The sequence below is a fragment of the Enhydra lutris genome, unplaced genomic scaffold, assembly GCF_002288905.1.
Source record: "Enhydra lutris kenyoni isolate GAN:26980312 unplaced genomic scaffold, ASM228890v2 scaffoldscaffold59, whole genome shotgun sequence".
Classification (NCBI taxonomy): domain Eukaryota; kingdom Metazoa; phylum Chordata; class Mammalia; order Carnivora; family Mustelidae; genus Enhydra; species Enhydra lutris.
Window position 1 is genome coordinate 4974095 of NW_019154143.1, and position 72089 is coordinate 5046183.

The following is a 72089-nucleotide window of genomic DNA, read 5'->3' on the forward strand; positions in this document are numbered from 1 at the left end:
TTCCAAAAGCTTTTGTAGATTCATTCATTCAGCAAAGACTTCCTGAAAACCTATCACATGTCAGGCATCAGCCTGGATACACGATAGGACACAGATTTGAACGGAACTATCACCAGCCAGAGTTTATCATCTAGAAGCACATTTGTCATTCAATAACTGAAATTAGACCCAATATGATGAGTACTGTGACTCAGGTCCCCTCAAAAGACCGGGGAGGAAGAGGTAACTTCTGAGCTAAATATTGGTGAGGCTTTTATGATGGAGGTGGTATTTGAAACTGGGTCTTGAAGGAGGTGCAGGATTTTATATTTCAGAATGGAAGTAAAGGAGAAGTAATGGTCCATAGAAGGTTTTTTCTTCCCAACACCCTATCTCTTATGCATATTCTTGAAAAAGTCACCAACTAATTAGAAGGGCATCTGATGAAGAAATATGTGTGATGACAATCCTGCCAATTCTCTCTCTGGAGACATGTTCACCACTGGCGCCCTGGTGCCTACAGAAATTCCAGTGAGTGCCGATGGAGGGGGAAGGCAAGTCTGAGTACTTCCTTTTACCAGCTTGTAATACCCTTGATGGAAACACTGTTGATAAGTGGACAAGGTCCCAGAGCAAACAGTTTCATAGAAGTGCAAAGTGAGAGAACCAAGAAACCAAGCAACCAAGCAACCAAGCAGCAGAAACAGGATTTCACTGTCATGGAGGGTCTTGAGCTAAGCTCATTTACATTGTACCCACCAACTCTCTGGACACACAAAATTTAGAAATATGAAATGTTTGTGCTGAAGAGACAAGTTTAAAGTAACAAGGATAAAGGGAAATTAATTTTTTTAAACACCAACAGCAGGGTGATGGCCAACTTGGGCTATTGTGCATTTCATGAATTAATTTAACATCTTCCATTGTTTTCAGCAGCAGAGCGCTGTGTATCACTTTTGCACCCCTCACACCTTTCTGTGGGAGAGGGACAGCCTTCGCACACATCAGGGAAAGCAAAAAGTGCAAAACCACACAAATACTCACCCAACAAGCCTTTTAGCCACTTGTCTTCAACAGGAGGAGGGTTTGTTAGTGTGAGAACTGCAAAAATGGCAGGAGATAGAGCTGTTCCCAGGGGTTCCAATAACAGTCCCACACGTGGACCTGTTTCCAGCTCCTGAGCTTTGGAGACAAAAGGAATGCTTCCTTCAGCCACAAGCACTTCCTGTTTTCCACTTCAGTTGGACCTTAGTCTCCAATTCTCCACCTTTCATTTTCTTTTGCCAGTGCGCTAGACATATGTGATGTATTCTTTCCCCGACAGGCGTAGGATACAAAATGGTAGGCTCTCAGGGATGCTGGAGGCTTTTGGAAGAACAGTCGCCATTTTGTGTTTCTTGGCAAATCCTTCTGACACACCAATGGGATAGGTCCAGCCTCTCCTACTCACTAATCCAACATGCTGGAACTCTAAGGAATCCTTACGTTACATAACAGAGTCACCACGGACTGGAAGAGGTATGGGGGTGAATCGAACACAAGCCTTCTTGTCTGAAACTAGATCATGCTTTGAAAAGCCACAGATTCGAGGTTTCTCTGCTTGTGGTGTCATTCCCAACTGTCTGAAGGTCAGCTGATGTTTTGGAGCTACAGAGGCCATGCCACACAGAGATTACAGATGGATGCCTTCATTGCTTGTTTCTGCCCTGCTAAAATGCAGTGGGTAGGACAGCATAAGATTTCAACTTGGGCATTCTATTGTTACCTTGGAGGAAACAGAGGCAAGTAGGAGTCTCCAATCCTGGTTTTGGATATTCGTGGAAAAGTATATGTTCATAAAATATCCCAGACAAACTGAGTACATTACTTTTTATTTTTATTTTTTATCACTGGGGCAATATTTCACAACAAAGAAATCAAATGTCTTATAAGGAAGGCTTTATTGACAAGTATTACTTTGACTTGAAATTGGATTGGGGCCTTACTTATAAGGCTTCTCTAGGTTTCTGTGGGGACAGTAGAAGAGGCTTGCCATAGTTGGTTAAAAGCCTGGAATTTGCATTCAGATAGGCCTGGGCTTGAATCCCAGCTGTTCTGTTTACTTGGGACTTGGAAAAGTTGCTTCACTTCATCTGTAGAACGGAGATGATAATGTCTAGCTTAAAGGGTTGTTAGATTTGTTCCCAAGGGGTGAGTATGTTAATGTTTGTAAGCACAGTACCTGGCACGTAGTACATTCTCAAGGAAGGATAATTTAAAAATTTCCCACACCTACAACATGGGCTCCCTTAGAGACAGAAGACCTCTTTTCCTAGTCAGCAGATAATAGGCTATAAAATAATCATTCATGTAAAGGTTACAGTGAGGAAGGAGTGGGAGAAGTAGAGTAGAGGGTTGGAAACAGAGTAGGTAACAGAAGGCATTCTCTGGGTGTCTATCAGAGGAAGTCGTTTTCTGTAATGTGGACACAGAAAGTGAGGGCAAAGTTGGCCATCAGTGGCCACCAAGAGGTAGGTGCATGACCATCACTTACAAGCTTCCAGTCACAAATCCCTGTGTGTCATGAGAGTGTCACTGAGGGGATGCTCTATGAAGAAATTGAAGTCACTCTGAAGGCAAAAGGCAAGTTGAACAGCTGGCCACCGGGACAAGGAGGTAAGGGGGTAAGACCATGTACTCACAAAGTAAGAGTGAACACAAACTTTCCAAACCACTCATCTGGTTGGATTTATAAAATTGGCATCTGAGCACATCATTTGGCATAACATTGCATGGCATTAATGTTTTCATATGGATCTTGAAAGTACATTTAAAAGCTAATTGCAACGTGGGAAACCACTATTGGCTTTGGCTAGCTGACCATTAATTCTTCATTACAAGAGTAACAGCTGACAAGGGCATCTACTTTGCCCTTGTTTCCCACTTTCTAAGAGAGGACCATCACCATGCATTTCTCTGCACAGAGAAGCATTATTCTGATCAGATGAATATTTTAGAATCAAAAAATTTGGCATGCCCTTGAACCATCTTACTCTTTTAGGCCCACAACTGGGTCACCAAGACCTCTGGGCCATTGCATTTTTTTTTTTTCAGGTGAGAGCCCAGAATTAAGGATACAAGCAAATACACAGAAATAAACCAACCATGTGTTTCTTTTGGGCATCTGACTTGGCCTTCAAGAGTTGGCTCGAAAATAACTAGATGCTTAATTACACATCTAAATTTAGTCCATGAATTTGCATGTGTAAGTAATCAGGGAAGTATTTGCTTAGAAATGTGTTCCATTTCCTCTGCTCGCTCTAAATCAAATGACTGAGCAGCAGATCTGATTCTGAAATATTTTTTTTAAAATGTGTTCTAGAGCCCCACCACTTTAGGTTGCGATCCTGAAGGACCTCATAACCCAACTGGGTTAGACATAATGAGATCTCATTTTAAGGAGACTGCCATTGGCATTCAAGGATATGGGCCAAACTAGGTCAAGCGACTTAGGATGCAAGTCCTTTTTCTCCTCACTGTCTACCCCAACAGGAACCAGAGCTCATCTATACTGATTTTGCTTTCCTTTTGGTGACCATAGTAGGACATTCAGTAGGCACACAGTAGGAGCATTATGAAGCACCAGGGACTGAGCCTGGTATGGTACTACCTATCTCCATTTATTCATTCTAGAAGGAGGCTTCATACACATGACGATATGCTGTGATAGTCACTCTTAACATAGGTAGGGCAGATTGAATTGTTGGTTCCAATTTCTCAGTTTCTTATAGCATTAGTATTATACAGTCATCCTTTCTGGGGTTTCATAGGTGGAGTGTACTTTACTGGGCCTTGATTCTGGGCTTAGCCATGCACCTTGCTTTGGTCAGTGGGACACAGGCAGGGACTTGAAGTGGGCTTGTTCGGTTGGGCTTGAGTTTTTGACTTTAAATGTTGCCATGAGAGACACGTGCTCTGGTGAGTCACTACCCCTCGGGATGAGACATGGAACCAGGGCTCTCCCAGCCATCCCGCAGATGGGTGAGGGGGAAATAAATCCTTTTTGTTGTCACTGAGATTTTGTGACTGTTTATGTATGTAGTAGAAGTTGACTGATATACCAGGTCTAGTGCAGGTTAATCTACAAGAGGCTCCAAATCCAGCCTTGAAGATCCTGAGGAGCCTCCTGAGAGTTGGTGATGACCAAACTGAGACCTGGGGGATACATGGTCTGGGTGGGAGGAGGAGGCTGAAGAGGGTTGATGGGGGAAGGTAGAAGGAAGGGCAGACAGAAAGAATAGAGAGTGCGGCTGGTTCTCTGGGTTACAGGTAGGTTATCTTGGCCAGGGAGGGTAAAAGAGCCCATAACCTTGCCTTGGGTTCTCTTAAAGGGAGGAGAACCCCAATTCCACAGCCTGTTTGCAGGTGTGTGTGCTCTGTATAATCCTGGTATGTGGTGAATGTGCATTCTGTGTCACATACAGTGGATGGAATTTTGAGGAAAGGATTTTTGGATAACACCTTCTATTTATCAGATGGCTTTTCTTGAAGACCTATTATTTCCAAGATCATAGAATTTTAGAATTGGTAGACACTTTAGGTTTTCTAGTGTAACTTTCCTGGAGGTACCAGAGAGGGGAAGTGAGTGGCTAGAGATCACATAGCAAATTTTTGGCAGGGGTGGATCAGGCAAGGGTTTTTACTTTAGTCTGCTGTTTGCTCTCTCCTCCCTCCCTCCCTTCCTTCGTTTTCCTTAACAGTGGGCCTTATCTGGAATACTTTTCTTTCGTTTCTCTTCATGCTAGAAACCCCATTTTTTTCCTACTGGATCAGAGCCATGACCAGGTCAGCCCAGTCCCCATCTCTTATGGGAAGGCATCATACACACACTGAGCCAGTGCTTAACACACACACACACACACACACACACACTCACTCACACCACAGCAGTAACTCTCTTCTCTCTATATGTCATACGGAACCTAGTATTCTAAACAGTGTTGAATATTTTGTCTTATTTTCCATTGATAAAAAAACCCTTCATTACAATAGCCCATGCTGATTTGAAAGAAAGGGGATTTTAATTGGGTTCAATAGACCTAATCTATTTTTCTGCCCAGGATTTGGGATTTTCTTTGAATATGAGAAACATTATAGACTTAACAGGGTTTGATCATCTTACATATGTTTCTACACTCTTTCTGAAACCAGCATCACAGTAAATGTAATAATAAGAACCATTTCCACCCATCACTCATACTGAAAATTGACTTGGTCATGACCACAAGCACACCATTAACACGTAGTTAAGTATATATGCTTTTTCCTTCTTTCTTGGGGTGGGGGTGGGTAAGGGCTCTCGAACGATTTTAACTTCATGCGGCATACACTTTTCTAAAATTTGACTGACTTCTTGGTTACATAGTCCTTTAATGAGATCTATAAACTCAAAATTTAGAAGGTTCTTTTTATTCTAGTAAGTACAAAATTGTAAAGATGATCTTAAAAGCCCAATGACTTAACTGTATACTCTTAAGTCAGTAATTAAACAGAGAGACCATTCAGCTCTTTGCCAAGGAATTTTCCTGTGAAAGTGTCCCAGAGTTAGAAGCTATCCAGATCATATAACTGGGAAGTTAAAATTAACAAGCAGAAAAATGACTGGCTTTGCTTTTAGCATTTCTTTTGGATGAAATTTGGCTTTGGAGCAGCTTGTAATCTGGGTTCTAGTCCCTGCTCTGCCGCAATTAGACATGTGACCTTGGGCAAATCACATAAGCCTCTGTGGTCTCAGGCTCCTCATTTGTCAAATTAGAGTGTTGAATCAAGTTAGCTCGAAATTTCTGCCTATTTCTATGTCTAGCACTTAAAGTTATGATTCCAAGAGTGGTTGGTTGTCATTTATTCTCCAAATCCACTTAGATGAGAACCATAAGAGGGAGGCCAAAATTGCAGCAAGTAACACACAGGTTGAATCTAAAAGACTTTACACAGAAAGAAATACTCACTGTGAAGCAGGACTGTATATAGTTAATGGAACTGCTCTTAGAGGTCCTTAAGAATGAATCACTAATAGGAAGGCTTATATGGTTTACACAGAGGTCTCCCTGAACCTACTAACATCAGTTACAAAGGGAAGGCGGGGGACAGCTCTAGAAATAAGGGCTGATTTTATCATAAGTGTTTTATATCATGTAGTACCTTTGTTAAAATTCTTAGGCTATCAGTAACCACCACTAACTTAAGTAACTTTTGGTAACGCTTTTCACTTTCAAGATGTAGAGACCTCATGGAACCCAAGACCAGAAATGCAGTCGGAACTCAGGAGACGTCTGCAGCCAGGAACAGAAGGTGTCCGGTGCCTCGGTAGGGCCCCTCTCTCTAGCAGCTACTTCTCTCCAGTTATCACCTATATTTTCTTCCTTTTCCAGGATACGTTACCATGGGTAGAAGATTCCCTGCTTCCCAGCCAGCACCTGACACATGTATACAATCTTTTCTTGAAGATTAAGGGGTAGTTTGTCCTTTCATAGAAGAACCACCTAGATTAATCAGAAATTTTTCAACCCAACTTCCAAATTCTTAAAAGAGAGCATCTGATTGCTCTGATTGGCTCGGCACAGTCACACACTCATCCCTGGTCCAGTTAAGTGCAGCTGAGAGGCCAGAGTCAGAGGTGACAGACGGGCATCCCTGTGTAGCAGGGACTCTGCCTTGTAGGGCTTCGGGGCACTTCCTATATTGTGTTGTATGTGTGTGCTCCCCGGTGGAATGGAGCAATGGGAGATCCTACCGTTGCCTGGAGATAGTTCTCCAAGAGGGAGACAATTGTCGCCATCGCCACAAGGTATTCGCTGTAAGCAAATAAGCCCAGTTGCTAGAAAGTCAACCTCCTTTCCCGTACAACTCCCTCCCACCTACCTGGCCTCAGAAAGTTTCCTCTGCTCAGGGCCTGAAAACCCAGCTATCTGTCCATCTCATGATACAGGTCCCTGAGAAGAGACGGTCCTCAAAGCAACACTAAGTCCACGTGTTTCTCCTCCAAAACATGCAAATCCACTGGGTGTGAGCCACTATTACACTTTTATAATTTATTTTCTTTGATTCAGAACTCCTTCATGCAGATTTATGAACACTAGACGTGAAGATCAGTTTAGCCCTACTTCTGCCTTATTTAACTTGGCCCCTTCTGGAATGAGCTTTTACTCAAGTGGCTATCGTTACGATATCAAATCTTTGAGAAGCTGAGCTGCTTTGTTTGGTGCTTGGCATCTGGTGCATGTGAAATGGCTTGGATCTGATATTTCCTTTCCTCTAAGTAAGAACACATCTCTTGAAAAGATTTGGTGCAGTCTTGCCAAAGAAGGAAGCAGGAAACTCAAGCCAGCCTGGAGTTTTGTGAGCCGTGGAAAACTGGCTAAATTCACCATGAAAATAATTTGGAAACATGAAGTAAGTACAGAGCAGCCTCTTCTGAGCCCACTTCATTCCAGCCTTGGGAATACTCCGTGTTAATGCATATTTGCTGAAAAATGACAACCTTATTGAAATCTTTTAAATTCATATGAACCTAGTTCAGAATCGTGGTCATCTGAACAAGTGTCATGAAGTTCCCCTTGGATCTATCTTTGAAAAAAAAAATGTTATAATGGGGTCAGTGATCCAAACAAATGGCAGGTTAAACTAAGTGATTAACAATTTGATTTGTATATAATGAATGTGTACATTTTAAATGCTCTGGTGCTTTTTTATTAAACTCAGTCTAAAATGTGAAAAAAGTAATTATGTTAAAAACATCCTGCAAGACAAGCTTTCATTAATTCAAACAGTTGTCCCTCCGGTGCTTACAAGCTCCTGGGAGCTTCCAAAGATGCACAAGTTACAGATCTTTGCCAAACTCTGACCTGGTTGTGTAGATTTGGTTAATCGGTTGTGCTTCTGTTTTGTTCAGTCACGCTCATGTTTTCCCCCCTCTTCAAAGGTTATTTTCTTTTCTGAATATATTATAAGTGGACTTTTTGGTTTATTTGATCATCTGTTCTTAAGGGTTTGAATTTAGAAGCTCTCATATAGAAGCATTAAGAGAAGTGATGAGGGAAAGAGTTGGGCTTACACAGCACAAGGGCATTCATGAACTTGAGAATGCCTCCCCTGTGCTGAGAAAGCCACACTCTGTGCCAGGGGGTTGAAGATCAATGAACCGGGGTCCCCGGAAGACAGTCCGACGAAGCGCCAATGCAGGGAGGTCACAGTGATAAGGGGCTATCAAGCTGTGGGAGTGTGAGGAAGGGGCTAATTAACTGGGAAGCTGGGGAAGCTCAGTGAGGAAGTAATAAATGGGCTGAGGAGCTCTTCAGAGGGGCGGGGGAGGTCAGAACGGTAGTGCCAACAAGGGGTGTGAGAGCCCCGATAGGCCCAAGGTTGTGACCTTCGTGAGGGCCTGGGCTGCTGTGAATGGAAGAAATGGCAGGAGATGAGGCTCCTGGAGAGGACGGGGCTGTCTGTGGAGGGCCTCGGAGGCCATGATAAGGAATTAGGTTTTAGTCTGTGGCCAAAGCTTTAGGTGTTTCTGTTTGTTGGTTTTAAGGAACATGCTTCCTTTTCAATGAAATCCTTCATCTTAGCTCCAAAACTCTGCTCAGTGCCTAGGGCTCCCTACTAAAGGCCTCCTGGAAGCCAAGCTTCAGGACAAAGGGGGAGACACCAATGCACAGAAGTGACCCAGTGTTGTTTGGGGTCTGAAAGTTGTGGTAACACGCTGGCAATGGAGAGAGACAGCAGGCCGGGACGCCCCTACAGGGCCTACATTCTCACACGAGATACCAGAGCCTGGAAAGCAGCTCACAGTAGGAATGGCCAGAGCCGTTTCTAAGGTCAAATTGTTGGTTGTTGGATGTGGGAGAAGGGAGGGCACCTTGAGGGTGATCTTGACGTTTCCTTCCAGTCCCAGTGAGGCTAGCAGTTCATAGTGGAGCTTCCGGATCCAGCTGATAAGATTGTTTCTTTTAGATTCTTGAATGAATGGTTTCAGCCTGAAGGAAGGCTCTGCGGTCAGGTTGGAAATGGGCCGTCTTCTCTTGAAGAAAAGAAATGCCATGATTAGAGGATTCGTCTTAAAGATTCGTTCTTGTTTTTGGATTTGGGAAGATCCTGAATAGGAACTAATAGTTGTTTAAACAGCACCGCACCCCCCCCCCATTCCTGACCCCTTTTCCCCTCAAGTCTAATCAGTATGAAATGGGCAGCCAAACTTGGACGCTGCCAGCGAAGTTTGAACTACTTCTTTCTGCTACAAATGTTTCTTGAGGAGGACACAAAAGATATAGATTACCATTCTTTAAAAAAAAAAAAAAATCTGAGAGACTTAAAATATGGCTTATTATGTGGAAGACTTGTTGGCAGTTTGAATTTTACACCTTCCAAAATAAAGTTCTTTGATGGAAAACATTTAATTTTCACCAGAGAGCTCCTGGAACTGACACTGGCAAGGAAGTAAAGACCATTTCATTTCCAGAAACAAATGCTATGAGGACCCTTACCTCACACATCTTGGGAGGTATGCCCTTGGTGTCAGGCTAAGGAAAAAGGTAGCATCGAGCTTTGAAAGAAACAGCTTTGTTTCTTGCTTTGAGGAAGCAGTTTTGTAACTCTATAGAGGAGATGCGAGCGCTGAGGAATTAACCAGTTTCTGTTAGCTCTCTGCTAGCTGGCCAGGAAGCATGCCAACATCGGAGTATCCTAGCATGAACAAGAATGCTATTTTGGTCTGTTGTAAAGAACTGTGGAATGCAGATTTTGGATGGTTTCATCACATTCGTCAGCAACCACAAAACAAATGTTATTTCAGAATGAGAACGATGGAGGCAGAAATACTAAGAATTAAATAAAATGAAGATTATAGAGCCATTTTTACAGTTTAAGGAGTTAGGCTCACTACTCAAGCTTTGCCTTTTTTTTTTTTTTTTTTTTAAACCAAATGCTTCTACACAGCGTTGGGTGTTTGCAAAGTTTGATGAGGGCCAGGTGTAGAGGAGGAATTGAAGATTTCCCCTGCTTCTGCCTCCAAACCATGTGGGAAGGACAAAACAGTCCATGTTGAGTAATTCCAAACACTTGTTCTTTAAATAAATACTTGGTCCACCCAGAAGAAGTTACCTGTAGAATTCAATCGTTTCACAATAATTAGATTCCTCCCCTGAAAGCTTCTCTAGAGAAGATGGCCATTTTCAAAGAAACAATTATAAGTGCTTTTAATGGTAGCAACACAGTCCCCAGAGAGGTAATGGGTTTCACAAAGGGATTGAAGCGAGCAGCTGATGTTGCCCAAGCTATCCTGCGTATGTATATGTACACTTCATCTTCGCGTCTTTTTCTGGACTTTCGGTAGGACATTTTTATCAAGAATCTCTAGGGTTCTTTCCCTTCATGGAATTAAACACTTATAAGATTCTGTGATTTTATAGCAGACATTAAATGTTCCCTCCATTTCACAGAACTATTAGTTTTAATGAATTAACAACTTTGCTTTCCTTAAATAAACAAATAGAAACATTTAATGGTAAAGAGTATTGGACTCAATGACACTGGTGCTGGCGTATCCATCTAGCACACACTGCCTGAAACTTCATGAGTAGAGGTTCATTCCTTTAGATTAAATATTGTCCTCCCTCCTTTAAATTTTAGATCTCTTTGTGAGGAGAATGGCATTAAATCACTATGTGAACTAGTTTAATCCTTAAAAACACTTAGAAAGTCTGAAAAGACCCAGAATTTGTGAGAGCAACAGCAAATCCTATGCAATGAGGCTGTGAGTGTAGATTGCTAGAACTACTTTCTGAAACACTTTGGGAATTTACTTCTGGCAAGATGAAGCAATAAGGACTGAAATTCTTGGTCTGCCTGAAAAAAAAAAAAAACCCTCAAGTATATCTGATAAGTTCAAAGAAAGAATGTTTTTCAAGATGCTGAACATCAGACAGTGAGGGACAGTGACTCATAAGAGATGGGACACAAAAAAGGTAAGCCTTATACTTGACCCTATGATCACCTTGAGGGCGTTTCTGGGTCACATTCCAAAGAGGGGACCCTAGGAGGAACCCAATGCTGAGTTCAGGGGACAGAGTTGAGAGGCTGGGAGACTCAAGGTCACAGGGTGGAGAGAAGAAAGCTGCCTACAGAGAGAACCACAGATGTCCACAGAGGGTCCCTCTTGACTCAGCGGGGTATGGTTTAGTATGTGTGGTGGAGACACTACCCAAAGCTGGGGAAAGAACCATCTGAAATATTAGAAGGAACCATATGCTAACTCGCAAGAGCCAGAAATAGTGCCCGTTTCTACCAGCCAGGTTGAGAAACTTAATAATTCGTAGGGTACTGGGTAGAGTACTCAGAAGCGTCCTACATCGAATGGGGAATAATTTTCTCTATACCAAATATTGCTCTGGTCATGCCTAAAAAAAAATTTTTTTTTAAATTTCCTTTTTATTTATTTGACAGAGAGAGACACAGTGAGAGAGGGAACACAAGCTTGGGGAGTGGGAGAGTGAGAAGCAGGCTTCCTGCTGAGTGGACAGCCTGAAGAAGGGCTTGATCCCAGGACCCTAAGATCATGACCTGAGCCGAAGGCAGACACTTAACGACTGAGCCACCCAGGCACCCCAAAGTTTTCAAAGCAAGAAGTAAAAGGATCAAACTATTTTCAGACAACTCAACCATGTCCCAGAACAAAGTCCAAGAATACTTATGGGAATAAAGTATCCAGCACCCAATGAAATAAGCTCATAATATCTGGCATCCAAGCAAAGTTTACCAAAGATGCAGAGAAGCAGGAGCAAAAAAGAGTGGAGACATAGACAGCACTTCTTGAGGTATTTAAAGACAATTACAGTCAGACCCCTATTCTCAAGAGTTCACCATCCTTCTCTCCCACCACAACAGGTTCCCAGTTATTTTAAAATGTATCTGGGATTTAATTTTATTCAGGTATAGTAAGGCAACAGATCAGAAGATGATTGCCATTAAAAAGGTATTTTGTTTACCAACATTTTCCACAGAATTAGAACAAACAATCCTAAAATTTGTATGGAACCCCAAAAGACCTTGAAAAGCCAAATCAACCTTGAAAAAGAAAAAACAAAGCTGGAGGCATCACTATTCCAGACTTCAAGCTATATTACAAAGCTGCAATAACCAAAACAGTACGGTACTGGCAAAAAACAGACACATTGGTCAATGGAACAGAATAGAAAACCCAGAAATGAATATGAGGTCAATTAATCTTTGGCAAGACAGGAAAGAATATCCAATGGGAAAAAGACAATCTCTTCAACAAATGGTATTGGGAAAATTGTGCAGCCACATGCCAAAGAATGAAACTGGACCACTTTCTTGTACCATACACAGAAATAAATTCAAAACGGGTTAAAGATCTAACTGTGGGACCTGAAACTATAAAAATCCCAGAAGAGAACACAGGCAGTCACTTCACTGAATTAAGCTATAGCAAGTTCTTTCCAAATATGTCTCTTGAGGCAAGGGAAACAAAAGCAAAAATAAACTATTGGGACTACATCAAAACAAATAGCTCCTGCACAGAGAAGGAAACAATTAACAAAACTAAAGGGCAGCCTATGGAATGGGAGAAGATATTTACAAATGACCTATCTGATAAAAGGTTAGTATCCAAAATCTATAAAGAACTTATAAAATTCAACACCCCCAAAATAAATAATCCAATAAAAAATGTGCAGAAGACATGAGCAGACATTTTCCCAAAGAAGACATTCCAAGATGGGCAACAGGCACATGAAAAGATGTTCAATATCACTCATCATCATTTGAAAACGCAAATCAAAACTACAGCGAGATACAACCTCACACATGCCAGGATCAAAACCAACAACACAGGAAACAACAGGTATTGATAAGGATGTGGAGAGAGGGGGATCCTCTTACCCTTTGGTTGGGAAGCAAACTGGTTCAGTCACTCTGGACAACGGCATGGAGGTTCCTCAAAAAGTTAAAAATAGAGCTACCCTAAGATCCAGCAATTGCCTACTTGGTATTTACCCAGAGAATATAAAAATACTAATTCAAAGGGATACATGTACCTCAATCTTTATAGGAGAATTATACGTAAGAGCCAAATTATGGAAACAGCTCAAGTGTCCATGAATGGATGCTTCTGGGAATGATTAAGGTACAGCAATGAGGGTGTTGAATGGATGAATGGGAGCATAGCAGTATGGCCCCCTGGAGTATAAGAGGCAGAGGAAGGGGGCAGCTGGGAGTATGGACTCAGGATTGGTTGGTTTGCATGTCAAAGGCATGCTTCCAGGCAAATTATTTACTATCTCTAGGAATTAGCTAATCCTGAAGGGGCAGTGTCTCCCTGGTCAGTAAAGCCCTAGATGTCAGTGCATGAATACAGAAAATAAAAGAATATCATTAAATATACCTAATACACCAGTGTGAGCCTCGGTGGGATGATGTGTGAATTGAGGCCTTTGTGTGCACATCAGGTGGGTTGGAGGTGACGGTGTCCCAGGTCGAAGAAGAAAAAAGGTGCAAAGTTCCAAGAGTTGTGGTGTCCCAGTTTGATTCAAGAACAGTAGGGGTATGTGAGAAGGGAGCAGTGATTTGAAATAAAGCTTTATCCCAACTTGGCCTCTAGCCTGAGCCGTGGAGTGACCAGGAAGGCGGCTTCTGTATGAACTTCCATGGGGTATAGAGAACCCAAGGTGTCAGCAGCTCCAGTAACAGCAACTGCAGAGAAACCTTCATGCTGCACACCATCTTGGTGCCCTTGGCTCTGCTACCTGCACTCTGGCCCTGAGTTTGGCACTGACATTGCAATGATGACCGACAAGGACAGTGAGACCCTTACTGAGCAAAAACAGCTGGGCTGGTGGTCTTAATGGGCATCAAGGGATAGAACGGATGCTTTTCTTCCCCAGCAGTGACCAGAGGTATTGTCCCAGCAAAGGGCGGTGGGGAGGAATGGCTGACACCACATGGTGGCTGTGAGAACCAGTTTTCAGAGCTCATGAGAGACATCAAGGAACACCCAGAATTATTTTCAAGGAATTTGAGGGAGGCTAGAATTCTCCCAGAGCAGGTGGTGGCAGGGCCACAGCAGCTCTGTTCCTGAGATGTTCACATTGTCCTGCTCTAACTTCCAAGCTGGAGCAGCCTGGAAAACGTAAGCACCCTGCTGCGCCTGAGACTAGAGTCCGTGGATGTATTCCTGAAGACTTCTGTATTCTGCCCAGGAATTTATCCTGGGGGGTTATCATTTTGATGATAATCTTTAAGAAGAAGAAAAAAAATCAAATCTCTACTTAATCATCTGTACCACCACTATCTTAGTCTGCCTGGGCTATCCCACCCAAAAACCATAGACTGGGTGTCCCAAACAATAGGATTTACTTCTCACAGTTCTGGAGTGTGGGAAGTCCAAGGTCAAGGTGTTAGCCAATTCACTTACTGGTGAGGGCTCTCCTACTGGCTTGGAGACGGCCACTTCTCGCTGTGTCCTCATTTGGAAAAGAGAACAAGCAAGCAAGTTCTGGCCTGTCCGCTTCTTTGTAAGGACACTAATACCATCATGGAGGCCTCATTCCCATGACCTCATCTAAACCTAATTAGCCCCCAGAGTCCTTACCTGTAAATACCACCACACTGGAGGTTAGCGGTTAAAGTTATATGAGTCTGGGGGAGGACTCAAACCTTTAGTCCATAACCACCACATCATAATGAAATACTAGTACATTTGGCACTCACATTGGGGATTTTGTTTTCTGTTTGTATTTGCATCACACAGAGGACAATGGTTGTTTGAATGAAGGTTTTACAGTGGGGAAAAGTGGGGGGGGGCGGTTGCAGGAGCACATGCCCACGGGGATAGAGGCTTGCTAAAACACGGCTGAGCCAAGAGTGGTGCATGCATTCACGTAGGGAGCTAGGGAGCAAGCAGATCTACCACCAGCGGGCCTCTTTGTTCACATCAGCTTGCAGTCAGGGAGGAGGAAAAACACAATGGAAAATGTTCTGTTTCTGATTCACACCATAGTTGTATTACATTCCCAGGAAATGCAGGTTTCAAAAATGCCACAAATGTAGCCTCATCTTTGAGCATATAAGGCAGTTTTATATGGCTATCAAGTAGTAGATCATCAAAATTGGCCTTTGACGATTACAAAGCAACAGAATTTTTTGATTATTATTATTAAATTTGATTCTACTTATCCTGAACTAGAAAATAAAGCTTTGGAATTTTGCTTTTTCTTTTTTTTAAAGAATAGTTTACTTACCCTAGTAAGTACTCTCTCTGCATTTGCTTGCTACAGACTAAATGTGGGATAGGAACCAAGGCCCCTTCTTTCTACTCTTAAGCCATTTCAGTCAGTTTCACCCAAACAACATCTTCAGTTACATTAACTTTCTATTGTTAATAAAAGTGTGCTTTTGTAACATCATATTAACTTCGAGATTTGTTTTGGTCTTATGGTTGACTAAGAACTATAAGGTTAAGGACTTTTCACCTCGTTTTATATTTTTATATCTTTAAGTAATATTTAACACTGAGAATCCACAAGAATTTTGCTTCTTTATAAATGGGTTTCTTAAGTTTCGCAAACACTTGATTAGCCAAATGAACCATCGCATCTTCTACTATGTATCAAGCTGGTTTCTCTGCTGTTGTTCAGAGGGCAAACTATTTCAATATAACCTGTATTTAATCTCAGACTTCTTTCAGATGTGATTAAATGTCTTATAATATCCAAACTCCCAAAGCCCAAGGCTCTTTCTCTCTCAAATGGGTTATCCTTTCTTTTCCCCGGTACCTCTCCTGCTCTAAGTTCTGGAACTCCAGGCAGCTCGGATGACATGCCCGTGCATTGTCCCCAAGCCTTCCCCACACAGCCACGTGTTTTCCAGAGCACGGGCAGCCAAATCTGGCTCCTATCGTGAGCGTTTTTCAAATGCCCAAAGCACAGTGAAGACCAGGCCCCAGAGTTTAACTGAGAGGCCAGGGATAGTCCAAGAATAATAGATTCGTGTTATGAATACCGCAAAGAGTTGCATGGAGGGCTCACAGGCCAGTCCCCAACCTCTGACCTCCCACTTTCCCAACTCCCTGCCTTGTCCCCAGCAGCTCAGGCCCCACCAAATATCTCCAGGCCTTTCCCCTGGCCTCTTGCTCCCTTCTTAGCCTTGAATGGCTGACTGTGAAAACACCCATTTCCTTTGGAGGAAACTCCTACCCCTGCCCAGAGAGTGAGTGCTGCCTTCCAAATTCTGGGTTACTGAGTCTCTAACAACATTGTGTGGGCTAGTCCAACCATGCAGTGCTTGTCCATATTAAGAAACCAGAAAAATTTCTCTAATTCTGTAAGGATACGGTCGTCCTAAAAATACATTCCATTTCTATTACAAAACAGAATTTAATAGGATGGACTGTAGCATCTACATCCGGGTTTATGCTAACTTCACTTTTCTCCAAGAAAAATATGAGCGTGTGTTTTATATCTGTGTAACCAGAGAGCCCTTTCTGGTTATTTCCCTCCAAATATAGAGAGTTTGCTCCAAAGTGGATTGACATCATATCTAAAATAGCTAAAATAATGACAATAATAATAATAATAATAAAGTCTTAGCTCTACAGGGTATTACATGCAGTAGGAATAATTTTTAAAATATTATGCAAAAATAGAATCAGCTTTCAAAATCGATTTGTGTTTTATAAAAGGCAGGAGAATGTAGCAGTGGAACTTGAGAACTCCTGAGTCAGACGACCTGGGGTTTGAGGTCCTGGCAGCCCTACATTCCAGCAAGGCTAATGACCTAAACTCGGTGTGCACCTCTCTTCATCTGTAAAAGAGGGATGACAGTATCTCCCATAGCAACTTGTTATGAGGATTTAAATGTACAAGATCTTAAAATATTGCACAGCATATAATAAATACTCAGCAATTGTGAACTATGATGATAATAGTGTTGGCTGTGGTGATGGTGGTGATGATGGGGTGATGATGATGTTGGTTGCAGTGATGGTGGTAGTGATGGTGGTGGTGGTGATGATGGTGGTGATGGTGGTGAAGGTGATGATGTTAATGATGATGATGATGGTGGTCATGGTGATGGTCAGCATTTGGGTACCCTACAAGAGTTTAAAATCTGAAGGGGTCCCAATTTGTGCTTCTCCCCATCATCATTGACAATGAACATTGAGAAGTAGACACACTCTCCTCCTTTCTCACTGTCCTCCTTCTACTCACTGCCCTCCATGCCATGTAGAACACTACAAGGGACTCAGAAGAAGCTGTTGTTGAGCCCGTTGACACTTCCTGACCCTCATCTTTCCCTGCGGCTACTGTAATGGGTTACCAGGAGCTTGGGTGGGCATGATTCTTTGTGTAAGATTAGCAGAATGGCATATTAGGCTCAGGGTGAGAGAGGCATTATAGGGCCCCTGGAAGAGCAATCTTAAATAATTCTATAGTATGTCACTATATTAATTTATAATTATGAAAACTAAGTGCTATGGTCAAAAATGCTTTGGAGTCTTGAAGCAAAAAATGTTATCTGAAAAACCCTTGCAAATGGACCCTTCATGTAAAAGAAAGAAGAATTAAATATAACTGGTAGTTTTATGACTGTAGAGCAAATGGACATATTTTGAATCTGATGGCTGAAAATTATTATTATTGATCCAAATTTTGTGTACTGGCTGTTTTTTTTTTTTTTTTTTTTGAGATTTCTCTTTATTTATTTTAGAGAAAGAGAGAAAGCATGAGGGGAGTAGAGAGGTAGAGGGGAAGGGAGAGGTAGACTGCTGAGCAGGGAGCACAATACAGGGCTCAATCCCAGGACCCTGAGGTCATGACCTGAGCTAAAGGCAGATGCTTAACTGACTGAACCCCCCAGACATCCCTAAGCTGGCTAATTTTTAAACAAATTATTTAGTATAAACCTATTAGACATTATATCTACCATATTTACTGTTTTCTTTATCCGTGAGAGGAGTATCTTGAATTTGTTGATATTACTCTCAAAGCACTTTTTGAGGTCATTGTTGTCAGACAAGAGTGGACATAATTAACTTCTCAGCCACCATCTGCATGAAGCATCAAGAAATAGAACAAGTCATTTCCTTCCAGCCCCCTGCAGAGTCCCAGAAGCTGCCCTGGTGCTCACAGGCCCCCTCCCTCTTCTCCCAGGCCACTCATGGGGTGGAGGCATTGCTCTACCCTGGCCAGTCTTTGGTGTTTTCCCCAGGCTCTGCAGATCCCAATTCATGGCATGGATACCCTCACTCATATACTTTATTTTAAAAAAGGCAGATGTGGGATTGGCCTCACCATTGGCTTTCTTTTTCCTCTCCCTGACCCATCTTCGGGGTGGTGGCAACCCTAACTGGATTAAAGCTTTGTGTAATTCTGAAGCTATATTCATAAAAAAAAAAAAATAATAATCAGAATCCTGCAGAAATAATCCAAGAAAAACTGGAAGCTGCTCACAGATATTCTTTTCTCTCTCTATTTTCTGGAACCAGGGGCTGATTGTTTTGAGATGTATCCTATAGTTGGAGCTACTTGATGAAGGAGCCAGTTCTGACTTTAGGAAGCTGCCTTTGAGCTCAATTAGGCATCAGGAGACACAGTTTGAAACTCCCATTTTCACATAACATAATATAGAAAAATGGTCTGTTTTTTTTTTTAAACTAACCCATGAAAGGTTATTAAATCTATTCAGCTCAGGGTTTTCTTTTTTTTCTCTCTCTCATTTCAAACCTAAGGTGTGTTTAATTCCTGTAGAAAAAAACTAAGACAATGACAACTATGTTCATATGACTGGCCTTTTACGTGTGACAAGATGTCTTCCTGCAGCTTTTCCCCGTTTGGTCCCACGCCCATTCTTTGAGGTTGCTCCCATCCTCATTTGATACTGAGGAAACTGACCTTCAGAAGTGAAGTATACTGGCCAACATCATGGGCTTTTAAGCAGTGGATCTGGGCTGGAGCTCCCCTTCTGACCGTGAAGCATTACGCTTAATCTGTGAAGTCGTATTTGCAGTAATGACAGCCTGGCTTCACATACAAAGTCATCAAGTCTCAGAAAGCTAAACAAAGAGGTGGGAAGCCACCTTCTGAAGTGGATGGAAATAGGCTCAGACCTCTGAAAAGAAGGAATTGTTTACAAACATAGATTGGAAATGCTCCCTTCACTGACTGTGTTTCCTCTCCTGGTCCTGATGGTATGCATTGGGAAATGGCTGACTCAGCCTCATTCCTTTACTTCACTTTTCTTATCTATAGGTGACAATCTCAGGGAGCAAAAGGAGCTTTAGGCCACAGGCTGGGCTGGGCTTTTTGCCAGGTAAACAATAATAACAAATAACTTACACCCTGGCTCTGCTATTATTTGCAGTGCGATCTTGGGCAACTCAGTTTGCTTTGCCAGTCCTCAGTTTCCTCACCTGTAAAATGGGCACATGAATTCCTGCTCTATTGAATTTTAGTGACTACTGAATGAGATTTTATTTTTTTAAAGATTTTATTTATTTTATTTGACAGATAGAGATCACAAGTAGGCAGAGAGGCAGGCAGAGAGAGAGAGAGAGAGGAGTAAGCAGGCTCCCTGCCTAGCAGAGAGCCCAATGCGGGGCTCGATCCCAGGATCCTAGGATCATGACCTGAGCTGAAGGCAGAGGCTTTAACCTCCTGAGCCACCCAGGAGCCCCCTGAATGAGATTTTAATGGTAATTAATACGATATACACAGATGCTTTATCAATGCAAATGCCTCTGCCTGCACTTCGCAGGTCTGCCTCTTGAATTTCTCTGTTTGCCTCAGATTTGATAATAAAACCAGGATGATTTGAGCTACAAAAGCTGAAAATGTAGTTGTCACCTCCTAGGATGAGGAGGCCCATTGTGTTTTAACTACCTGAGCTGAGGGACATGCACCCTTTCCTTCCCCTGACCGGTTGCCTCACCAGCAGTGCCTGTCCATGCGCAGTGCCATCTCCTCCTTTTCTGGGGTGCACAGAGCTGGCCATTAGCAGGCCTTCAGATATGGGGATTTTGTACCTGAATAGGGTTGCCCTCAGTATTAATTCATGTCCCAGGACCCTCTCAAGAGGGCTCTGTAACATGGCATGGTTTTACTTTATCATCTGGCTAATCACACTAGGGCAAACATGAGGAATATGCATGTTGTAGTCTAATAATCAAGCTAGGAGTGCCCCATTTCCCACGCATTCTCAGTTACAGGTTCAGAGGCCCCTTTATGCAGCACACAGGAACAATGTCACCGTGAGGCTTGGGGAAATGCTAAAGAAGGAAGTAGAGTCAGGGAGGTTGTCGTCTTTAAACTCTAAGTACTGCTTCTCAGAGGCAGGAAAGAATGGTCCTGCTAAAACACAAGGATGGTCACAGTTCTTTCAATAGCTTCCTTACTACCTACCCCAGTGTTTCAAGGGTGTTGCAGTGCTTGGTATTGTCAAAGCTGTGCCAGTTTTCATTCAAAAATTCATTGAGTTGGTGGTGGCGATGATGGTGGTGATGATTGTGATGATGGTGACAATGGTGGTGGTGGGAAGACAGTGATGGTGATGGTGGTGGTGGTCAGCATTTGGGTACCCTGCAAAAATTAAATGTACAGAAGGGGTCCCAATTTGTGCTCCTCACCAACATCATTGATAATGAACACTGAAGAGTGGACACTGTCTCCTTCTCCTCACTGCCCTCCATGCCGAATATAGCCATGTAGAACACTACAAGGGACTCAGAAGAAGCTGTTGTTCTTTCAACAAGTAATTACTGAGCACCTTTTACCTACTAGGCACTGTGCTGTGTTGCATATAGAGTGCCCAAGACCTAAAGAAAAGCACTTCAAGGTCTTTAGATCCAACTAGTGTCTATATTTGAATACCTTTATTAATACATTTTTCAGTCTCCAAAACTTAATGGAGAACCATTATGAACCTCTGATGAAGACCCTTCTCTTATGCTGAAGACAGGGCAGCTCTCTCTTTTCCCGGCTGCTCTGAATGAGAAGGTCTTTATTGTATTGTGCCCACATATGTCTCTGCTCTTAGTTCCACCCCTCTGGGGCCGTAGAGAATATGTTTAATCCCTCTCCATATGCAACCGATTCAAAACTGTGAAGTCAGCTATCGCATCTCCTAAGGCTTTGAGAAACGTTTCTCAAATCCTTCTGCAGCATTACACATGACTCAATCCCCTCTCCATCCTTGTCATCGTCTCCTGATCCCTGAGGATGGTGGACAAAGAGAAAAGAATGGGTGCCTGCTCTGAAAAGCAGGCCTGAAGACAATGTTCTGAAATTTCCATCAACCACATGAAGGGGAATGGGCGCAGGGAGAGTCTGAACATATCTAACATGTATCCGATGCAGAACTTGGAGCCAGTAAGTTAGCCGGATGTTAACTGCAAGGAGATGGAATAAAAATAGGACCATGTACACAGATCTTCAGGAAAATTTCCCAACCATGAGTCTGGACTGTGCCAAACCCCAAACATTTGGAAAATAGCTTGAGATGTTCAGCACATCCCTGACTTGAGCATTTGGGGATGGTTTGTACTGCCTTAATTGTCCCTGTTTTCACTAGAATAAGTTGACAAGACACTCACTTGCTGAACTGCCTCCAGAGAAAGAGTGGTTTCTGATTCAACACAATGAGAGCCTCTCCCTCCCCCCCCCCCTTTTTTTTTTTGGTCACTTCCTTCTCTTTCTCTTCATTGTTGGCCAACGTTTTTCCTCAGGGACCATGATTCCCTTCACTGAAGACTCTTTTCTGTATCAGGTATGATGGGCATATTGAAAAGGCTGATTTATATTCAGCTTGAAGTTTCTCTTTAAGAGAAAAAAATGACCATCCCTCCTCTTAAGTAGCTGGCACGTGTGCTGCAAATGTATTAAATGCTTCCAGATTAGATTCCAGCAGAATGCAGTCTATCTTTGTGCAGAGCTAATGGGCTACAGCTTCTAGACAGGCCTCTTGCTTTCTACCAGGGAGTTCTCTTCTCAGTTCAGGTGGAGGGGCCCTACAGTGCACAGAAAATAAAAGCTTCAGTGTCCCAGACACATTCTGGGGACAGCTGGCTCACACACCTGGGTCACCTAGACTGCCCCGGAGTCTCTGATGAGGAGACTGTCCCATAGCTAAATCTGGTATTGTTTACCTTCCAAGAATCACAAGGCAGTTTGTAAGATAAAAGAGCCAACATTCAATTTGGGTAAGTCATCTTCTCGGGACATTTGGTGTGAGCATACAGATGGCAGAAAACCAAGCCTTATGGCCATGCTTCTGTGTGACACAATCGCTTGAAAAGAGAAAGGTTCTAGGACTGAGGGATGCTCTTTGGAAGTGGCTGGAAGGTTGGTTTTTCCTTTTCACAAATGAGAGATTCAGAAATAGGACAGCCCCATGTTTGCCAGCACTTGTATGCATTTTGCTCACTCATTAAGAATGGAGAGCCAAGTAAATTAAAAAACATTGTCCTTCAGCCTATTGAGATTTACAGGCTAACTCAAACAGAGGATGGCCTGTCAGATGCTGTTGGTCGTCTACCCAATAGCCATTCTCGCTGTCATCCTCATCAGAGAACCCTGATTTTGTTAGAGGCTCAACCAACTCCACGGTAGAGCTACATTTCCCAGCATTCCTTGCAATGAGAGCTGGCCTTGGGACAGAATTCTGGCCAGGGAGGTCTAAGTAGAAGTCTATGGGGATTTCAAGTTTTCTTTTTTCAGATAAGGATCACCGCTTTCTTCCATGTTCTTCCGTTTTTATCTTCATGTTTTAAACATGAATATGGGACTGGAAGTATTGCAACCATCTTGGGACCATAAGAATGCAAGCAAGCCAGGCAATAGATGGAAAAGCAGGAAGATGGAAGGAGCCTGAGATGTGACGACATCCTGGATCTGCAGCTCAAGACTGGACAGCATCCTTCTCTCCCCGCCAACGTGCACACACACATATACTTCCTCATCTCAGGACATGGAACCACCATCCTCCCAAAATCTTTAGGAGTCATCCTTGACACTTCCTGTTCCTAACAGCACCCTCCACTCTTCTAGATCCAATTTATGATCATGTCTGTCAATAGTACCAATGCAGCACATCTTAAATTCACCTGCTTTTCATTGATGCTGCCACATCTGTAGTGAACTCATTACCACCTGGAATATTACAAGAGTCTCTTACTGGGTCTCCATAAGTGCTCTGTTTCTTGTAATCCAGCTCGACACAGCAGAAGTGCTTTCTTAAAGGAGATCAGTTCACCTCATTCGTTACACTCCCACTTAAAGCCCTTCATGGCTCCCCATTGTGTCGAGCAGGAAATCAGAACTACTCACACTAACCTCTGAGGCCCCACGTGGGCCGGACACACCCCTCTCCACCTTCACTTCTCACAATTCTTCCTACTTCATTTAGTTGCTCAAAATCACCTGTTCCCCATCTCAGATGCTCTTGTCTTCAACCCAGCTCTATCTCTTTCTTCAGGTCTTAGCTTATGTACCAGGAAGATTTTCCTGTCTACCACATCTAGAGAAAATTCCCCTGTTGTTGCTCTCCATCCCAGTTTAGCACTTCCACAGTTTATAGTGATTGAATAGGTTGGCATATTTGGATTTATTTAAGACTCATAAGCTCCACTAGGACAGGACCCAGGTCTTTCTTGTTATCCTTTATCCCCACCTACATTAGTCTACTGCCTGGAACATAGTTAGAGCTCAGTAAGTATTTGTGGAAGAAATGAATGAAGGATTTCATTTTATATGCTTTTTAGAATTTGTAATACTGAACACTGTATTTTAAGAGAGGAAACCTAATACAGTGATACAGCCATGGATTCCAGAGTCATGAAGGGTACTTACCAATGGAATGATCTTGGGCAAAGAACTTCATCTTGGTTATTTCACCTGTAAAAAGGGGATAAAAATTTACCTATCTCATTGGGTTGCTGTGAGGAATAATTGAGTTAATTCATATGAAGTCCATAGAACATCCTCTTCTCTTCCTCATTTTCTTCTTCCAGGGAGACGGAGATTATCTTTTATTTTGTGCTGTATTTATATGTTTGCTTCTCCAGTTCCAGCACAATGTACGGTACAGAGTGGACTTACTACAGCATTTATTGAAAGAAGGAAAGGAAGCACTAATGAACAAATTAACAAACAGTAGTTCAATTCCAGCCCTAAGTTGATACTTAATTGATTTACAATGACATAAGTCTAAAAATATTCAATAACACAGCCCTCCAGTAATATGCAGGTAATTTGTTCTCTAACAACAGAAGATGTACTGTAGCTAAGTGAACTGCAAGGTCACCTGAATGTCTTCTGGGACTCTTGGCTGGCCTTGCAGAAAGAATTGTGAACCCTTGGTTAGCAATCCACCATTTCTGTTCAGCACCAAGCTGCCACATTCCTCTTGTGAAAGGAGCAGGTGGAGTTGTTTTATTCATGTTAAAAACAAAATGACTAGAAATGGCATACAGCAATACAAGCACTCCTAAAATGAAATCAGTGACATATATACACCATCTGCAAGCCATTTGAGAATCCAGAACCCAGGAAGAATCTAGTTGCAGGAAGGAAAAGAAACAGTAAGATACAGCAAGCAGCACAAGGAAATAACCTTCGGAAATGTTACAGTTTACAGAGGGCAGAAAACCCAACAGGGACAGAACACAGTTATAGGGATTTTTCTCAGGAGCTGGCAAATTTACTACATCTCCTAGTAATTGATTTTTGTCTGAAGTGCAACCCTGTGGATTCATTCAGGATACAGACTATGCCTTAGTCTTCTCTACCTGTCCTCTTAAACTATGCCCATGGGTCCCCTGAGGACCTTGACATGCAGTAGAATGGCTGGCATTATAGGTGCTCAAGAAGTATCTGTGGAGAAAATGGCTGAGTGATTAATTCCTCAGACAATATAGAGCCTTCACCTTGCTCCACTTATGTTTACCGGTATCAGCAGGACAACTTGCCAATTTGAGAGACAGTGCTCTAGGCCAATTGTATATCTTCTTTGGAGAAATACCAATTCAAATCCTTTGTCTATTTTTATATTGGGTCATTTGTCTTTGCATTATTGAATTGTAAATGTTCTTTATATATTCTAGACATAAGTCCTTTGTCAGATATGTGGGACCTTTACACTTGCAGTGTAAATGCATTCTCCCATTCCATGGGTTGTCTTTTCCATTTTCTGAGTGGTATCCTTTGGTATCTTTGGTACCCTGAGATCAAGACCTGAGCTGAGATCAAGAGTCAAATGTTTAACTGACTGAGCCACCCAGGTGCCCCTACCGTCAGTTGATTTTAAGTTGACAAGATAGGACTTTTGATAATGTGGGTGGGGCTCATCCAGTCAATTGAAGACCTTAAGAGGTCTTCAAAAAAAAAAAAAAGCAAAACTCTGGAGAGTTTACTGGAGAATAAAGAATTCTGCCTCAGGACTATAACCCAGAAATTTTGCCTGTGTTTTCAGCCTTCTGGTCTGTGTTAGATTTCAGACTGGCTGAGAGCTCCCATGTTGCTTGAGACAATTCCTCGAAAATAAATCTTTTAATTCACATATGCATATATCCTATTGGTTCTGTTTTTCTGAAGACACCTGACAGATACACTTGTCGAAATCCAACTGACCAAAAATGTGGATGTGTTTCTGGGATCTCTGTTCTAGTCCATTGATCTATAGGTCGACACTACACCAACACTGCACTGTCTTGGTTACTGTAGCTGTATAAAAGGATTTTGAAAGCAGGAAGCATGATTCCACCAACTTTATTCTTCTTTTGTCAAGATTATTTTGTTTATTCTGGGTCCTCTACATTTCTCTACATATATTAGGATCAGTTTGTCAATTTCTGCAGAGAGAAAAAAAGGCAGCTGAGATTTTGATAGCGATTGAGACCCTTTGTAGACCAATTTGGAATTATTTCCGTTTTAATAATATTAAGTCTTCCAATTCATAACATGGAATATCTTGCCATTCATTTAGGCCTTCTTTAATTTCTTTCAGCACTGTTTTGTAGTTTTCAATGTACAAGTCTTGCACTACTTTTATTAAGTGCATGCCTCAGTATTTTATTCTTTTACACTATTTTAAATGGAATTGTTTGTTTAATTTAATTTATGGATTATTCATTGCTAGTGTAGAGAAAAATGCAATTGACTTTTGTTACTTATTTTATATCCTAAAGTTTTGTTAAACTCATTTATTACCTCTACTAGGTTTTTCTGTCTATGGATTCCTTAGGACTGCCCAAACACAAGATCATGTCATCTGTGAATAGAGAGAATTTTACTTCATCTTTTCTAATTTGGATGTCATTTATTTATTTAGTTAGTTAGTTATTGCCTAATTGCCCTGGCTAGAACTTCCAACACAAGATTGAACATTAGTGGCAAGAGTAGACATGCATTCTTGTCTTGTGTTTGATCTTAGGGAAAAGCTTTTGGTCTTTCACCATTACTGTGATATTAGCTGTGGGTTTGTTTGTTTGTTTTGTAGATTCCCTTGATTAGTCTGAGGAATTTCCATTCTATTTCTAATTTGTTCAGTCTTTTTTTTTTTTTAATTGTGAAAGGATATTAGATTTTGTCAAATACATTTTCTGCATCTGTTGAGATAAACATGTGGTTTTTGTCCTTTATTATACTGATACTGCACATAACATAAATTAATTTTTGTATGCTGACTCACCCTCATATTCCTGGGATAAATTTCACTTGGTCATGGTATATAATCCTTTTTACATATTGCTGCACACACATACATGCACACACATACTCAACCTAAAAACCATTACATTATAAAGCATTCAATGAGGAAGCAAACTAAAATAAATAGAAACACCAACCAAACCAAAAAGAAATTAAAAATAAAATTCCTCCAGACAACTTTGTAGGTTGAAGATACTTTTGTAACTTTAAGGGATTGTTATCTCTGGAACATCATCTGGTATAATGCCTTGGAACTGACCAAAACCCAGAAGAGTTTATTTGCGTGAATCAAACCTCATTAGAAAAGCAGAATTCAAGATGGTCCATAGGACATTTCTGGATTCCTGCCACATTTCCCAAATATCACATACTTTTCTTCCTTGTTATCTGCACTTCCATTTGCTGCTTCCAGAGCTCCATGGAGTGGGGGCGAAAGGTGACCGTGCAGGCTTGGAAGGCAAGGCAGACCCTTGAGATTACATTCGCAAATGCAGCATGTCAGGGACGGCACCGGGCCAGCAAGTAGAGACAGGAATGACCCAGGCATCGTGTATGTCTGCTTAATTAGCCGGTGAGCGTGGGCTTGCAGCTAACAGGTTCAGGGACCCTCCAATCGCTCAGGCACTCAGCCCTGAGCTGTGTTACCGCAGCATGGGACAAGGTGGTCATTTTCACTTTGGATCATTTTCACATTGTCTCAGATGTGCATTTGCATTCTTCAAGCTATTTTGTAAGGGGTCCCATTTATTTAGAGAGGGATAGCTAAATGTGCAGGGAAACGGGGTTATTATGAAATCTTCCTTAAGGGCAAAGGGCATCAGGGTGCATGTAAAATTCATAGAATCTGTGTCCTCTAAACCTGTGGCAGAGGAGATAGCTTCACAGCACTCTTGCCTCTTCTCCTTCTCCCCTTAATGTTATTATAGGTCCCACTGCCAGGAAGAGAGTCTTCCTTACCTCTGACCAGCCTTTCCTCTCGTTCTAGTGTCACTGGAGATGGAGAACAGCTGCTCTATTTTGTGGTCTCACAGTTAATTTAATTTATATCTGCTGTAAACATGATTTCTTAAACCTTAATAGAACATTTCAGTTTGGCATGTAGAAAGAGCCCTCTGCCTTGCCCCAGTCATTCCCAATAGATGTGTTTTATTGCATTAATTTATGTTTTTGTCTCTGTTGTTGTTGCTTGTTGTTTTTTTTCCCCAAAAGTGTGATTTTATTTTTATGACCGTATTCTTCCTAGGAATTTTCTGGGCATGTGACATTCCAAAATCTTACTAGTTTAATGATTCATCCCACTGACAGGTAGATGATGTCAATAAGACAAAGAAATGAGAGTTGAAGGAACATTGCATGGTATCAAAGGTGAACGAAGTCCCAAGTGTTGTTATACTAGCTCCTCAAAGATGTTGTGAGTTGAGATTGTGGCCAAAGGGTGTGTACCTCGCTTCATTTGTGTATCTAGCATCACTGCTGAGATTTTACACAAGTGAGAAATATCTGAGGTAAAACTTGGAATGAAATGAAGCGTCCTTTCTCTTTTGACATCTTTCTCTCTCGGCCAAAGGATGGAAAAGTCTTTTGCAAGGACTGCCTGATACCTTCCACCCATGGGTGGCTGACCTGTAGCCCAGATGGCAAGCCTGAGGAGTTAGAAATAGGCATATGATTGCTCCAGAGAAAGCTGCATAAAGTTTAAGCCATGGGGCTAGAGTTTGTCCAGCCCTTTAGACGTATGGCTTTGCATGTGGATGAGACAATGAAACAGCAGAGTCAGCATCTGACTGAAGTCATGGTGGTTCCTCACCAAGTCTTCTTTAGGTTCTCGTCAAAGTAAGTCAATAGGAAGAGGCAACTCTTTGTGAGAACAGGTAGAATGCATCATTTGGCTCAATTGTGAAGAAAGTAGGTGGTCTGTGTGACCAGTTTAGCAACTAGTGGACAAGGTTGCATTTGATCAGTTGGAAATGAGAAAGACAAGAGAACATCCATACAGATAGAAGGTACCCTACGAACATTGATCACTGAGCGTATTCATAAAATCTTTATTGAACATCATCTAAATGCTAAATTCTATATACTAGGCACTGTGGACACAGTGGTAAAAAAAGGCAGAATCTCTGTCCTCCTGAAGCTTATATCCTATTAGAGAAGTTAGACTAAAAATTACATTTGTAATATTTGTAGTATTCTCTCTGGTAGTGCTATCTGTCATTCTTCAGAAAAATCAAGCATGGTAAGGAGCTAGAGACAGAGTGTGGGTGAAGGTACCTGATAGGAAATCATCTCCAAGGAAGTGATTTGTGTAGAATTCTAAAGGATAAGAAAGAGCTGGCAATACACAGATTTGGGAAAAAACATTCCCGAAATACCCTGAGCAGAAAGAATTGGGCATGTTTGTTAAATAACAAGAAGACCTTCCATATTTCGAGTGTCTTTAAGCTAGTTGTTTGCTTTCTCTGAGCCTTGTTTTTTCTTATGGTCATAAAACCCAGATGTCATAAAATCCTGGGGCCTCTCTTTTAAGACAGAGGAAAAACTGGCCTGATGCAACCTCCTACCTCTACCACCACAACCACCACAATCCCGTGGCTAAAAAAAACTCCAAACCCTCCTGCTCAAAGAGTTTCCCTTTCCTGAGGGGTTCTGTCTTCATACACCTTCTGCATCCCAGCCCCTCATCCAGTATGTGTAGTTTTGACTCTTGAGGCATTGACCAAGGAGGCCTTTCTGGAAGAGCTGTAGAAAAACCATGTGGTCCTAGCAATTGTGCGCATAGCAAAGGAATAGAAGATTTGCAGATGGGGAGAGACCCAAGAGGAGCAGAGCCAACTTGTACAGGGGTGGCATTCTAACACCTCAAAGGAAACAATCCTGCGAGTGTACTGGCTCTTTCTCAGGGCTGGCCTCTAACTTCCCTGCTCTCTCCCCTCTCCTTTCATTTCTTTCCCCTTTTCCTTCCAGTAATAAAGCAACAATTTTTCCTTTCTAGCCTCTGCCCACCGATCCTCTTCTGACATCATAAGAGCTCAGCCACCCCAAGAATATCTTTCAAAGTATTTTCTTGAACAAACACAGTGACATCTCCGCATATAATTCTGGAGCCAGTTTTAGGGGAAAAAAATCCTCTTCACATCCTTATGTTTAAATTACATGTTATCATATTAACTTTGTGGGGTTATTGGAAAGATTACCTGGGATTAATCCATGCACCAGCTTTGGCCGCATTACTGGCATAAAGTAAATGCAGATAAGCAGAGACCGTAATCAGTGGGGGTGATGGTTGTTATCCATTCACCACTTGTTTGAGGTCAGGCAGCTCTGGGGCTCACATTACAGAAGGTAGGAAGATGAAAGACTGGGAAGCTCTTGCTACAAATATGACAAAGAAAATCACCATCAAAAGAGGGAAAGAGACTATTGAGCTGTACCAGGAAGCAAAAAAATAAATAAATAAATAACCAAAAATCTCTAGAGATTTGGAGGTACAGAAAAGCAAAGCAAAAAGAAAGGAGAGGGGCGCCTGGGTGGCTCAGTGGTTAAAGCCTCTGCCTTTGGCTCAGGTCATGATCTCAGGGTCCTGGGATTGAGCCCCACATCGGGGTCTCTCCAAGCAGGGAGCCTGCTTCCCCCTCTCTCTCTGCCTACCTCTCTGCCTACTTGTGATCTGTCAAATAAACAAATAAAAATCTTAAAAAAAAAAAAAGAAAGAAAGGAGAATAAGGGTGATGGGAGGAAAGTTGTGCCCTGAAAATTTAGATAAACCTGGTGAGGATTCAGATTTCAGCCCTAAGCCTGGTAGGTGAATGGCACTTACAGCCTCTGCTGGACTAGGTCATGTAAATTTATTGAATGCGATTGGAAAAGTACAAAATGAATTTTGGTTAAAGATGGCGGTGTACGATGTTAACCCCCCGCCCTTCCCCCCAAGTCTCATAAAGAACAGAAAATGGAGGTATATTTCAGTTGCCAATAAAATGAGGATATGACTACATTCTTGAACCACAAACAATGTAGCAAACCTGCCAAAGACTGTGAAATCTGGACCAAAAATGAGGAAGAACACTGAGAACCAACAACATATCCTCAGACCTTAGGCAAGATGGACATCTCCCCCAAGGCAAGTGAGGTTCCCCTGAAATGTTATGCAAGGACTCTCTAAGTGACGTAAGCTCCAAGGACACAGAGGGCCACTGTGGGAGAAGACTCTCCCCTGGGAGACCCTGTTCGACACCACAGCACATGGAGGATGAGAATGAAGGAGACACCAAGACAACACAGGTTTTTATCTGCAGACAACCAGAGGTGAGGTGAGATGAAGAAATTGGAGGAAAACAGCATTTTTCAAATTACTGACCCTTTAAATTAAGCTGAAAATTGAGGGATGATGTATATTCGCAGGTTAAGAAAAAGAATAGATTTGGTGAGAGGCTACAGGAAGTGATATACTGTTGGAGCTTTCCAGCACTGGTTCCCTTCCCTTAGGGACTACCTTCCAGCAAATAGATGAGATGAACAATGATCAGAAAGAATCCCCCACACGAAGCTGCTCTGACAGGAGAGAGAAAATAAAGAAAAGAATGTAAGACAGGGGGCTCCTGGCTGGCTCAGTCTGTGGGGCAGTTGATTCTTGATCTCAGGGTCATGAGTTTGAGCCCCATGTATTGGGTGTAACATATATTTGGGGGGGGAAAAAAGAGGAAGATAAAGAAAAATGAACAAGAGAAATTTTCCAAGAAAACAGAAAAAGAGTTCAGGCAAAGAGTTTTCTATATTCGCAAGGAAATTATAGGAGATAAATGTAAAATAAAACTAATACAAAGAAGAAAGTTGAACTATAAGCAACCAAAATTAGAATGCACTAACCTTAAAACAGAAAGGTCTTTCTTTCACTCATTCAACAAGTAATTACTGAATACCCTGTGCATGCCAGGAGGGTTGTCAAATGCTGGGGTTTTAGCAGGGTTTAAGATGGGAAGTGTCTCTACCTTCATGGAGCTTATAATCTAGGATGGCAGTGGAGGGGGGGGGTAGAGAAAATAAAATACGTAGAATAAATGTATGTAGTCCTATTAAAAGAGTAGAAGAGGGGTGCCTGGGTGGATCAGTTAGTTAAGTGTCTAACTCTTTTTTTTGTTTGTTTGTTTTGAGATTTATTTATTTATTTGTCAGAGAGAGAGAGCACAAGCAGGAGAAGCTGCAGGCAGAGGGAGAAGCAAGCTCTTGATCTCAGAGTCCTGAGTTCAAGCCCATGTTTGGGGTGGAACCTACTTAAAATAAATTTTAAATTAAAAAAAAAAAAGACTATATGACAGAAGATGAAAAGGTAAGGGTTTTTTGTTTGTTTGTTTGTTTGTTTTTTTCTTTTTTGAGAAGTTAAGGTCTTTAGGGTGACCAGGAAGGTCTAACCATGTGACATTTTATCTGAAACCTGGATAATAACATGACTTATTCAGGTCTGCAAATATCTGGAGGGATATTCTGGGTGTATATAATAATAGTAAAAAAAGACAATAAGGAACAGGACAGACATGAACAGGCAGTTAAGAGTATCCAAAAATACATAATTGGTGTTTGCAAAGAAGAAATGAACAAATAAAACAGAAAATATCTTCAAAAAATATAATAGGAAAAACAATCCCAAAATAAATGTTTGAATCTGCCAAAGGCTTAAATCTGAAAGAATAATGCTGTCATGAATACTTGATACCTGAATAATCAACATCAGTATGTTAAGAGTAATACAGATAAACAACCCCAAATCTGGGGTGGTCCTGGGACTTGCTTTGACCAATAGCATATTATATCAGTTCTGAGCTGTTCCAAGAGGCCTTGTGTATTTCCAGTCTCTCTCTTGAAACTCTGCTACCATTATGGGAACAGGCCTGGGCTATTGTGCTGGAGACTGAGAGATCACACAACAAGGCCACGCCCTTGGCCCCTGACAAGAGATGGCCACATCTCACCACACGATGAAGAGATCCCAGAGCAACCAGGCTCCAGACCCATGTCCTGACCATAGACACTTGGGAAATTCACCCAAGATAAGCCAACCCAGAGCAGCAGAAGTGCCCCCAAAGACCCAGACTTGTAGACCTGTGTGCTATGGTGAATGGTGTCTTTTTTCAGCCATAAAGCTTTAGAGTGGTTCATTAGGCAACAAAATTTAACTAATAAATATCTAAATGTTTTTCATAATCTTTTTCTTACCTATGTTGAGATAATTTAGGACATGTCCTTTATAATGAAATGTTTACCTAAAATTCAGCACGTCTAATTATATCTTAGTTTCTTCTTCTTCTGTTAAAATTAAGTGGAATTATATTTAATGCTTTTTATTAAACATAGCTTTAGTGATTGTTATTAATACTTTTATTAAAAATGATTCCATTCCATCAAAATTTGGTCCATTTATCTATCTATCCTTTTAACCTTATCTGCACAGAAAGAGAGGCCAAGAATGATGCTTACCAAATGTTCATAGTTGTTCTTTCTGGTCATGTGCTTCCATTGTAAAATTTTCTACAATTTTTACATTGTTCTTGGTAATTTTCTGTATTGCTTGAGTTTGTTGTTATGCATGAATATCAACTTTATAAAAAACCAGTTGGCCCATTCTTTTAAAAAAAAAGCTTGACAGATAATAAGGAAGTGCTCACAAAAGGACAAGGACATGTTGAAAGGCTGTAAGGGCAATGTGGGATCCTGGACTGGCTCCTAGACCAGAAAATGGACATTAGTGGGAACACTGCTGAAATATGAGTTAGGTTTATAGAGTAGTTATTTGTGTTGTGTCAATGTTAATCCTTTGGTGGGTTCATTGTGCTGTGGTTGTGTAAGACCCTACAATAGAGAAAGTTGGGTGAAGGGTCAAGGGAACTTTCTGTACTATTTCTGCACTGAAGTCTAAAAGTATTTCGAAATGTAACCAGAAAGGAGCACGAAGTTGTATTAAATCATATCAAGAGAAAGTTAGATTTCAATCTTACTTTTGAAGTGTTAAACTTTTCCTCTGTGAAATAAATGGGGGAACAGCTAAAAATGACTAATAACGAATGCATCTAGTAAATAAAACTCGCTACTAGGTATAGGGCTCTTTCTAATTCATAGTTTTAGATCTCCAGGATATTTGGAGAAAAAAAAAATCTGTTAATGTAAATGTTTATTATTTGCAACCTATTCTCTCTGTGGTTATTAATATATTGATAATGTTTTGTTTGTCCGGGATCAGATCCATTCTACATTCTGTACAAGCAGACATTGTATGTTTATTATACTTCTACAGTAATTATTCATACACTTCCAGCTTAATTTTAAAGATGACATTTGCTTTAATCAGAGGAATAAGAAAGGAAATAGAACACTAGGTTACATCACTGAGGTAGAGAAACAGGTCAAATACAGAACAGATATCAGAAGGGAGGCTGCCTGCTATTTTGACACATCAAGGGAACACCATTTGGTCCAGGTTGAAACACCACTTCCTTTAGAGGAGGAGCAATATATAATACACACACTCACATATACATATGTGCTATATATACATACACATAGATGTATGTTTGTATATGTATAGATAGTATATATTTATACTATGCTTTATATCCATTTTGATGTCATGACAAAATGATATCCATATCACACACCATGTGTCACAACACTCTTTAAAAATGTATCACTAAGCAACTCCGATAGGCTCTAATTGTTTCTATTTTTAAAAAGAGCTGAATAATTCCATACCAGGCTCATTGCAGAGGAATTCCCAGGCGGGTTCCAAAGCAAATAGGAAACAACAGAAACCTTAGAAACTTGCAACGGACAAATTAAACCGTATTTTGGAAATACGTATTTTGGTGTGCAAAATACTCACACCAAGAAGATTATATGCGTTTACAGAAGTTGTGTGTTCGGCCTCTCTAATTCTACTGTCAAAACAGATGTCAAGAATGTTAATTAGTGGAAGGAAGGGGAGGCAGTCTGTCAACAGAGTGCTCTCTGTGACTTGAGTCCCGTGGCAGCTCCTCAGAGGTGCTCTTTGAACGCAGGAGACAGTATGCGATAAAGTATGTGGTAAAAAAGATATGAAAATTTGCTGTTCAAAAGCCGTTGATCAAACAAAGGTGCTCTTATTGTAAATGACCAAAAGCTGGTTCCAGGATGTTCGGCTCACCTGTGTGTGGGTATTCGCTCTCTGAATTTTATTTCAGCTCTTGGAGCTGTGTTCGTTCCTTATTCGGTTAGTGCATGCCCTCCGTCAGAAGGTCTCTCCAAAGTAGATTACAGAATTCAGAGATATCTCCAAAGTCCATTGATAATTTTCCAATTCTGGATATTCTATTTAGCCCTCAGCCTATTAGCCCAGGTATAAAAAAGGGATGGAAGATATTCCCACATTCAATCCAACAGGTTTCCTTTTCTCGACGTTCCTGTGTTTTACCCTCTTGAAGTATCATGGTGCCTGCAAATGGCTGTGGATTGGTTTGACAATTATTTTTTGTTAAACTTCTTTTTGCCCTAGAATCTATTCAAAGGCATTTCTTTTGTGCAACATCCCTCTGAAGTCAACAGAGTGGGACGTGGCAGGCGAGCCTTAGTAACAGACCCTGCATCTGTCTTGTGTCCATCAATGTCATGGCTAGCTTGGAAGCTGGCAAAGCATTTTGTAGCATCACAAGTTGCTTCTCAATCCATTTCAAATTAAGGCCGGTTCCAATGAAAAATTACACAGACTGAACAGGTTTTTTTGAATATTAATTTTGTAGGCACATTGTCGGAATTATAAGTGAGCTTTGCCTAAGGAGGAAAATGAAACACACTGAAAGGCTTTATTTTTTGGAAAAATGTCCACAAATGACTGCATATGTTACTATGAATTTTTGTTAACCCTCTAATGGATTCAAAATAATTAAGAGGAGACAAAAACTACCCACCTCCCACCACCAGTGCAATTATTCATGTATTCATTAAGCAAATAGTCATGCTTCGAGTCCAGAGTCTGGGATACAACCTCTAGCCAGTTCCCTCTCCACTCCTTTCTGCCTTCTTCAGACTTTCTCCCACCACCTAAAGACTCACATTGGATACCAAATGGTTTCAATAGCTCGCCTGGGTGAGCAGTTATGCTGGCCAAACTCTCTAATGTATTTTAGGCATCTGCTGATAAAGATGTATTGGGTGTTGTTTGTTTTTTGTTTTTTGCTCTTTATGTGGGAATGTCCAGACCCAGAGGGCCCCATTGCAGCCAGCAGGGTTGCCATCCACTCTGCAGGTCGTGGTGGAGTCTCCAGGAGCATGAGGACTCGAGACAGGGAAGAGACCCAGTAGTCTCCTTTACCTTCTAATCTGAAGCCAAATGTCTTATTTTCAAGCCCGAGATTTTTAAACACTCTCATGGACGTTGTGTAGCCAGCAGCTGGGTGCAAAGCTCAGGACTTGCCCCGAGGGACAATTCTCTTGCCTCTGAGACTACTGTGCCACCTGTGTATTCAGATGTTACCCCTGCCCTCTGGCGAGCCAGGCCAACTGCCAGACCAGCTGCAGAACCCATTATTTTTATGCAGTGCTTGACACGGACATAAGACATGGTACCTCTGATGACAGTCAGGATGTCCATATAATTTAGCATCTGAACTAGACACCTTGGAAAGAAGGCACTGTTAATAATCTCACAGATATGAATGGAGTCTGTCGCAGGCAAGTGGGGACACATGGCTATGCTAGCCGGAGGAGACCTATTCATGATGCTTGCATTTTCTCTTTAGTAGGTTTGCACCGAGGACGTTTATAGCTTCCCCGAGGCCCCACCTCCAGAGTTATACTGCCTAGAAATAATTCTGAGAATGTATTTTGGGGCAAAACAGACTTGTTTTGAAATTTGTTCTGAAGAAGATGTCCTCGTATATGTGTATCAGTAACTCAAGAAGTCCCACTTCACCTTCCCAGTGTGGTTGGAGGACATTCTAGAATTAGAAACAAAACCAAAAAATGAAAGACCTGATCTGAGGGCTTAATTTTGCCCTTCAGAAAACAAACACACAGAGTGGTCAGTGGGTTCTGTAAAAATGTTCCCCATCTATCTTCCACCTTGTGCTCATTTGGTCTGCATCTGATTGACTCTCATTTCACTTCTTGAGAAAAGTTATTGTATCTACAGCCTAGAAACTTTGAGACACTGTGTCATTATCAAGGAAGTCGCTTACATGGGGAGGGCACAAGATCCCTGACATATCGTGGTGCGCAGTCCAGTGGACATCATTTTATGAAAGCATAACAGCTTTCGTCTCTCTCTATTTGAAATATGTTTGGGGTACCACCGCCTACAAAAACGCAGCCATTCAACAAGGAGAGAGACAGAGGCCCGGGAGCTGGCCAGGAAGAGGGCCAGGTCAGGGGCTGCGGAGTGGGGAGGAGTGTAAATAAAGTAAAGGCCTGAGCGTAGCTGCAAGAAATATTTGGCATTCCTGGCTTCCCACAAAGGGTAGGTCAAGGAGAGGGAACAAGCAGTTGGGATGGAGTGTACACCACAACTATTCTTTCTCAGACCAAATCCAGTCCACTGAATCACAGAAGCGTCCCTGGTGGGAAGACCCTGAGTTTACTCCACAGTGTGGCAAATGCTCCGGGTAATTACACGCGATGCCTGTCTATCTGCAGCGCAGGGTCAACGTCTATGGCCGAGACAGCTGCCGGCTTGGAGGCTGTGGGTTAAACCCACTTTGGCGAACAACCATGGACATGTTCAAGGGATGAAGCGCTGGAAGTTCCCTTTTGCAGGCCCTGGTCAGCACAGACTCCACTTTCTGTGCCTACAGGCGGGATGTGTCAGAGCCCTGCTGTCAGCTTCTTGGATGGGGATTTTGGAAGACAAGCCACACTCGCTGTTTCCTTGGTAGTGAATTAAAGAGGTACCTGTTTTTTCTCTGAAACTTGAGGGAAGAAAAAAAAACCCCATCATCAATAACAACATAACCACACGGACATCAAGACAAAAAAAGCCGTTGAGTTGAAAAGAGTTTTGGTCATCAACAGGCTTTCTTTCTGTCCCCCTCTCTGGTCAGAGGGCTTTGGTCCTGCATCAGATCTATAGAATGCTGGATTGAGACGACTTCCCTAGGTCCCCCTGCAGCGGGAATTTCCAGCTACTGGAAATACCCAAGGCCAGCGTAAGCTCATCTGTTTTTCTTAGTTTGAGTCTCAGGTTATAGACGGCATAGCAGATGCTTAATGTCCTCCAGTGCTTCTGAGACAAACATCACAGGACAGGATAGGGATGGAAGCATGCTTGGGAAATGGGACACCGTGACCAAGGGTCAGCAGGTGGACAGACTGCATGGAACTCTTCTCCTGGGAGTCATAGAAACGAAGTTGCCAGGTGACAAATCTGAGAAGGTCCCTCCCATCATGGGGCCCATGGCCTTCTTGTCCCCTCGGAAGTTCTGTCTCCAAGCCCAAAGTGGTGATTTGGAAATCATGTTAAGACTTTGGTATGTGGCATGAGTTGCTTTGGAGCATTTTTCTTTTTTTTTCATTCTCATGAACAAGGAATCCTCATACAGTGGCACACGTCTTGCGTTTCCCAAGACTGTCTTAATTTCTACTGTTTTTGTGTGCTCGTCCTATATGAGTATGCTAGAATCACTTTCCTCCAGTTCAGGTTCAGAAAACATGGTTGCAGAAATCTTGGAGCATCTGTACGTTTTACAGGAAGAGCAGAGAAGGAAAGAAGGGAGGGGCAGACGTAGAGCGCCTAGTTTGTGACAGGGGACGGCCAGGAATCCGCACAGTTGATATGTTTAGCTCCCAGAGGGCTGGGACTTACTGCTCTGGTTTCAGAAATGCGGAAACTAGCTCAGAAAAGCACAGCAGCCCACTGGAGGCACTTGGCTATGAAACCAAGCTTCGAATCCAAATCTATTGGACTCTAACACCCATTGTGCAAGTCACTTATTCTGTTCTCAGGCAATTTAGGCATTCTTAAGGAAGTAGATTTATAAACATGAAATTGTCTAGAGTTAGTTTCTAGATAATAGAGATAATAAAGATGAGAAATAATGTGTTACATTATGAAAAATGGTCAGTCCTATTAATCAGGTAAGTTACACATCTGTTGCAAAATGTGACCCATGTATATACCCGGGTTTTATTCATAGTGGAATAAATTTCCATTTTTTTCATTATTTCTTGAGGAGGATTCCAAATACAAGGGAGACTGGTGTGTCTTTCAACCTCATGGGGGACCTTGAACTCAAAGGAATATAGACCCTCCAGTCAAGATGCTGGCTCTGCTCAGGAGACAGTGGAGCCACTTGCCTGATGATGGCACAAGGCTGCAGAGATGGAGGCGGGGCCAAGGGCTGTCCACTAGCAGGTAGCAAAGGCCGTAATGCATTTCAAATACTGTCAACAAGGAAAATACTTTCCATTCCATAAATGTTCTCTGGGTCCATGCTACATAGAAAGCACGATGTTGGAACATGCTGGGGTCTTCCAACAGAGGGAGATAGAAAACACGACTGTGTAAGAAAAATGCCAGCTGATGCGTACAAAAAATATACTCTGCCAGTTCCAGAAGAGAGTGATATTGCTGCATCTTCTGGAGAGATCAGTGGAGGAGGCATTGGACATAGGCCTTGAAGTATGTGTAGGAGTCCGACAGACAGGGGTGGGGAAGGAAAAACAGAAGCTCAAGGAGGAGAATAGAATCTGTGTAAACAGCAGTGATTCATCCAGCTTGTCTAGATTGTAGAACATATGTGAGGGAGTAGTAATAAGACTTATTTTCTGAACTTGCACTTCAACTTGAACTTCAGTTTATGAAAGAGTCATCACTTCTGGCTTATCCTCCTGACCAGACTCTCTCAGTCAGCGGGTGGTACTTGCCCCATGGGCAGGAGGCTGAGCTGCTCTCCCGTATGTGCGCTTATGAAGACCAGGGAGGTGGGAGTAGCCGTGGTTTCCTCACTGAGGAACTGGGCCTGGCCTTGGAAGCTGATCCGTCCCTGTTCCTGACCTCTTGCTTTCTCTCTCTTGAAGTTCTGAGCCCCTGGACGGAAGGCTGGGTAGGCTCTGCTTATAGCCAAGGGACACTGAGAAGGCCATGTCTCATGGGGTCCTTCTCCTCTCAGGTCTCTGAAGCTCCCTGGGGTGGGCAGCTAGCATCCCCCCTTTCCATCTGGCTCCAGGCAATGGCTCCCTACCAATTAAGCCGAAAGATGTTTGCCCTTAGGATAGAGTCTGAGTGTCAGTCTGAGGTTTAAAACAAAACAAATTTGGCCTCAGCGCATCTGAGATTGTTGACTTCTGGTTAAGTATCTTCTCAAAACCACGCCAGGCACAATTAGCCTTCCTGGGAACAGAAGTGAGCAATTTGAAACTTGTTTTAGCTCTTCCCTCATTTCCTTACCCCTGTGAAAGCGTCTGGCTCTAAATTAGGCCCCCCAATTATCTGTATAATATCTGCTACCCATCACAGCTGATGGGAATTATTGGAAATGCTGACACTGGGCACACCCCAGACCTGATGAATCACAATGCTGGGGCTGAGAGGGAGGTCTGTGGGTTCCTTTTTCATGTATTGCCCCCAAGTGATCATTATGCACAACCAGGGTGGAAACCACTGCCTCAGGGCAAATGCCTTATAACTTTTGGTATTCACAGCACCTAGTCATTGCATCCTAGAATTTCCAGCTGGGAAGGGTTCTGGGTGTCAGCAAACACAGCACTTTCCAAATTCATGGGAGCAGGATGCCAGTCTCGGAACCGGGGATACAAGCGGGTAGCATCTCCTAGTGGCTCTGACTGGAAAGCCACTTCTCTTGGAGCCCAGATTGACATCTCAGTTCCTAAAGAACACGGCTGAGAATGCTGGTCTAGTGCAACCTCCTCTTCATGCATTTGAAGAAAGAGAGCTGACGTGCCCCACAGCGCAAAGCTCTTAGACCCGTAGGCTCGCATCTCCTGCCCGTGCTGCTGCAAGCTGACCCCTTCCACCCCCTGGCTTGGGGTGAGAATGGTAGGTGCGAACAGATGAGGCACCTGCGGGAAAACCGTGTCTTAGAAGTCTGTGAGTTGATGTATGCTGTTTTGACTTGGGCTTCTTCTGAGCCTTGCTTTGAGACTATGGTAACTACTGAAATCATAGCACATCTTAGCATCATTGAGGAAAGGAGACCTTTTTCTCCCCAACAAGCAATTCCAGATTCAGGGACTTGGTAAGCAAAATCCTCTATGTGCCTAGATTCTGGATTCTGAGTGCCTAGAGCACAGATGGAGCGCCTCCATCCCTAGGGGCTGGCTAGGCTGCCTAGGGTCACCAGGGGTGGAAGGTGAAGAAGAGGGGAGGATGAACAGAGGGGTCTCCGAGGCCACAGTGGGAGGCAAGAGGAAGCTGGGAGGGTGGGAGGACAGGATGAGGCTGGTTTGGTCCCTCAGCAGCTCAGATCTCTGGTGCTCCCCTGGCACCTGACACTCCGCCCACCGTCAGTAAAACAGATCCTTCATCGGGTGACGCAAGGACCATGAAGTTATCTGCTTTACACCATCAGGAAGTCTGAGCATTGTGCCTCGCTCCTACAAATTGTTCAGTGATTATATAAATAATGATGGGGTAATGATGTCCCAAGAGTGACACAGCAGGGAACCTTTCCATCTTCAGAGGAAAACTGCTCTTACACACACTCTCGCAGGGAAACCTCCCTCTCTTCCAGAAGGCATGCCTCTCTGGTTATTTGGGGCTGCCTGTTAACCCCCCATTCCTCTTCAGCCCATTAGTCAGACAGAGCTGTTATACCCTTACACACACGTGCGCGCTTGTGCATGCGCGCACACACACACGCACGCATACTTAATCTGTTTACTTTCGGATCTTTGCCCAGAAGCCTCCAGAAGCCCAGACCAGGTCCTGGGTTCCCAGGTCCAAAAGTTTTGTAGTCAAGTCAAGACTTAGAAAAGTCATTCTAATCTGAAACTTTTAATAGCATATAAATAAAGTGATCCAGTCTCCAAATGACCCAGGCAAGGCCACCCCATATTGGGCTGTGACTATCACAATAGGTGATTGTTTTAAAGTGTTTTAAGAGTCTCAAAACATCCTACATAATATCAGCCTCCATTTCAGTCCTCCGGACAGGCTCCAGTAAATAACATGAGTTGACAGGAATAAAACAGCTTGCTCAGGAGTAATTGAGTGGAATTAGAATGAACAGACAAGAAAGAAAAATTAGTGCTTGGGTCACAAGGAACTTTTTGTTAGGAACGCCCTGGGGGATTTGGTGGGATGTGGTCCCGCTGACTAATCACCAGTATAGAAAGTTTACAGTCTCTCCACCATGCCAACGTCTTTAATAACTTGAAAAGCACAAGAGGTGGCTGTTAATTTCAAAGACAGTTATATGAAGCTTTTATTGAGTGTGGCTCAGAGTATAGAGTTAGCAGCCTGTGAGATAATGAACCCTTTAAATAGGGTTTTCAAAAAAAAAAAAAGGCAACCCTGTTTTATTTTTGCTTGAGCCAAAAGAACAGCAATTTTCTCCTCTTATCTGAAAGGAGAAATATGTATATAAAGTAGGATCTCTCCACTGCACATGAGAAGGGCAGCTTTCTTCACGGAGGGCATCTGCCACACCACAGAGCCATGAGCACGTGGACAGACAAAGCTGACGTTGCCCCGACCTGCCTCTGCCAAGAAGAGCGCAGATCGCATGTGTTGGATGTCACCTCGTTGCCCTGTGAGCATTGGCTCCTGGGCCTTCTCTCCCCACCCTTGACTGACAAGCCTGAGGAGATGTAGGGCCCCATCATGCCCCCAGATGCCATGAAGTGGGCAAACCAGAGGCCAAACCAGTGGCTTCTTGAGTTTAAAGAGAAAAAGAACCAACCCAGGAAAGAAGCGGAATTCACATGCTTCCCTACCGCATGCTGGGGGCCGGAGACCATGGGTGAGGAGTGAGGTGGGCAGACATTGCCTTTCCAGCCTGGAACCATTTACAATGGCCTGCTCTGACCTCTCAGTATTGTGTGTAAGAAATGGATGAAGTGAAGAGAGCAGCTGCTGAAAAAAAAAAGAGAGCAGCTGATGGGCTTGGCATCTCTGAGCCATGGCAACGGAGCCCTCCCTTTACCCACTGGCAACATCTATGATTTGTGCTTTTCTCATTGTCTCTCCCTCTGCCTATCTCCTCCTCTTCTGCCTCTCTCATTTTCCTTCCCACCCCCCTCACTCCATCCCACTGCTCTGTATGTGTAAGTGCGTGAAAAGGATGAGATAGAGAAATATATCCAGCCCGCTTTGGAAATCATCTGTTGTTCCCTCACTCTATCGTTTTCGTATTCAATATGCATTAACCCCTTGCCAAGGACAGGGTGTCCAAATGTAAGGAAGGCAGACATGGCTCCTCCTCCCCTTTCCTTCACCCCCAACACACAGGTCAGTCCCACCAGGCCTAGCTGGCAATGGTCAGGGACAGTGAATAGGGCAGGTGCAGGACCAGATTTGTGCTGGCCTCGGCTATCTTTCTCCTTCATTCCATGGTTGGGTTGGGTTGTGCAAACAACTGCTGTCACCATAGGGCTCCCTGGGCTGAGGAGCAACAGGACCAAATCCTCCTGACCAAGGACTAAAAAACAAAGCAAAACAAAACAAAGAAACAGGACTTCTCTGGGCCAGCCCTGTGGAGCAAAAGAAACAATGTAAACAGAAAGATTAGTTAAAGGAAAATGAATTATTGCCTGCCTTAGCACTGGCAACAAGCAGAATCTAAGAACTTAATTCAGTCTTGTTGCTAGCAACATACACTCTGGCTTCCCTCTGATTTTTTTTTTTTTTTTTTTTTTTTTAAGTGGAGCGTCTGTCCCTCACATAATCTGGAGAATTTAGTCATTTCCGGCAGTTTATTCTGCAATATGCATCAAGCCTGACCTCTTTCTGAGCCGCAAGTGCTTGCTAGCCCAGGAAAAGCCCTTCTAGAAGCTTCTGGAATCCCGTGAGCCCTGAAGGAAAACTCACTCGTTTCCAGCAGTTTGAAAACGTGCTGAGAGCTGCTTCCGTGGGAGTCTGGAATGCTTAGGAAGGCGGTTTGTTGGCCACATTGCGTTGGAGCCACTCACAGATTCCTGCTGGTCCTGGATATATAAAGAAGCCAGGGAACAGCCTTGTTTTAGGAAAAGAGAGAACTGCTCTTTCTAAAGCTGTCAGGAAGCAAAACAGTCGGGGGGGGGGGGTGTGTGTGTCTCAGACTGACTTTTCCACGGGTCCTAACAGAGGCAAGGATGTTTGAATGCACTTTTGAAGTTTTTAATAATCCAAATGGTGATTCCCAGCCCCAGCAGTGTCCTCGAAGCACCTGAGATTGAGTCTGAACATGAGTTCCTGTTCCCCACGTCCCACCTCCATCACAGGAAACGTCTTGTGTGGGACCTAGGAATCTGGATTTTTAATCAAACTCCCTAGGCGAACTTTATGCAAGCAGTGCGGTGCCCCCACCCATGAAATGGCAGTGAGTGTTGTCACCCAAGGGCTGCCCCCAAAATAGGGACGGCGGAAGGAACTAAGAGATTTTCTGGAGAAGCTCTTCCTCAGGAAAGGTGGATTTGGGGGTTTGGATAATGCATTGGAGAGGGAATGAGGAGTTGGGAGCTCCCACGTCAGAGCCAAACATCTTCTTAAGGACGCCGGCTGGCCGACTCGACATCCGACATCCGGGGTAGCTGGGTGGGCTCCCGGCAGCCCCCAAGATGCATCAGGGGGAGGGGGCGTGCCGGAAATGCCAGTGTGTGACAAATACCACCGCTGGAGGACACTGGTGAGATTCCCTGAAGATGCCCTGTGGGTCACACCGAGTACTAGGCTGGGGTCAATACTAGTTAGCGCAAGGCTCCACAAAATCATCTCTCCTTTTGCCTTCTCTTCAGAACCCCGCACCTGTCATGGCGGCCCCCGCAGGCGCGCAAGGGCTTGCTGCCCACGACTCCTCCTGCGGCCCCGGGGCTCACCTGAGCCAGGGTGCTCCCAAGCCTTCCTGAGCCAACCCCTCGGATTGGACTAAACCCCGGACAGAGGCCAGAGACATTTCTGACCATCGGGAGTATTATAATCTCCCCTAGAAGCATTTGACTGCGAATCTTCTAGGCAAGAAAGGAGCTTGCTTCCTGAGGCAGAGCCCATTTTTTCTACAGGGAAAGAGGTAACCTTCTGAGCTCCTATCCAGAGTTTGCTCTTTTTAACAGAAAAACACGGTTAAGTGACCATTCAGAGCTTCTCTTCTGACTCATATGGGGCATGGCTGTCTGAAGCGGAGAGGCCACCTGTGCCTCACGACCGCGGCGGGTCAAGGCCATGGTTGGGATCCGCCTGGGCCCCTGGGAAGAGGGCTCTGCATCACAGGCCCCCGGGGGAGCTGGGGATGAGGCCGTCCGGGTCTGTCAGCAACTGTTTAGTGGGCTCCTGCCATTGCCAGACTCTCCTCTGGACTGTTGGTCTTAACCAGTTAGCTTTTAGAAAAGTCAGGGACACATGGGCTGTATTGCTGATTCTTTTTTAAACATTTATTTATTTGAGAGAGAGAGAGAGAGAGAGAGAGAGAAGTGGGGGAGGGGAAGATGGCGAGAGAAGCAGACTCCACTCTGAGGAGCAATCAGACACCGGGCTCCATCCCACAACCCTGAGGTCATGACCTGAGGCGAAATCAAGAGATGGGTGCTTTGCCAACTGAGCCACCGGGTGCCCCGTGTTTCAGTTTTGTAACTGACTGTGATACCACCCAACCATCCCTCCCTTTCCATCTCTGGCACTTACCAGACTCCACATGGTGAGTCTGGCTACAGCATCCCCGGGAGGATTCAGAAGACCCTGGTTTTACACACCCTCGCTCCATACCCAGCCTCCATGAAGTTCTGTCTTTAGGGCAGACGGAGCAGGCTTACTGTCAGGAGCCTGGGGCGCTTGGAACATTACCTTGTGATGTTTTGAGTGTAACAGGCTAGTGCCCTGGATGGAGTCTGGGTGTGTGGAAACTTCTTCTTCGGAACCTAGGTGACAGTTGTAGGGATCATGTAGTCAGGGAGATCATCCCAGCACAGACAATGAGTGAGGGAGTTCTGAGAGCCAGGAAAACACTCATCGCTTGTGTCCTTTGTGTCCTTGACACGATCCAGGCTCTAAAAGGGAAAATGCTGAGGTTGTCTGCCCTTAGCCAGGGCTTCAGAGGAGATGCTTCTTCCTCCCTCATCTTGACAAGAGAACCTAGCCCTGGCCCTACAGCAGCTGCCCTGGGGAAAGCATCCCTGGCAAGGAGCCTCCTGTTGCTCCCTTGGTTCTAAGTCTCTCTTCCCAGTCTTCAGACTGGAGTGGATGGTGGGCAGCTCAAACCACTCCCCTCCCCCTCCCAGTCTGACTTGGGAGGAAGTGGAGCTGGAATTCTACCATTCACTTATTCATTCATTCATCCATTCACCAAATCTTTATGGAACTGCTACTGGGGGCCTCTGGAACCCCCCTACTGACCCCGGCTGGTCCAAGTGCCATGTCCACACTATGGGGAAGGTACTTTCCAGAGGAGACCAGGCAGGGCAGGTCAGGCCCTGGGAGAGCATGCAGCTCTGCAAGAGTGAGGCAGGCAGTGCTTGGCACCAGGTTGGATGGTATCCAGGAAGCCCTCAGGTGGTGGTGGGGTAGGGAGAGAAAGCTGATACCATGGGGCTCCTGGGGGGCTGTGGTCATAGAGACCAGGAAAGCTGGTCTGCATCCCCCCTCCACTGAGCAGCTGCCCCCCATGTTTTGCCCTGCCCTCGTGCCCAGGTTGCCTAAACGTGAAGGGCAGGTATAGGTGCAGAGCAGACATTTCTCCCCCACAGGGGCAGCACAGAAAGATACCCAAATGCTTCAACGGTGGTTGTGGTTCATTCTCTGAGGATGTCAGCTGAGAGATCACAGGAGCCCTGATATTTGGGTCTTGCCCTGGAGGTTCCTCTGTCTGGGGACATCCCATGGGTATCCTTCCCGCAGCTAGGAGGGTGAGGCCAGGGATAGGGACGCATTGCCCCCCAGAGCCCCCTCTCCTGAGAGCTGGTGCCAAAGGATCCCAGTTGTTCCCACTGTGCAGGCTGTATTTCACCTGGCCAGGCCCAGGGCTTCCTCCTCACCAAGTGCTTGTCTACCTATCCCCAGGACTAGATGGGGCCTTTTGGATTTCCCAAGTATCCCCTCCTTCCATTTCACAGATTCACATGGAGAAGGCTTTTTTTTTTTTTTTTTTTTTTTTAAATCACAAGGTTGTTTGCAAGGCATATTAACCCTAGACTCAAACCATGAAATCATTGACTACACCAGAGTCTGGTACCAGAGAGCTAAAGTAAAGAGTCCTTGTGCTGATCATGATATTCAGGTGCTAAGTCACTCTGATCAGCAAAGGATGCAGGAAAAGCTGCTGAAAGCCTGTCTCCGCGGCCTTGCAGCTTTGATCTCTGGCAAAGTGGTGATGAGTGCAGACAGCGAGTCATAGGTCTTGAGTCGTCCATTCAAGCTGGTGACTGCAATATCCCCAGAGACAGAAGCCCAGAAAAGTCAGTAAGTGTTGTGCTGAGCTTTAAACAGCTGTCTCCTCAGAGAAAACCCAGCTGTAGGGGAAGATTGCCGGAACAGCCGCAAGACAAACGTCTATACACCCTGTGCTCTTCAGCCCAGGGGGAAAGCTTGTCAAGGTGTCCGTGGGCAACCAATGACTCCGGTTGGTCCTAAGTAAGAGCTGTTCAGTGAGCACCAGCATCTCAGGACAAGTGAGGACAACTGTTCCCTAGTCTAAGAGGGGTTTCTTCTTCGGCCCCCAAAATGCTACCAACCAAGCTGCAGACAGCTCTCTCCTAAACTGGGGCCTCCGGCTTCTGTGGTGGTTGAGTCAATGCAGTGGAAATTCAAACCTCTACAGCAAGCCTCCCTTCACGACCCCGGGGAATTGGCTTATATTTCTAAGCAGACAGTTTAAATTTGGTCATGGTGTTATTTTGCAGCTTTTACCAGCAAATATGAATGGGACACCAAGAAAGTGTTGAGGCCACAGAGTTGGGGACAGGGCTGGCGGGGCCCAGCTGCTGTGTGATGGGGAGCAAGGGTGACCACAGAGAAAAGCAACAGTCCCAGCTCCCCTGACACAGCCCTGGGTCATGCTGACTGTCCCATCCAATTTACATTTGTTTCTCTCCAACCTCCCCTGGCTTGGTGATGCATTATAGTGCCACTGGAGGGAAGGTCACTTCCCCAGTCCCGGGCTTTTTTGGAAGGAACTGATGGGCACGGGGCCCTTTGGCTTTGGGTGAAAGAGAAGCATCTGGGTTCAGGTGGGTGGGGTTGAGTCAAGACAAAGGCAGAGTCCTGGGGCTTCTCCCCCCTCAGGCATCACAGTCTGATCCCGAGACTGGGCAAGTCAGGCTCAGAGGCTCCGCGGGTGAGGCATCTTGTGAAATTTGGGGGAGCAGGGCAGTCTTCACACTTTTGTGCTGAAACAGAGGAAACATCTGACAGGACCTGGGAGATGTTGCAGCCCAGGGTCGGGACAGCAGGTTGTGTCACAGGGCTCCAGCTCCATCCCTCCCAGGCGATGAGCACAGACTCCTCAGGAAGTCCCCAGGGGAGGCTCTGAGAGAAGTGCAAGGGTCCTGTAGGTATGCAGGCAGGGACCAAAAGGCACTGAAACAGAGGTGTTCGTGTTAACATCCCTCACTGGTTACATCAAACTAGGGACGCCTAAGAACACTGGCTTACCTGTGAAATAGGTACTTTATTAAGACCGGATGCCCAGACTGGGGTCTTCATCCACCCCAGAGTCCCTTTCACTTCTGGACAGCTAGGACTTTGTGTTAGGGCCTCCCTTTCTAGAACCTCCCTTGGGGGTCCTTCTCTTCCCTACCAGATGGCAAGCTCTCTCAGGGCAGAAAATTCATCTTTGCCTCCCTTGCAGAATCTAGCCATATTCTGTTTCAGGGGTGCTCAAGCAATAATGGTTGAACCCGTGAATGAAAGGCCATGAAATGCATGCATCTAATTTTCCAGCTTGGCAGCAACTAGCAAAACTTGAAGCCTGAACTTACCAAGGAAATTCATAAAACAAATTCAGCCCTTTATACTCCCCTTTAGTCCAAGAAACGATGGTGATCTTTATGTGCATTGTTAATTGACTGGTTTCTTAAAAACGAAAATCCCCTCCTAACCATGATTTTTCTGAGGTAGAATCACTTTATGATGTAATGAAAATGTGAGAAGGAAAGGGGCCCAAGAGAGTGTTTACCTTACTGGAAAAGCTTTGGACTCTTGTTGAAAGATTGGTTTAGAGCCCCAAGTCAGCATGCTCCTTCTAGGGATCCATTGGACCCCAGAGCAAGGAGCACTGGTCCTCAGCTGCCATGTTGGGTCTGCATGGCTTCCAGGGGAGTTGGATACTTTTTAATGACACATACTTCCCCTATTTAACCACACGTTCCCTGCACAGATGGTATTTCTGCCCAGGAGATGACTCACACTCTTTGTCAGCATACCTTTCTATATTAAATACCCCATCAAGTTTATACTCACTGGGCTTCGGAGTGGCTGGGGGTATTAAAAGATCCTCTTCTTTCTCTTTAGGAGGTGTGTGGCTTTTGGAATTTACCCCCAAGTGCCCGTTTCTGTAGACTGTGACTTTGTGGGACTTCACTATTTTACATCTGGCTTTAGAGCCTAACTCTACCACTTAACTAGCTATGTGGTCTTGAGATTCTTACTGTCTCTGTGCCTCAGTTTAATTACTTATAAAATGAGAACAATATTACTGATCCTCCCCTAATGTTGCTGGGAGAATTAAATGGGGTTGTGGCACAGGAAAAAGATTGAAGCAAATATTTTTTTGAATGAATTAACTAAAGCAATAATAGAACTATAAAAAAATGATCAACCAACCCATCATATATGACCATTGTTTATGTATCCAAAACAATACTAAGTTCTTGAACACATACTATCTTAGGGTAAGTGAAGGAATGGGGATGCAAACGTCTATCTCGTGGGCATCCAAGATCATGTTGTTAGCTCCTGCCTACGTTGCCTCATCAATGCTTGTAATAAACCCCTTTATCACTAGAAGTAACAAAGAGAATGATGAGGTTCTTTAACTGTGGCTCCCTTTGCTTGAATATAACTGAGATTCTCATGCTTTTATAATTCACTGAGTTTAAGAGGAAGATATTCCCATGACATGTATTGACATGAACAAAGATCTTGGTGCCTGCATTAAGTAATCAGAGCCAAATACTGGAATCAAGTACCCAGCATCTGTTGCCTGTTATTCTGAGTAAAGAGTGCGTTAGGCTTATGCCCCAGAAATAATTTCCCTGAGAGTAGGGACAGGAACCAGTTGTCCACTACTTACTTTCTGGTTGGTGAAAACTGAAGTACATAATGACAAGTCTACACTTTGAGCAGATACTGGTCTTCTATTTCCAGCTGCTGGAAAGAGTTTCCTTTTTCCTTGGCACAGTGTCTTCCTGGGTTCTGGTAACTTTCAATGACTTTGTATCATCCAGGATCACTATAAAAGAGTGTACATTTGTTTGCTCAGAACTATGCTAGATTCTGTGTGGTTGCTTCAAATCATAGTGGTCCTGGCCTTTGTCATAGAATCAACATAGGACCTATCATTTATTATTAGATTAGTGTGTTCTAGGGGCTATGCTAGGCACTTCATGTATATTACTAAAGTCAGGGTAGGCCAGTTTATGTTGCAATAACAAAGACACCAAAGTCTTAGTAGCGAATAATAAGTTTACTTCTTGATCTCATTAAATGTCTGCTGCAGGTTAGCTAGGAGGCTCCACTCCGCATTTCTTCACATCTCAACCTGGAATAAAAGAGCTTCCAGCTACTCCATCTGCTGCCTTCCTTGTTGCTGTAGTAGGGGGCTCACGACAGCGTCTTATACTGGCTATTAAATGCTTCTGCACAGAGCAACACAGAGCCCTTCTACTCTCATTTCATTGGCCAAAGCAAGTCACCCTGATAAGTCCAACTTAGAGAGGCTAAGGAAATGCAGTCTCACCATGTGCCTAAAAGGAGGAAAGTAAGATTTTCTAGCTAGCGGCGTAAATAACCACCATACTAAAACTATCTATCTTAAACCTCGGCTCCGTGAGGCAGATCTCTCATCTTCTCCATGTTATGGATGGGAAACTAAGAGAGGTTAAGGAACTTTGCCAAGGTCAGACAGCTAATGAGTAGAGGGACAAGATTTGAACAGAGAGATGTAAAGCACAGGAGGATCATTCTGCAGGGCTCTAGAACATACAAGCCAGTATTCTCACTGACACACTTTTCTCTACTACCACGAGTTTCCCTACTTGTGGGTTCTCCTTCTGTATTATCTTCATCCAAAGACATAACTAAAATGTACAACTCCCAGATATCTTTATATCATCTATCTATCATCTATCTATCATCATCTATCAACTTGTACAACCCATGCAGCCCTCACAATACCTTGTGCTCAATTCAGCTCTAGTGAGACAAGCCCGTGAATGGAGTCCAGGAGGAACGGTTCCTTGTGGCAGAGGTAACCTTCGAAGGTCAAGTCCAGATACCTCACTTTATAGATAAGAAGGGTCTTGCTTTTTATCCAAAGCCCATGACCTAACTTGCAATTCAGAGTGCTTTGATTGGTGGGACTTGGCCCAGCTATTTTCTATGCATGATATCATATTTTAAAAAGAAGAAAAAGGCATGGAGTGTAGCCCTGGTGGGCAGGCTATGATGTGCTTGAACTTGAATGCAGCTGTAACTGGGGATTAGGCCAGAGTGGAGTGTTTAGTATCCTCAGAGTCTAAAATCTCACAGAATCCTACTGCTAGAATTCTTGCACACATTATCAGAAAATCTCCCCAAACTTTCTTAACTTTGCCATCCTGAGATCTTAAAGAAAACACTAATTGTACGTTTGGAGATCCAGAAAAGGAAAGGGGGTGAAGGACATTGAGACCAGCCACTCAAGCCCTGGCTAAGCCTCCCCTGGCATAGGCACCAGGGATGAGCTTGCCTCTGTGGATTTCCAGCCACGAAGCACCACCCTGGTTTATTTTCAGAGGTGGAAACTCAAGCAACAATTATCTCCTGTCACAGCAAATTAAAAGCCCAGGCTCACCCATCCCCAGAGCAGGGCAAGCACAGCCCACGGCCAGCAAAGGGCTATAATGACAGGCCACGGCTGCTGTATTTCCTTTAAAGGCATGAGCCACTCAAGAAACACACAAAATAAACAGAGACATAAAAGTCCATAGCAAAGGCCCACAAGTGAGAGCAAGAGTCAGTGCCAAGATCAGAGAGTATACTTTGATTCTGTGGGGGATCAAGGATTGTGGCAGCAAGAAGTGCTCGGAAGATGAGTTTTTGGTCTGTGTTTGAGATAATGGGGAAGCTATTGTGCATGACACTATGGTGAGGGGCGGGGAGGGGGAATGACACTGCCTTACACACATGCACTCACACACACAGGAATGCGTGTTCTCACACACATACATGCTCATATGCTCACATACACACGCACACATACTCATCACTATGGCCTCAAGCATGCTGCTAGTCACTTCTATTAGAATCTCCATCTCTGCCTGGACTCCTGCCTACATTCCCCTACACAGGGCAGCCTGGCCCCACTGGCCAAAGTTTCTGCTTGGAATTCTCCTCTTTTACGTTCGGTGCCTTGCTTTATTGCCAGCAACCTAAGCAAAACTCCCCTCTCTGAAGTTACTTCCAGGACTGGGACTTCTGACCTCTATCACCCTCTCCTTGCAACTCCTTTCTAGAACTGTGTCTGCTGCTTTATGTCAGTGAGGACTTGTTATGTCAGGTTGTTGGAAGTGAGTTTGGGCTTTGTTATAGTATAAAGTCCACAGAAGTGGGGATTCTTTAATTTTTCCTTATATTTGTGCCCTATGTGTTTGACTTTCAAAAAGTGTTTTCACATCCATCATCTAATTTTGTCTTCAGTATTGCCTGGTGAGGTAAGTGGGTGGGGAAGATCATTCCAACCACCAATGGGAACATATATGGCAAGGTGGCTTAGAACTTGGGCTTTGGCTGGGCAGGTTGCTGATCTCTGTAAGCCTCAGCTCTCTCATCTCTAAAACAGGGATAAAAATAGTTTCTGCCCATAGGTTATTTTAAGGATTAAATGAGCTAACATGGGGTAACATGCTTACCTCACGCAGAGAAAATGCCCAGTAAAATTGTCATTATTTCAATGACGCTGGAGCTTGGGCTCAGAGAAGTTAATACCCAAGGGGTGGTGAAGCATGGTGGGAGAAGCAGAGGGGTTGGAGGCAGTGGATTCTAGTTCTATTTGCCGTGTGCCTTTGGGCAAATGGCTTTGCTTCTCTGATTCTCAGCTTCTTCATCTCTTAAATAGGAATAATACATTATCTATCACACATGTCACATAATTAATCAAAAGTACTTTTGAAAGCATACTGTAAAGTATGCCCAAAAATGTTCATTTATTAATCCATGTAAACTTAGGCAGTAGGTCAGTCCTAGAGCTGGGTTTCCTTACCCCTGGTGTCCTTTCGAATGGTCTGTGCTTTCCTCCAGAGACCCCTCGGAGCCTCCATACATGCTACTGACTGCCCATGGGCTGAATGAGCAGGCTGCATACCACAGCTCTGGGCACCCAGCATCGAGCAACAGGGGTCCCCCAGCCTGCCACCCTCCCCCACACCCTGTCTCCTGCCCGCTTTCCATGGACAGAGGGAGTGCACAGAGAAAGCAGAGCTCAGAAATTAGTCATTTCAGCTGTCTCTGACTCCTTTGCCTCATTGCTGCTGTTGGCAATAAGAACAAGGAGTATGAGAGAGATTGAGGGCAACAGATCCTAGTACACTGGGGACAGGGCCACCAGGACTCAGCCTAGGAAGGGGAGGGAGGAATGTTAGAGTCTACACAGCCACCTGCACCCCAGATTGCAAAGTAAGCTTCACAGGTGGCTTGTGACTCACATTATCCTTCTCACTTTACTTAAAGATGAGCTGATGAGCAGGTGAATGTTTTACAAGCATTGTTCCCATTGACCTGCAGATTAATTTCTCTGAAGCCAGCCTCTTTTCTGGCTTGCAAGGACAATGTGGTCGGCTCTCCACTGCATGAAGTCACTTCAGTCTTCCCCCTTGTTCTGGGGCAAATTCAGGCCAGGAACTGCCAAGTGACCTAAAAAGAACACCACGGCTCTTCTTGTTCAGAGAACAGCTTGCTCTGGATGTTTCATTTTGGCTGTGAAGTTGTTCCGGAATCATCTCAAACTCTTCAGCACAAAGTTCCTTTGAAACATTCAAGTTGATCTAGGCAGGGTCATGGCTGGAGTCATCAGTTAAGCTTATCCTGAAATACCTTGTTTTCACCCTCCCTGTGTCTGTACCTCTTTTCTAAGCATTATTTGCTCCAGAACAATTGAGAAATCTCTGAGATGCTGATTGGATGAAGAGGCAAGCATGCTCTCACCATGTGTTCAAACAGACTGGAAGGGGTCAAGGATGCAGAGATTTGGCCCCAAGGTTTACTGCAGACTCCCAACTTGGTATTAGGTATATTCCCAAGACCCTCTATCAAGTATATATGCTCCGGTCCTTTATTGGTTAGAAAGATGAGGTAGGAACCAATGAGAGTCTGAGCCTGAGCCCCAGATATAAGATCACACTATGTCCATTTCTCCAAAGAATTACATGTATCAGAAGAACAGGTCTTCGTGAATTCATCAGGTTCATAGTTCTAACTTTAGTCAAAAGGACCACAAGATGGTGGAGGATCAAACATAATTTAAAGGAGAAAGATGATCTCAAGAGTACCTTTTGTACCTGCCTTTTTTTTTTTTTTTTTTTTTTTGAGAGAGAGCGAGAGAGCATGAACAAGTCAGGAGAGTCAGAGAGAGAGGGAGAAGAAGCAGACCCTCTGCTAATCAAGGAGTCTGATGTGGGGCTTGATCTTGATCCCAGAACCGTGAGATCATGACTTGAGCTGAAGGCAGTTGCTACCAACTGAGCCACACAGGTGCCCCCTGATTTCAGTATCTATGCAATTTTACTGACATTTTCCCAGTGTCTTATCTAAGGAATCAGTCATCAATTTCTGCAGAACAGTCTACCTCCAAATTTAGTGGCTTCAAACAAAGATCATATATTTGTTCAGGAGTCTGTAATTGGGCCAGCCTCAATCAGGCAACCCCTCTGCTGGTCTCACTGGGGACACTGCAGTTGCAGTGAGCTACAAGTGAGGGGATGGGGAGCAAAGAAATGACAACAAAGGGGCTGCCTTGCCTTGCTGGTCCAGTTCCACATCTGGTGCCTCTGTGATGATGGCTTGAACTGCTGGGATGACTGATTTTCTCTGTGTGGTTGCTCTGTGTGGTTGCTCATTCTCAAGGAGACCAGCCTGGACCTTCCTTACATGGGAATCACAGAGCACCAAGAAGGGGAGAGCAGGCATTCAAGGTCTAAGGTCATTTCTTCCACATGCTGTTGATCAAAACAAGTCACACAGCCAGCCCAGACTCAAGGGGGAGTGGAAATAGGATCAACCTTTTATTGGAAGGGAGAAGCTCACATTGCAAAGAAGCATGTACCTAGGGATGGAAGAAATTGTTGAGGTCATCCTTAGAATCTGTCACAGTCACTGAAGCTATATTTATAAATTATTCCTCTCTCCCTCAAGGAATGGCCTGCCCCTCAGTGGCAAGGACAGGTGGGAACCCTAACTTTGCATTTCTCTGGGTGAGTGAACTGGGGTAAATCATTTACTGGGAATATAGAATGATTATTTATGGGATCCCAGCTCTGTGCAAGCCCTGTACATAAGTCATCCTATCTAACACTGAAAACAACTTCTGCAGAAGTCTTATTTGCATTTGATTACTAAGAATGTTGGGGTTTAGAGAGAGTTAATGACTTACTCAGTGTTACTTGGTTATAAGGGCTGGAGCTGGACGTTCCTTCATCTGTACAATGGGAATCATAAAACTTACCACCAGCACAGCTGGGAGGATAAAATGAGACCTCATACATGGAAGGGCCTGTGAAATCCCAAAGCACTGCATACATGTCAGTTGTAGTTTTCATCGAGCTGGGCAGACTTCTTCGGAGGAAAGGGGGTGGTCTAAGAAGGCGCCAGAACCATTGGAGCCAGACGCCAACTGTTGTGTGTCTCTCAGCTGCTATTTGCTTTGGCTTCAGACCAAATCCTCTAGCCAGAGCCTTTAGCGGTGATGGACAAAAAGAACCCTGTGGGCCAGGTGGCAAGCCTAGGCATGCCACAGGTGAGGACACAGGCTTCCCCCACAGTCTATGCTTCCATTGGAAGAAGGGAGAGGCTGTAGCAAGGCTCCAGTGGCCTTGGTGTTTTCCTCAATTGCCTGGGGTCAGGGGTGGAGGAATTGCACGTTTTTTCATTGACTCAAGGTCACACATACACCCTTGAATTGTTCTGAGATTGCTTTTCCCCAACTCTGTCTTTCACCAACTCTCTTCTCAATTCTTTTCACTTTATCTTTTGAACCTTATTCCCTTATAATGAGCTCTTCCCCATCTTTAACATTTATAACTACTCTTTCCACCACCTCTGTGTCTTATCTGACACATGATTTTTTTATGACCTAATGTTATGGCCAGGAGGCAGAGGCAGCTTCTCCATACTTCTCATGGCTCCTGTGCCATCCACCCATAGGCAAGATCTCCTCTTTTGAGCTTCCTGACACTCAGATGCACCATATCCTCTCTGCCCTCCTCGCTGCTGGGGTCCACCCACCATCCTTCTTGGAGGATTCTGGGAGCTCACTCACATCTCCCTGCCATGACCAAGGACTCTTCTTCTCTTCAGAATTCCTTAACTTTTACAACATCACTGCCCTTCATCTATACCCCATGACAGCTGAGTACAAATAGTGAAAGGCCTCGCACGGGGAAGATAAACCAAAGGCACTATGTAGCCAAAGGTGGCAGACCCAGGATCCATGGGAAGACCTTAAAGAGACAGCTTTCAGCAGTTAATCAGGAGGAACTTCCTGCCATAGCCATCCCCTGCTGAGAGAGAGTGCTTTGCCTGTTGTCTACAGAAAGTGTTTGCCCAAAAAGCCTGATGTAGGTGATAATAAAAGAAAAGTCAGATTTGTACCAGGAAATCTGGTTTTGAGTCTTGTCTCAGCTCCTTACCAACTAATGGAAACTGGATAAGATTCAACCTTTCTTCACCTCGGTTTTCTTGTACTTAAAAATGAGGACTAATAGCTACCTTACTAGGTCATGGTGAAAACCAAGTAAGTTCAAGAGTGAGAAAAATAACTTAACTAGAGGGTACTCAACAAATATCACTATAATCCCTGGGGAGGCAGAACATATGAGCCTATATTTAAATAAATCCAATTTTTTTGTTGTGACTAAGCCAAAAATGAAGAGAGAAGACAATAGTGGATTCCAACTGATTAAGATGATCAGTTGAATCCATACATCTGTTTTCACTACCTCTCAAAATCTTTAAAAATTTTTAAAGTCATAAGCCAATGAGAGTGGGAAAATGTGGAAATAGACCATGATACCATGGTAGCAACATGGTGGAAGAAATGATGGTAAGCCTGAGAAAACTGAATCCTTGGGGAGCTGTGGGAAAGTGGAAAGGAAGCCCAATTTATCCCACCAAATTTCTGAAGCAATCAGCTGACAGGACACTGGCAGCCAGATCTTCACTCTCCAGGCAAAAGAATAGACGTGTCTAATCTGAGAAACCTGACCAATTCAAGAGGAAACACCCCAAGATATTGGGGTTCCAGCCAGATCACCCTACAAGGAAGCTAACATTCAACCAAGGCCACTCATGTTTTAAAGCTTTCAACCAGTTTTATAAAGATAACCAAGGACCATCACACAGATGAGGAAAGGCTCATATGAAAGAGAAAGCAAAGCAAGTAGTGTATGGTGACTAACATAACATAATGAAAAATTTATTAAAAAAAAAACAAGTTTAAAAAAAATAAAGCAGTCTCAAGGAAGTGGCAACTTTGTCAAGAAGAGAATGGGTGTGTGGGTGTGTGTGTATATTTCCTAACTCTATGTCTTTATATCTTTAGAGAGATAAGACATTGCAATCATGAAACAGATGAAAAAGAAACATTATTAAAATGAAACATTCACAAAGGAAAAAAAGGAAGTCTTAGAAATTATGAGAGCAAAAATGAAAAACTCAGCAAAGGTGTTAAAAGAAAAAGTTGAAGGACCTCACACCAAATAGAGCAAAAAGAAATAATAGAGAAGATTTTTTTAAAAGATTTTATTTATTTATTTGACACAGAGAGATCACAAGTAGGCAGAGAGGCAGGCAGAGAGAGGGGGAAGCAGGCTCCCTGCTGAGCAGAGAGCCCAGGGGCTCGATCCCAGGACCCTAAGACCATGACCTGAGCCGAAGGCAGAGGCTTAACCCACTGAGCCACCCAGGTGCCCCAAGAAGATTTAAGAAAAGAAGAAAATGACTCAAAGACGTCCAATATGCAAACTCTAAGAGTCCTGGAAAAAGAGAAGAGACAAAATGAGGAGAGGAAATCAAGAAAAAAATATCTTTTTCCAGAATTGAAAGACAGACAAATATGTATACACACATATACAAAATTTTCCAGAACTGAAAGATATGAGTGTCCATATTGAAAGGACACAAGTGCCCAGCCCAATGAATAAAAATAGACCCATAACAATGCAAATCATTATGAAATTTCAGAGCACATGGGACAAAGTAAGATCCTACAGGCTTTCAGGGAGAAAACACACTTACAAAGAAATAGTTATCAGAATGACATCATCTTTTCCAGAAGCCATGTTGGAAGTTAGAACTGTGGAGCCACGCCTTCATATTTCTGAAAGCAGAGAATTTGCAACCAAAAATTCTACAGGCAGACAAATCATCAATAAAGGTGCGGCTAGAAGGGGGACACTTTCAAACATCCAGGATTTTAAAAAATTAATTTCCTCCTCATACTTTCTCAGAGAGTTTTTGTAGGATATATTCTACCCCAATGGAGGACTAAGCCAAAGAAGAGGAAGGCATGGGGTACAGGAAAAAGGAGATCCAACTCAAGAAAAAGGTCATGATATTCCTGGGATGTTGTGGAAGCATGACCCAGGACAACCGCTTTGATTCAGCTTTGAAGGGTAGCCAGACCCCATAAACGGGTTAGAGGGCTCCAGGATATTTCTCCAAGCTAACACTAACCATGTGATGTGTTAGAGCAGACTGGCAGGAGATTTGGACAACTGGTAGAGAGTTCAAGGTTGCATTAGCATATGTGCATAGAAAACCAAGGAAACAAAACGCAATATATATATATAATATATATACTTAATATTTATAAATATATATTTATATATATATATATATATATTTATAGATCTATTTATCTACAAATACACACATATGATGATTATTAGCTCCATGGAAAATAAAAAGTTGTTCATGAAAGGAAACTAAGTTTACCAAATAGCTCAGCTGTGAATATTATTTACATAGTCATAAAAATGTAAACACTGAATATTGATCTCACCAAAACTATAGTAGAACTGCAGTGGGCGAATGCAGGAACTGGAAGGGTATGTGTTAGCAGGGAAGGGGATGAAAGAGAACTAAATTCTCCATCTTCTATGGCAGGAAGTCAACCAGTAAGCCTTAAAAAATGAAAAACCAAGAAGTAGCAATACAAGTGTGCTATTCAGAGTTGTATGGAGAGTCAGTCATTGCCTCCAGGGAAGAGAAAGTGAAGGTGGGGTACTGATAATTTTTGTAACCAATCTTGTAGAAAAGTTTGATTCAATAAAATACTTGATAAAAATACAAATTAAAAATGATGATGTAGTTTAGATGATTCTCCCTGCCATTCCATTTGTAAGGTTGTTTGTGCCTTGGGATAAGAGTGAGATCAGAGACAGGGTTCTACCTATTGCCCTACTTCCCAAATGCCTGTCATATTACAATTTTCAAAAGTGATATTAACAGTACTTCATTTCACCCTCCATGCTGACTTTGGAACCTTATGCCTGCTTAGGATATGTCTACTCTTTATGAGAAGGTCTTCCTGGCTTCAGTTAGAGGTTGATCTATATGACTTCTCCAGTTCATCTCACTCCCAGACAGGGCATAAAAATATATAAAGCCATCTAAAGTTACACAGGGCCTAACAGTGGGTGAACAACTGAAGTGGCTGAAGGCAAGGAGAGATAAGGGAAGGCTCCCTGGAGGAGGCATTCTGCTCCTTGAAACGGTACACCAGCCCACCTTATTGATGCATTAAATTAAAGCATGTCTGAATGGATGCTTTTAAATGTTTTTCTTTTTTCCATGTAATTAAGCGCCCAAAGTCACAGCTGAAGGAATTGGTATTTTCAGTGCGCAGCATTAAGGCATTATATAATGTGAGAAGTATGTGTCTACTGTCTAGAGGGTATACCTTATGATAAGGCGGGGGTGGGGGGGGGGGGGGGGGGGGGGTAGGTGTTCCAGTAGAGTCAGCAAGAATTCCAGATTGCAAGCAGCAAGTGCATAGATAATAGGACACAGGTCTTTTGATTTTCTTGGCTATATACTTCACTCAACTTCCACCTGTCTCTGTTGGCTACCAGTGGGGCTACCAGAAGCCACATGAGAGCAATCTCCCTGGCAAGGCAGAAAAACAGGAGATGAGGGAACATAGGACTTGAAGCAATAGTTGGTTCTTTGGCAAAACAAATAGTTTGTGAGATCCCAAGATTTAACATATCTTGTGCCAAAAATGCAAAATGCCAAGGGGGAGAAAAGCACTAGACTTCTCCAGGGCCCCACTGGAGCCCTCATAAACCTCACTCAAACATGATTGCTCTCATTATCACCTCCCCACATGTTCGGAACCCTTCCCTGCCCTCGGGGGAGCACTCAGGTTTCCTCCGGGCTATGATCCAAGCTTGAGGAGGCTTGCAGAACAGCTAGTGTGTGGGGCATTGACTTAGAATGCCTCTCTCTAGTTGAGCTATCCCCACAAGAGGGCATTTTTGCATGAACATGAGGCCCCAAAACACAATTTGCAGTAGGCTTTGTTGTCATGATAAACGGTTTTCTTTGGGACGCATTTCTATAAGGCTGCAGTTATAGTGGGGAGACACTAAACATTCAAGTTAATAAAATCTCCCCATCATATGTAAGGAAGAAAACAAATCTGATGAGATATTGTGTGTGGTGGCGAGGCGGGGGTGGGGGTGGGGTTCAGTTTAGATCCTCCGGGAAGCAGACTCTGGGCTAAGAGACAGCAGGTAAGGGATTTACAAGAAGATAAGACTGTGAAAGGTAAAGTGGGTATTGGGTGGGGAAGGTCTTCAGCCCATGATTCAGATCTGCTATGATCTGAAATGAAAGGGGGGAGGGAGGAAGTACAATTGGGTGAGGAAAACCTCAGGCAAACCCAATGGATAGTCCAGAACGGAGATTGTCCCATTAGAGGAGTTCTACATTGTACAGAAACGGCCAGGACTTGCAGCAGAGCATGAAATCAACTCTAACCCTGTGGTTTGAATCCAAAGGCACTGAGAAAGAGGCTGCCTGCTAACTGCACTTTGCACAGCTGAATGTCAAATTCTTTCTTGAAGGAAGTTGTGAGCAGCTTGGCTGTCACAGTAGGGGTGACTATAAAATAATAAAATACCAAGCCATTTGGAATTTATGCTAAGATTTAACGAATGTGGAAAAAGTATTGAAAAACTCTGCCTATCTAGAAGAGAATGTACTGAGCTGATTGAAATCAGAATGATCTAGATTTCTATCCAGGGTATATGATAATTTCATTGATTCATTATTTTTTGATTCATCATCAGCAACTGTTTATGGGTACCCTATTATGTGCCAAGCACTATACTTTGTCTATATCCACCAAGAGTTCACATGAATAGAATCAAATAATTAAAACAATACGTGATAAGGACTGATGGAAATGCATGTAAATTATTAAAGGAGCTTGGGGAAAAGAAGGTCAGAATTATACAATAATTTTGGCGTTTTTTTTGTTTTGTTTTGTTTTGTTTTGTTTACTCTCAGATAGGGATCCTACCATTCTACTCTACATCACATGTGCTGCTTAGACGTGCTTCCAAAATGGATTGGAATAGATTAGGTAAGCAGAAAGTTCTCTGTTGAAAAAGAGGTCAAGGTTTCAGTTACTAAATTTAGACCATACCATTCTAGTTTTAGAAACTGAAGCACCTACCCCATCCCAACCAAACTTGACCTTAACCCAGGTGGAGAAAGCCATGTTGATTTCAGCCATGGAAAGAGAAAGGTCATGGGCTTGGGGACAATTTTGCCAACTGAAAAGGCCAAGAGACTACTTTTTCTCATTAGGATTTCTTTTCCTTTTGGTCACATGTGGGTATAAATATTGACCAAAGAGTTCACATGTTCAACCAACCCTTGACGTGCATTGTTCCAGAGTGGGGATCTATAGTAGATATTGGGGGAATGGAATTGGGTATAACACATGGCTTCTGCTCTTAAGGGGCACATAGTTCCAGGTCCTAAAATACCCACCAATTCCTATGGAGCTTTTCTTATTTCCTGTAGGACCCCTTCCAGGATTCTCTGCTAGCTCTGATAACATGACCTCAGACTATCTGAGTCTATCTCTTTCATGGGTTGAGGCTACTATCCTGAGCTTCATAGCCTCCAAACTGACTAAACTCTCAGTCCGTAGTCTTGCTATTGCTCTTTTGCACTGACGTCACACTGTGGGGGCCTTAACACTGCCTGAAGTCATTACACCTACCTGGCCAGTGGACTGGAATTCCCGTTATCCTGATGGGTGTGCAGATTGTGATCAAAGCGAGTCCTTGTGCAATCTGTATTAGTGTGCAGTTATCTTCAGTGGTTTGGTGGTCGGTGACATTCTCTGAAGGCCTGTCATGCATTTCTTGAGACGTTGTTATAACAGCAGGGAAAAAGAGATCCACCCTATGAGCACTGATACAAAACCAACTTGCATCTTAATGCAGAAAAAATATACAAAACTGTATCATATTCTCTTCGTAAAGCTACCCTTTGTTTCCTTGTTCTGGAGGGGGATAATAGGAATTCTGTTGCGTTCTCTCTATTCTTTTCCTTTTTAGCCCATGGCCTTCATATTTTAGCCACAAATCAGCCAGTCGGTAATGGAGGCTCTATTATGAGCCACATGCCTTGTCAAAAGTCAACCTCACATTCTTCTTCTAATTGTTGCCCCCTGACAGGTCAAGGAAAATAGTGTTGTTTTCATAGTGAAGTCACAGTCATAAATCTCCCAGGATTAAGACTCTTGAAGCCATCCAGCATACTCCTATCATGAGGACTCCTTCAGGGCTACTGGCTGGGAAAGCGAGAGAGAGAGAGATTGAGGGAGAAATTCTTTTTAGAAATTTTTCCAGAAAATTTTCCAGAAAATTCTGGAGGAGAGCGGCACATTCACCAGCCTCCGCTCCATGTGGTCTAGTCTCATGGCGTCACAAATGGCAGGTCCAAATCTAGTTTTGCATCTAAACAACAAGACAAGCCTCTGAGATTTCTTTTTTTTATTCCCCTGAGAATTCCCATCCTGGTGTTTCCTCCCCCTCCTCCCTCACTCCTCTGCTCGATTTGCTCATTTTTAACCTCCAGTCCACAATAATGGGGGAGACGGAGCACTGGGCTTGAAGGAGAGAGAAGCAGGCTCACATCCTTCTCTGCTTTCTGACTTTGTGACCTGCAGTGCTCTTAGCATGTAGCCACAGCTGTAACTGAGAAATGATAACTTCACAGGGTTATTGGGGGGACCAAACGGCATAACATATATAAAATCATCTGGCACAGAGCTCCTTAATACAAGCCATCAGTCTTCACTGCCTTGGAGAAATGTTCTTCTGAAACAGGTTCACTCAAGGTGTTCACCTCCCCTAGGTGGGATTGCTAATTTGTGAACCAAAGCCAGCTGCGATGACCAGCTAGTGAGCTCCAAGCTTAGGAGGGAAACCACTCAGCTCAACTGCATAACAACTGCCGTCTACCTCCCCGTGGAACCCATGCTAAAGTTTTCCACTAAAGTTTCCACAGAAGTAAGAGAACTCATTTGCTCTCCCCTTTTCACTTTTCCTGCATTTAGAGGGCCTGATATTGTCCCAGGGGAATCAAAATAGATAAACGCTCTTATGTGAGTAAATTTGTAAATTTGTCAAGATATTTTTCTTTAGCCTTAGAAATATTGTCTACTGAACCACCACACCCTCTCAACTACCTCTTTCCTCTTCTCTCTCCCTCCACACCCATGCCTCCTTACTTCCTGCCAACATCATTGTTGCCAAAGACAGTCACTTGAGAAATGACCAAAAGGATTCTTAAATGAGATGAACAAGTTGTGTCACTTAAACTAAGACTAGAACACTCAAGAACTCCCTCTCGTGATGACTCATGGGGAAAGTCCTCAGTCTGAATTTCAACGGCTTCCCTATTTGGCCCTGTCTGGCTATCCTCAGCTCTTGCTAGGTCCCAATATGGGCCTTTCGGTCTTCCCCACTCTCCACCTGTGTTCTTACTTCCCTGTCTCCACCCCCAGTTGGTAAGAGAGAGGGGCAGAGCTTCTGATCCCCTCTATGGATGGGGGGCTCCTATCTGAGCTGAGACTACTCCTCCCAATTTTCTGAAATTAAACACATCTCACTGCATTCATTTCTCTGCAGAGACTCTCAACCGGGCTCCCTTGCAGGCATTTTAGTGACTTAATGGGACTCTTGTGCATGAGAACCTAGAGCCCTGACCTCATATGCTATTATAAGGTTTTCTTATATTAGGTAAATACAGAGGTGCCATTTTAAAATTGCTTCTCCCTAAGCATTGGGTTGTTTTATTTTTTGTTTGTTGTTGTTGTTGTTGTTGTTGTTTTTACCCATAACTTCAGAGCCAGGGAAAGGGGGCAAGGGGGAAAAAAGCCTCAGTTTACCCTGCTATGGTTATAACCTTCACAAACATAAGTACTGCATCATACATCATCAATTGGAAGTTAAGCTTTAGAACTGCCAGAAAAGAACGTGAAAGTAAATTCATATAAATTAGAATTTCTCATTAGTGGAGAGGAAAGAATATTGCTAATATAATATTCTCTAATTTTATTTATTTAACAAAGAAGACTTTATTACATTGGGCTTTTGAATGTAATGCTTTCCTGTCACTAATGGTTCTATATATAGAGAGATAGAGATATATAGAAGTATACATATATATAAATATACATGAATATATATGAACTCATATATATATATATATATATATATATATATACACATTCATACACACACACACACACACACACACACACACACACACACTTTTTTTTTTCCTTTCACTCCTAGGTGACAAAGTCTTCATGGGCAGGGACTGTGTTTTCCTTTTTTTTGTTGTTATTTCTTGCAAAAGTTTTTTTTTTTTTAAAGATTTTATTTATTCATTTGACAGACAGAGATCACAAGTAGGCAGAGAGGCAGGCAGAGAGAGAGAGAGAGAGGAGGAATCAGGCTCCCTGCTGAGCAGAGAGCCCAATGCGGGGCTCAATCCCAGGACGCTGAGATCATGACCTGAGCTGAAGGCAGAGGCTTTAAACCACTGAGCCACCCAGGTGCCCCTCTTGCAAAAGTTTTTAATGATACTCCTCTAATCCTTGTGAATCCTCTCCTTCTAGCTTCTGAAGTTAGAGGTTCCAGTCATGACAAGTTATCCACACTCCCATCCATTCACCCACCCATCCAGGCTTTGAATCCTGATGTATTAAGTAATATACCCTCTGCTTCTGATCTTTGGTTGGGAACACACACACACACACACACACACACACACACAAGCTTAATTTTGCAATGCATAAGTAAAAGTCTAATAATGAAAATCAACCTTCTCTGTTAGTGTCAATAAAGTATTTTTATACCAGAGGAGCATTTAATGATAAGAACATCACCACCTCCACTAAACAACCTACTTATAAATATCTTTACTTCTTAATTAACCTTCCCATCCTCCAGTAAATAAAGCCTCCCTTCCTAACAGAACCGCTGACAGCAAATTTTTGTTTGTTTGTTTCTTTGGAGTAATTTGTAATCTCTATCTAGCTATTCTCTCCAAAATCCCTCCCCTAAATCTAGGAGATAAATGCCATACAGTCTTCCATTACTACTCAGATCATAGTCCTTCATACTCCTTCACTCAAGGTCACAAATCCCACATCAGGGTGTTTCTTTGCTGCTGTTCCTTCCTTCCCCAGCCATCTTTAGCTATCAATCCCTGCTTCCCCAGGTTGTTTATTTACATTTACTGTTTAGTCACTTTTTTATTATTAATTATTTTTATTAACATAAAATGTATTATTTGCCCAGGTACAGGTTTGTGAATAGTCAGGCTTACACACTCGACAGCACTCACCATATCACATACTCTCCCCAATGTCCATAACTCAGCCACCCTCTCCATACCACCTACCCCCCAGCAACCCTCAGTTTGTTTCGTGAGATTAGGAGTCTCTAATGGTTTGTCTCCCTCCCGATCCCATATTATTTCATTTTTGCCTTCCCTACCCCCCAAACCCCCCACTCCGCCTCTCAAATTCCTCATATCAGGGAGATCATATGATAATTTCTCTGATTGACTTATTTCATTCAGTATAATACCTTCTAGTTCCATCCACATTGTTGCAAATGGCAAGATTTCATTTCTTTTGATGGCTGATAGTATTCCATTGTATATATATATATCACATCTTCTTTATCCATTCATCTGGTTTTTTCTTTAATTTCTTTTCAGTGTTCCAGAATTCATTGTTTATGCATCATGCGCAGTGCTCCACGCAATACATGCCCTCCATAATACCCACCACCAGGCTCACCCAACCTCCCACCCCTCTCCCCCACCAAAACCCTCAATTTGTTTCTCAGAGTCCACAGTCTCTCATGGTTCATCTCCCCCTCCAGTTTCCCCCAACTCACTTCTCCTCTCCATCTCCCCATGTCCTCTGTGTTATTCCTTATGCTCCACAAATAAGCAAAACCATATGATAATTGACTCTCTCTGCTTGATTTATTTCACTCAACATAATCTCTTCCAGTCCCATCCATGTTGATACAAAAGTTGGGTATTCATCCTTTCTGATGGAGGCATAATACTCCATAGTGTATATGGACCATATCTTCCTTATCCATTCATCCATTGAAGGACATCTTGGTTCTTTCCACAGTTTGGCAACTGTCGCCATTGCTGCTATAAACATTGGGGTACAGATGGCCCTTCTTTCACTACATCTGTATCTTTGGGGTAAATACCTAACAGTGCAATTGCAGGGTCATAGGGAAGCTCTATATTTAATTTCTTAAGGAATCTCCACACTGTTTTCCAAAGTGGCTGCACCAACTTGCATTCTCACCAACAGAGCAAGAGGGTTCCCCTTTCTCCACATCCTCTCCAACACATGTTGTTTACTGTCTTACTAATTTTGGCCATTCTAACTGGTGTAAGGTGGTATCTCAATGTGGTTTTAATTTGAATCTCCCTGATGGCTAGTGATGATGAACATTTTTTCATGTCTGATAGCCATTTGTACATCTTCTTTGGAGAAGTGTCTGTTCATGTTTTCTGCCCATTTTTTGATGTGATTATCTGTTTTGTGTGTGTTGAGTTTCAGGAGTCCTTTGTAGATCTTGGATATCAGCCTTTTGTCTGTAGTGTTATTTGTGAATATCTTCTCCCATTCTGTGGGTTGCCTCTTTGTTTTGTTGACTGTTTCCTTTGCTGTGCAGAAGCTTTTGATCTTGATGAAGTCCCAAAAGTTCATTTTCGCTTTTGTTTCCTTTGCCTTTGGAGACATATCTTGAAAGAAGTTGCTGTGGCTGATATCGAAGAGGTTACTGCCTATGTTCTCCTCTAGGATTCTGATAGATTCCTGCCTCATGCTGAGGTCTTTTATTCATTTCACAATTATCTTTGTGTATGGTGTAAGAGAATGGTCAAGTTTCATTCTTCTACACATAGCTGTCCAATTTTCCCAGCACGATTTATTGAAGAGACTGTCTTTTTCCACTGCGTATTTTTTCCTGCTTTGTCGAAGATTATTTGACCATGAAGTTGAAGGTCCATATCTGGGCTCTCTACTCTGTTCCACTAGTCTATGTGTCTGTTTTTATGCCAGTACCCTGCTATCTTGGTGATCACAGCTTTGTAGTAGAGCTTGAAATCAGGCAACATGATGCCCCCAGTTTTGTTTTTCTTTTTCAACATTTCCTTAGCAATTCGGGGTCTCTTCTGGTTTCATACAAATTTTTTATGGACATCTAGGTTCTTTCCATAGTTTGGCTACTGTGGACACTGCTGCTATAAACATTTGAGTGCACATGCCCCTTCGGATCACTACATTTGTATCTTTAGGATAAATACCCAGTAGTGCAATTGCTAGGTCGTAGGATAGCTTTATTTTCAACTTTTTGAGGAACCTCCATGCTGTTTTCCAGAGTGGCTGCACCAGCTTGCATTCCCACCAACAGTGTAGGAGGGTTCCCCTTTCTCCATATCCTCTCTAACATCTGTCATTTCCTGACTTGTTAATTTTAACCATTCTGACTGGTGTGAGGTGGTATCTCATTGTGGTTTTGATTTGTATTTCCCTGATGCCAAGGGATGTTGAACCCTTTTTCATATGTCTGTTGGCCATCTGGATGTCTTCTTTGCAGAAATGTCTGTTCATGTCCTCTGCCCATTTCTTTACTGGATTATTTGTTCTTTGGGTTTTGAGTTTGATAAGTTCTTTATAGATTTTGGATACTAACCCTTTATCTGATATGTCATTTGTGAATATCTTCTTCTATTCTGTCAGTTGTCTTTTGGTTTTGTTGACTGTTTCCTTTGCTGTGCAGAAGTTTTTGATCTTTTTTTTAAAAAAAAAATATTTTATTTATTTATTTGAGAGACAGTGAGAGAGAGCATGAGCGAGGAGAAGGTCAGAGGGAAAAGCAGACTCCCCGTGGGGCTGGGAGCCCGATGCGGGACTCGATCCCGGGACTCCAGGATCATGACCTGAGCTGAAGGCAGTCGCTTAACCAACTGAGCCAGCTGGGTGCCCCAGAAGCTTTTGATCTTGATGAAGACCCAATAGTTCATTTTTGTCTTTGCTTCCCTTGCCTTTGGTGATGTTTCTAGGAAAAAGTTGCTGCAGCTGAGATCAAAGAGGTTTCTGCCTGTGTTCTCAAGGATTTTGATGAATTCCTGTCTCACTGAAGTCTTTCATCCATTTGGAGTCTATTTTTGTGCGTGGTGTAAGGAAATGGTCCAGTTTCATTCTTCTGCATGTGGCTGTCCAATTTTCCCAAAACCGTTTGTTGAAGAGACTATCTTTTTTCCATTGGACATTCTTTCCTGCTTTGTTGAAGATTAGTTGACCATTGGGTTGAGGGTCTATTTCTGGGCTCTCTATTCTGTTCTATTGATCTATGTGTCTGTTTTTGTGCCACTACCATACTCTCTTGATGATGACAGCTTTGTCATAGAGTATGAAGTCTGGAATTGTGATGCCATCAAGTTTGGCTGTCTTTTTCAACATTCCTCTGGCTATTCAGGGTCTTTTCTGGTTCCATATAAACTTTAGGACTATTTCTTCCATTTCTTTGAAAAAAAATTGATGGTATTTTGATATGGATTGCATTAAATGTGTAGATTGCTTTAGGTAGCATAGATATTTTTACAATATTTGTTCTTCCAATCCATGAGCATGGAACGTTTTTCCATTTCTTTGTGTCTTCCTCAAATTCTTTCATGAGTACTTTATAGTTTTCTGAGTACAGATACTTTGCCTCTTTGCTTACGATAATTCCTAGGTATCTTGTGTTTTTGGGTGCAGTCGTAAATGGGATTGACTCCTCAATTTCTCTTTCTTCTGTCTTGCTGTTAGTGTATAGAAATGCAACTGATTGCATTGATTTTATATCTTGACACTTGACTGAATTCCTGTTCTAGCAGTTTTGGAGTGGAGTCTTTTGGGTTTTCCACATACAGTATCATATCATCTGCAAAGAGTGATAGTTTGGCTTCTTCTTTGCCTATTTGGATGACTTTTATTTCTTTTTGTTTTCTGATTGCTGAGGCTAGGACTTCTAGTACTTTGTTGAATAGCAGTGGTGTTCATGGACATTCCTGCTGAGTTCCTGACTTTAGGGGAAAAGCTCTCAGTTTTTCCCCATTGAGAATGATATTCGTTGTAGGTTTTTTATAGATGGCTTTGATGATGCTGAGGTATGTACCCTCTATCCCTACACTTTGTAGAGTTTTGATCAAGAAAGGATGCTATACTTTGTCAAATGCTTTTTCAGCATCAATTGAGAGTATCATATGGTTCTTGTTTTTTCTTTTATTAATGCATTGTATCACATTGATTGATTTGTGGATGTTGAACCAACCTTGCAGCCCAGGAATAAATCCCACTTGTTTGTGGTGAATAATCCTTTTAATGTACTGTTGGTGTTGTATTTTGGTGAGAATTTTTGCATCTATATTCATTAAGGATATTGGTCTGTAATTCTCCTTTTTGATGGGGTCTTTGTCTAGTTTTGGGATCAAGGTGATGCTGGCCTCATGAAATGAGTTTGGAAGTTTTCCTTCCATTTTTATTTTTTGGAACAGTTTCAGGAGAATAGGTATTAATTCTTCTTTAAATGTTTGGTAGAATTCTCCTGGGAAGCCATTTGGCCCTGGGCTCTTGTTTGTTGGGAGATTTTTGATGACTGCTTCAGTCTCCTTACTGGTTATTGGTCCGTTCAGGTTTTCTATTTCTTTCTTGTTCAGTTTTGGTAGTTTATACCTCTCCAGAAATGCATCCATTTCTTCCAGATTGTCAAATTTGCTGGCATATAGTTGCTCATTATATGTTCTTATAATTGTTTGTATTTCTTTGGTGTTGGTTGTGATCTCTCCTCTTTGCTTTATGATTTTATTTATTTGGGTCCTATCTCTTTTCTTTTGGATAAGTCTGGCCAGGGGTTTATCAATCTTATTAATTCTTTCAAAGAACAAGCTCCTAGTTTCGTTGATTTGTTCTACTGTTCTTTTGGTTTCTATTTCATTGATTCCTGCTCTGATCTTTATTATTTCTCTTCTCCTGCTGGGTTTAGGCTTTCTTTGCTGTTTTTTCTCCAGCTCCTTTAGGTGTAAGGTTAGGTTGTGTCCTTGAGACCTTTCTTGTTTCTTGAGAAAGGCTTGAATCACTATATACTTTCCTCTCAGGACCACCTTTGCTTTGTCCCACAGACTTTGAACAGTTGTGTTTTCATTTTCATTTGTTTCCATGAATTTATTCAGTTTTTCTTTAATTTCCTAGTTGACCCATTCATTCTTTAGTAGGATGCTCTTTAGTCTCTATGTATTTGATCTCTTTCCAATTTTCCTCTTGTGTTTGAGTTCTAGCTTTAGAGTATTATGGTCTGAAAATATGCAGGAAATGATCCCAATCTTTTGGTACCAGTTGAGACCTGATTTGTGACCCAGGATGTGATCTGTTCTGGAAAATGTTCCATGTGCACTAGAGAAGAATGTGTATTCTGGGAATATTCTGAGTATATCTGTGATGTCCATCTGGTGCAGTGTCACTTAAGGCCTTTATTTCCTTGTTGATCTTTTCTTGGATGATCCGTCCATTTCAGTGAGGGGTGTGTTAAAGTCCCCTACTATTACTGTATTATTGTCGATGTGTTTCTTTGGTTTTTGTTATTAATTGGTTTATATAGTTAGCTGCTCCCATGTTAGGGGCATAGATATTTAAAATGGTTAGATCTTCTAGTTGGACAGACCCTTTGAGTATGATATAGTGTCCTTCTTCTTCTCTTATTATAGTCTTTGGCTTAACATCTAGTTTATCTGATATAAGGATTGCCACCCCATCTTTCTTTTGATGTCCGTTAGCATGGTAAATTGTTTTCCACCCCCTCACTTTAAATCTGGAGGTGTCTTTGGGTCTAAAATGAGTTTCTTGTAGGCAGAATTTTGATGTTTTTTTTTTTTTTTATCCATTTTGATACCCTGTGTCTTATGATTGGGGCATTTAACCCATTTGCATTCAGAGTAACTATTGAAAGATATGAATTTAGTGCCATTGTACTGCCTGTAAGGTGACTGTTATTGTATATTGCCTCTGTTCCTTTCTAGTCTACTACTTTTAGGCTCTCTCTTTGCTTGTGGGACCCCTTTCAATATTTCCTGTGGGGCTGGTTTGGTGTTTGCAAATTCATTTAATTTTTGTTTGTCCTAGAAGCTTTTTACCGCTCCTTCTATTTTCAATGATAGCTTAGCTGGATATAGTA